Source organism: Nomascus leucogenys, chromosome 3, assembly GCF_006542625.1.
Source record: "Nomascus leucogenys isolate Asia chromosome 3, Asia_NLE_v1, whole genome shotgun sequence".
Taxonomy (NCBI): domain Eukaryota; kingdom Metazoa; phylum Chordata; class Mammalia; order Primates; family Hylobatidae; genus Nomascus; species Nomascus leucogenys.
This window is the reverse complement of record NC_044383.1, coordinates 154,529,317-154,601,405: the sequence shown is the minus strand read 5'-3', so window position 1 is coordinate 154,601,405 and position 72,089 is coordinate 154,529,317. Positions and strand designations below refer to the sequence as shown.

Genomic DNA, 72,089 nt, shown 5'->3' with positions numbered 1-72,089 from the left:
TGGTTGACCACATGGACACCCAAGTGTAAAAGGTTTCTCATTCCCCACCCTTGTATCTTTTCTCATTATCTACGTAGTTTTATCTATATAACATTTCCTTTACTTTAAACTGACCCTTAAATAGCCTCTAAACTGGAAAAATTACATTTTCTGTAGCAAAACCACAACTTTATGTTTTTATAAACCTCATCAACAACGCACCTTACTGTCCTACTATTCTAACTCTTAGTAACCCAAACTCCCAGTGAAAAACCTGGGATTATTTAATTTAACATAACATGACTTCAAGATGTTAAATTACTGGAGAGAATTGTGAGATTAAATTTACCAAATTAATCTTACCAAAGATTACTAAAGTCATGTGAATTAAAACGCACCTGAAGTAGCCGCTATTCATCTAAGTGGTAACTTTTCTTTAAGCCATTTGATTAGAGCTCTTTCATATAGTTTGGCAATGAAATGCCACTTGCACATGACACATATAAACATACAGAAGTAACAGACAAACAGAGGCAGATCTTGTAAGATTTTTCATTTTCCTGTTTTCAAAAATTATCTCCCTTACTTTAGACTATTAATAAACAATGTCACAGGAGCCAACAAATGTTGAAAGAGAGAGTTGCCATCCCAGGCCTTCTCAAAAGACAGAGCTGAAGCAGCAGGGCATGGCAGAAGTTGAACTTGAAGAATTTCAAAAAAAATTACAGAATTTAAAAATTAAAAGCTTGCAATTTCATTACATCAATCAATATTTAAAGAAATTCTTGTTCTAACTAATTAATTAGTTTTGTATTCACATGATTTTTTTTGTTGTTGTTTGTTTTTGAGGCAGTCTCAACCTGTTGCCCAGGCTGGAGTGCAATGGCGCAATCTCGGCACACTGCAACTTCTGCCTCCCAGAGGATTAACCTGTCTTAGCTTCCCGAGTAGCTGGGTTTACAGACATGCACCACCACGCCTGACTAATTTTTCTATTTTTAGTAGAGACGGGGTTTCACCATGTTGGCCAAGCTGATCTTGAACTCCTGATCTCAGGTGATCCACTCACCTCGGCCTCCCAAAGTGCTGGGATTACAGGTGTTAGCCAGTGCTCCTGGCCTGTATTTATGTATTTTTAATATCAAAGTTCATTTCTAGAAAGAGTATTGTAATTTCCTTTTTATAGCCAACTTAATCACATATTATTTTTTATAATTTTTTCTATATGAACCTTAGTAAGACTTACACAGATCATTCCTGAAAGGCTTGGATTTTCTGGTTTGTTCTAAACATCCCTCTTTCTTAAACAAGTCATTTTATTTTAGGGCAAAAATTTATGATACAAAATTCTTTCTCATACAAAATTATTTTTATTTTAATTTTTCTAACCAAAAATACCTCTTTATTTCTATAACTTTCTTTACAGCTCTTATTCCTGATTCCTTTTACCTTGATTCATAAATAATCTTTAAATAACTTTTGAATCAGACAAAACTTCATTTTTTAGAAAATATTTTTCTATAATTTTAAAATTTGAAATTATCCAGACATTTAATGAATATCTGAAATTTAATATCTTTAGATTCTAAATTATATTTCCAGCTTATTTATAAGTATTTATTCCTAAGCATTTACCTAATTAATTTATTTTCATTTTTTAAATAGTTTACCTAGATTATTTATAAAAACTGTGATAGTCATCATTTAAAGTAATTTCTCTGCTAATAATTTTTATAGGCTGTGAATTTCAGGTGTTTACCTAAGATTCTTAACGTTAAATATAAGAATATTTTATCAAGCACTCAGGATTTAGCTGTTTTCATTAAGCTAACAATGTTGCATGTCTTATTTATCAAATTTACGCAGAGATCATTCTGGTTTTGGCGAGGTTTATGGTTTTGGAATCCTTCTGCCGAACTTTGGATACCTTATAATATCTGACTGAGATAAATATGAAACTGCTTGATCAATAAAACCAAACAAAAAATTATGCTGACAATTCTTTAAAAAGTTCTAGTATTATTCTACTACAAATTCTAAAGCCAGCTTATTTATTAAAGGTTTTACTTAAGTCATGTGAACTTGAAAAACAACTGGGATTGTTTACTTAATTTGTGGGTACTCCTTCACTTAGGCCAACTTGGTGCCTTGTGTCTGCAACACATCAAACACCCATACAAAGATTCTGTAGCTTTTGCTTCCAAACTTCGGCTGAGAGGTTATCAATACAACCTCACTGGTTCACAAGAAAATTTTTAAAAAGTTGGATCTTAAAGAGTGGTTTTTATCTCAACACCAGTAGAGAAGTAATAGTAGACTTAAAGCACACAGAAATGAAAATAGAGAACTTACGAACTTCATAGTGGAAGGTCAGCCTTTGTGCTCTGAATTTTCCTTTATGTGATTTCCCATCAGTTTTAAATGTGAACAAGAACAGACCTAATGTGTAACCAGCAGAAGTGCTAGAAAACCTGGCATGCCCTTGAACTCTTTCATTGGCAAAAACACTTGCAAATAGAGGCTCCATAGAACAAAACAGGGTGCCTAAAGGGGTCGTTTTTCTTGTCTTTCCTCATTCTTAGATGATTTGTTTCCCACCTTTTCTTTTCTTAAAAGGAGGAACTGTGCTGTGACCCAGGGTTTAGTGTGGTGGATTGATGTGTGCTGCTTGTCAGTGGGAAGCCACAGTGTTTCACCACTGAGTCGTTTCTGCCCTCTTACGTGTCTCAGTTTCTCTTTCTGGAGGGCTATTGCCTCAGAGAGGGCTCAAAACTGAGTGATCAGCTCTTATATGCATTTCCTAGATGAGTCTTTTAAAACTAGTTTTGTTGGGGGATTTCCTGTAGGGTTGCTGCATGTCATCAGGGGGGTCATCCCCCCAGACATTTCCACTCAGCCCCAGTCACCCAGGGGTGCCTTTCAGCTCGAGGAGTAAAATGCCCTTTCTCTTTGAAGCTGAGGAGCTCAGTCTCTTTTATGTATGAAAATGACAGTTCACTTCCTCATGCAAATACACAGACAAGCCAATAGAGATTAATTTGGGAGAAAAGGCAATGGAGAAAACCCTTTAGAATGCACTTGCAAACCAAAATTAGGATCCTAAGCAACTTCCTAGTAGAAAAACAAAGGCTCAGAATAAACCAAGGACCATCAACCAAAACAGGAGGTCTAGGACTCAGGAGGACTTGACAACAGTTCCACCCGAGGAGAAGCTGAAACTGGGGAGGTTGGCAGGAGCTTTTAACATGCACCATAGCTCTGGTTTCAGGCAACTCCTTCAGGGGTCCTGAGTCTTCTCTAAGGCCCCATGTTGGGCACTAATTATTGCCAATGGAAAGAGTCAAACTGTAAAATATGTGAAGAGATTTATTCTGAGCCAAATATGAGTGACCATGGCCCATGACACAGCCCTCAGGAGATCCTGAGAATGTGGTTGGGCTACAGCTTTATTTTATACATTTTAGGGGACAACTAGAACTGGGGCTTCCAGATTCAAAGACTTTCTGATTGGCAATTGGCTAAGAGTCTATCTAAAGCCCTGGAATCAATGGAAGGGAGTGTCTGGTTAAGATAAGGAGTTGTGGAGACCAAGGTTCTTATTATGCAGATGAAGCCTCCAGGTAGTGGGCTTCAGAGAAAGTAGATTGTAAATGTTTCTTAGACTTAAAGAGACAGCTTTTCAGGGCCATTTTAAAATATGTCAAAGCAATATATTTTTGGAAAAAATAATTTTATTTCAGGTCCTGCTATCATGTTGGTATCTTATTGCTACAAAGAATCTGCTTTGTCAGTCTTAAGATCTCTGTTTTAATGTTAATGCTGATCGGCTGTGCCCAAGTTCCAAAGGAAGGAGAGTATAGTGAGACATTTCTGTCCACCCACTGCCATCATGGCCTGAATTGGTGTTTCAGTTTATTTTCAAATGCCCTTGGCCAAGAGAAGAAGTCTATTCAGCTGGTTGGGGGTTCTTAGAATTCTATTTTTGGCTTACACAGATGCCTACTCCTCTTGTTGCTATAAGCCTCCAGGCAATTGTTGACATTTTAGTGATTTTGATGGTTGAGTGATTTTTCTGTGTCACTCTGGCCCAGCTGTTTGGGCAAACACTGGCTAGATATTTCTGTGAAGATGTTTTTTAGGTGAGATTAACAATGAAATCAGTTGACTTTAAGGAAAGCAGATGACTCTCCACAGTATGGGTGGACCTTATACAGCAAGGACCTAGAGAGAAAAGGCCAGGGTCCCCCCCGGGGAAGAAGAGATTCTACCTCCAGACTGTGGCAGAGAAAGGCTGCCTGCTGGCCCAACCTGCAGATGATTTACTCAGGACTGCAACATCAACTCGTACCAGAAGGTCCAGCTTTTTGGCCAACTCTGGATTTCAGACTTGCCAGTTTCCATGACCCAACAATCGCCTGAGCTATTGCAGGTAGTGAGACAGGCATAAGCGGGGCAGGGGAGGGCTCTTCCCCAACCCAATAGGAATGTCAGGTGATGGCTCAACAATTACCACATTGCCTCTCTAAAGTGATAAATTTGCAGTCAGCTGGCAGGGAGAGGCCAGCTCCTGATGGTCCACACCTGTTACACTAACGAGATAATTGAATGCAGATGCCAGGGAGACACATTAAAAGACAAAATGATGGAGTGTGACCTTCCAGGGGCACTGGAGAAGGGAAGAAAGCCTCAGATAGGCACAAGTAAAACTTACTAAACACACTGCATGCACTCACCTCCCAAGAGTAAGGGGAGCAGTGTGCACGTGAGCAGCCCACCCTAAGAGAAGAATCATGGGAAAGGGCCAGCCTAGAAAGTCCCAGGATCAAGGTTAAACATAGCACTTCACCTCAGTGCCCACTGGGGACTCTTCCAACTGTATATTCCTTTCTCTCCTGTTCTAAAGCTGTTTTAAACAAACTTCCACTCCTGCTCTGAAACTTGCCTCAGTCTCTTTGTCTGCCTTATGCCCCTCAGTTGAATTCTTTCTTCTGAGGAGGCAAGAATTGAGGTTGCTGCAAACCTGTATGGATTTACTGCTGGTAACTTGGATACCTTCCACTGACAACAAACCAAATTCCTTAAAATACATGTCTCCATATATACATCCATATATACATATACAATCTCGATCTGCAGTGAAGAGGGCTGATAGACAAATTTGTCCTTAGTTTTCTGATATGGTTATGAAACCATCGGCAGCACAAAGTCAGCCTGGGAGTTTTTGCATCATAGGAATTGGTAAAAAGCTCCACCACCTCTGTGCCATCCTTTCCCAGGAAGATGTTAAACTTTTTACCCACTCACAGCAACAGTAATGCTGTGGTTTTAAGAAGTGGTGACTCTGGACTACAGAGGTCTTGAAAAGCTTCACAAAGGGACCAGGGAGCTCAGCTAGGACTGCACCAGGACTCATGCACTGAGGCGTGGGTGACGGGATCATCGTTGAGAGCATTTTCTGGAGAATGCTGTGCTTGAAACTGCATGGAGGCTGACTCGCTTCTCTCCCATTCCTAGCCCAGGTGAGGTGGGGAGGAAGAAGGAGGAGCACACTCCCTGATGTGGGAGACACCTCCCCTTCCACAAAGGAGATGCTCCATCACAGTGTCCTTCGTATTCCAGAAAGGACCACTCAACTGTGAAAGCAAACAAGGGCTCTCAGGTCTTATTATAAATGATTCACAAAGGTTTGCTTTTCCATCCTTCCTTCCAGCTCCTCTTCCTTTCACATGCCTTACTTGTCTAAACTGAAATACAACTATTGAAGTCTGTAAGTTTCTGAAACTTTATTGCATAGAGAGCAGCCTGTAGACGAGTTCCACAGGCAGAGGGGTTGCTTTGGGGACAGAGAAGATTATGTAAATGACAGGATCACTACACTGTCCTACTTGGGTTGGAAACAGACAGAGATACTGTGTCTTCACCCAGATGATCTGCCAGGGGTCAGGGTCAGATTTAGGTTTGTCAGCAGGCCAGGAAGATTCTTCTGCATCTTTTTTCCCTTTCTCTGCTCTTTCTGTAATTTATTTGCTCCCCACTGACTCTGTAGAACAGTTGACAAAACATAGCATGTTTCAAGGTTGAATTCCCACTTGGCTTTGTATTAACTGAAAAAAGATTCGTCTTTGCTAAGCCTCATATGTCCTCGGGACTAAACCACACACATGCTCTCCATCCTTAGGGCCACATGGAGTCATTGGGGGTTAAACAGGAGTGTGATGTGATTCCACTGGTATTTTAGGAAGATGGATCCGAGAGGACTAGAATGAAGAAAGGAAGACAGAGCAATGATCTAATAAGTAGTGGCAGGGCCTGGCCCTAGAGCTGAGTGGAGCTGAGGGACATGAGGGTCCCAACAAGAAGGTGAGACCTGGGGTGAGATTAGCTGTGGGGATGAGAACAAAGAAGAAAACCAGGATGACTCCTACCTGCCTGGCTGAGCATGGGAGAAGGGTCTCATCCTGAAGTAGGGGAGGCAGGAGACATCTGGTTATGGGCCTCATGCTGAATATAATGTGTGTTTCTCTGATCCCCTCAGAGAGCATGTGAAGAGACAGAAACCAACAAGGACAGCAAGAATGGAGAAGAAACAACAGCAACAATGTTTTATGCAAGCTGAAAAGCAGATTTGTGAATTATAACCAACTCAGTGGGTCTGAGAAGATGCAATCCTGAGCTGGCAGTGGGGGAAGGCATGAAGGGGACTAATTCCATAAAGGAGTCTAGTTCCATAGAGGGGCTTAGTTCCATAGAGGGGCCTAGTTCCATGGAGGGGCCTAATTCCATGGAGGGACCTAATTCCATGGAGGGGCCCAATTCCATAGAGGGGCCTAATTCCATGGGTGGGCCCATTTCCATAGAGGGGCCTAGTTCCATGGAGGGTGGGGGCAAAATGCTGCCAGTCTCTTTGGTAAAACATAACAAGAGTCGCCTTTGCTCCATTTCCTAACAAGTTGCTCATCTCCATCTGAGACCACCTCAGCCTGCATTTCATTGTCCATATCATTATCAGCATTTTGGTCAAAGTCATTCAACAAGTCTCTAGAAAGTTCCAAACTTTCCCACATTTTTTCAATCTTCTTCTGAGCCCTCCAAACTGTTCCAACCTCTGCCTATTACCCAGTTCCACAGTCACTTCCACGTTTTTGGGTATCTTTTCAGCAATGTCCCAGAACACTTGTACCAATTTACTGTATTAGTCCATTTTCACACTGATTATAAAGACACACCAAAGACAGGCCAATTTACAAAAGAAAGAGTTTTAACGGACTTACAGTTCCACATCACTGGGGAGACTCACAGTCATGGTGGAAGTTGAAAGGCATGTCTCACATGGCGGCAGACAAAAGAAGAGAGCTTGTGCAGGGAAACTCCCCCTTATATAATCATCAGATCTCCTGAGACTTATTCACTATCACAAGAACAGCACAGGAAAGACCCACCCCCATGATTCAATTACATCCCAATGTGTCCCTCCCACAACATGTGAGAATTCAAGATGAGATTTGGGTGGGGACACAGCCAAACCATATCAAGGCCTAATCCATAGAGGGGCCTAGTTCCATGGAGGACCTAGTTCTGTGGAGGGGCCTAATTCCATGGAGGAACTTAATTCCATGGAGATCCTAATTCCATGGAGGATCTAGTTTCATGGAAGGGCCTAATGCCATGGACCTAATTCCATGGAGGGGCTTAATTCCATGGAGGGGCCTAGTTCCCTAAAGGAGCCTAGTTCCCTGAAGAAGCCTGATTCCATAGAGGGACCTAGTTCCATGGAGTAGCCTAATTCCCAGGACCCATGGCTCTTTAGGAGGAGACACTGGAGTGTGTGAGAAAAGTGTGCTGTGGGAAATGTGAAAATTCAAAGGCTTGTTGAGAAGATGGGCCCAGGATCGATCATCAGCCTCCTCACCACCAGCACAAAGAAAGGCGATTCTTCTTCGAAAGGCAAAATAGAGCAACTCTGCACTGACATAGCATGTGTTGTTCAGGATGTGGTGCCAAATTGAAAAAAAGAAAGGGATTAAATAAAAGTTTAAACACTTCGTGTTAAAACACCCTTCATCGTTCATTTTGTTGTTGAATCAATAAAAAACAAGTGTCAACACCCAGGCAAAGGGTTGGAAGAGTTTTCTTTGGGCATCTGGTCACCTTTCCCTCAAGCCAAAAGCAAAGGCATGAAGTTACTTAAGTGACAGATAAGACAGCCCAGCAGAGCATCCTCCAGAAGTCAAGTCAACGACTATAACCATGGCCCAGAGCCCCCAGTGGACTTTTGAATCCTTGCCCTCCCTTCCTTTCTTCCTTCCTTCCTTCCTTCCTTCCTTCCTTCCTTCCTCCTTTCCTTCCTCCCTTCCTTCCTTTTTTCTCCCCCTTCTTTCTTCCCTCCTTCCTTCTCTTTTTCTTCCCAATTAAGTGCCTAAACCATCTGGTTCTAGACTTGAGAAATGAATCCATCAAAAACAGATCCTGGGTTCCTAATTTGTTCCAATCCACTCTGAAGGCAGAATGTCAAACCCTGACGATGGGAAGTTCACAGAGCTGAGACCTAGCTAGGCCTGCAGCCCTCTTCCCCTCTTCTGGATCTGCTTTCACACCCGTTTTTGCCCCTGCCTTAGACAGGAGGACCAGAGAGCCTGGTATCTATGAGCAGCAGCTCTTGCTAGGAACACACAGCAAAGTAAACACAAACAGCTTGGAGGAGGCAGAGAGCATCCAGGGAGAAGAAAGCATTTTCATTATAAAATCCTTCTTCAAATAAGTGATAAGGAAAGACCATATATAGATAGATAGATAGATAGATAGGTAGCGCAGGAACCAGTTACTGCGAAAACAAGTATGTGCAGAAAAACAGAATAGCACTTGGAAATTAATGTATAAAGACAGGGACATGAAAAATAGGATGAAACCAAGGGAGTATTCAAGAACCAGGGTGAGGTGTTTTAATATTGGAATACCAGAACTTCCAAAAGGACAGAAGAAAGAAAAGAGAGGAGGGTAGAGGAAATCATGAAATCAATCATTTAAGAAAAATTTCTTCTGCCAGATACCCTAAGAAGAATTTCCAGAATTGAATCATAATTTGCCAGATTGGAAGGGTCCACTAAGTGCTCAGCATAAAGATGAAAGTGTCCTCATGCCAACACCTATCTTTCAATTGTTGGTTTAAGTGTTTGGATTGAAGAGAAGTCAAGCAACTTTCAGGAGAGTTTGGACAGGTGAGAATAAAATGAATCTTAAATATAAAGAATTTGTCAGTAATTTGGCATTCAGACTCAAAAATACAAAGAATCATATTGAACAATCAACTTACCGAGCCCTCCCAGAATCTGAGACTGAGTGCACTTATCTGCATTCCTAAATTAGTCACATCAGAGGCATCAGCAGGGCAGAAGCTTATTTGATCTTAATTCAACTTATGCTAAATAACAAATCACATCTTCAAGCTGGTACTGTGAATTGTGGTGGCTTATTTATTGTCTAAGTAAAAAATACTCTTAATCTATACTAAGAAGTTTCCAGAACTTATCAGGCAAAGGCAGGATCAAAAATTACCTATATATAATTAGTTTTTTCCTAGTCTAGCTTGGTATAGTTTTGTATAATATAGAGATAAGATAGCATGAAACTGGCATTAAGAACAGTTTTTAAACGCCTTCCTGTTAATCAGGTAGTCTTGATTTAAAAACTAAAACAAAGACAATACTTATGTAAAGTGAAAACAAAAGCAAAGCAAAACACAATAAAAACAAACACAGGACACTAATGTTTAAAAGTCTTAGTTAAAGAAAAGTCAGGAAATTTCCCTCTTAATTTCTTTTGAAATGCCAAGGATGGGGCAGAAGTTTATTTATCAGTGGTCTAATACAAAATATGCACCAAATAATCCAGTTGAATTTTGGCTCATGAGTTTTGGGTAACTGAGTCTCACTGATTTCTTATTTTTGTTGTTTTTCATTGGGTAAAACACAGAAAAGTTAGCCCTTTCTGGTGGCAGATGCTGTAACTCAAGAAGCAGTAGAGAAATGCATGAGCTGAAAAGGATGGTTCTAAGAAAAATCTCTTCATCACTCTAAGAATACTCAATAAAATAGATTTGAATGTCTCAGAAATGTCTCAGTAAAGCAGGTAATGAAATTGTAAAACTATTCTGAAACATGTACTGACAGTGATTTATCAGGTACAACTTCATACATTGGTAAATTTGTACTTTATGTCACCTTCTGCTTATGTGAATTATCAATTGTCCACTTACCTAAAATATTCTTCTATGCACTATTTAGTTTTTTGGAATTTATTTTTTTGTATGAGGCAAAATTAAGTTTTTGGCACACAGTTCTGTGCATTTTGACATGCATAAAGTCATATTCCCAACATTTCTCCTGCATATAGCTCCTTGATGTTCTATCACTGATTGTGAGTATGTGTGTATATCAGCTATATTATTATGTAATTGACATGCTTTACAGTTCACTCATTAAAAGTATGCAATGCAATGGTTCTTAGTATATTCACAGAATATTGCCCAGTCAATTGTAGGCCGTTTTCATAACTTCGAAATGAAATTCCATACCCATTAAAATCACTTCTTTCCCCCAAACCCCAAGCCCTAGGCAACCACTAATCTATTTTCTGTATCTATAGATGTGCCTGCGCTGAACATTGTATATAAATGGAATCATACAATCTGTGTCCTTTTGTGACTCATTTATTTCACTTAGTGATACAGTTTAGCTGTGTCCTCACCCAAAATCTCACCTTGAATTGTAATCCCCATAATCCTCATGTGTGAAGGAGAGACCAGGTGGAGGTAATTGGATCATGGGCAATTTTCCCCCATGCCGTTCTCATGATAGTGAATGAGTTCTCACCAGATCTCATGGTTTTATAAGCATTTGGCAAGTTCCTCCTTCAGTCATTCTCCTTCCTACCGCCTGTGAAGAAGGTGCCTTGCTTCCCTTTTCCTTCCACCATGATTATAAGTTTCCTGAGGCCTCCCCAGCCATGCCGAACTTTGAGTCAACTAAACCTCTTTCCTTCATAAATTACCCAGTTTCTGATAGTTCTTTTTAGCATAATGTGTTCATCCATGCTATAGCATTTATCAGTATTTTATTACTTTTATTTGGCAAATAATACTCCAATTTATGGATATAGCTCATTCTGATTTCCCAGTGATGGTCACTTGTGGTTATTTCCACCTCATTTGGCTCTTGTGAATAATAATGCTAAGAACATTTGTATACTTTTTTTGTGTGTATTTTTTAAGGCACAAACTTAGGTGTGAAATGTATGGGTCATAGGCAATTTTATGCTTAATTCTTTTCAAAGTTGATTCACTGTTTTATATTCCTGCCAGCGATGCATGAGATTTCCATTATCTCCAAATTCTCATCAATACCTGTTCTTATTTAATGGGGATAGGGGTGAATTAGTATCTTTTTGTGATTTTTTTGCATTTCCTTGATGGCTAATGACATTGAGCACCTTTTCATATGCTTATTGTTCACATGTATATCTTTCTTGGTCTATTCAGATCACTTGCCTATTTTAATTATTATTTATCCTTTTATTATTAAAGGGTTCTTTATATATTCTATATATACTGCCATTATCAGACAGATTTTCTCCCATTATCTGAGTTAACTGATCTCTTGAATCTTTAAATTTATGTTATTTGTCAAATTTGAAACTTTTCAGCCATCACTTCTTCAAGTTTTTTTCTGGAAAAATTTCTTTTTTTATTTCCTTCTCAGACTTCAATAACATGAACATTAGATATTTGATATTATTTCATGAGTCCGTGAAATGCCATTTATGCACTTGTCTAGTATTTTTTTTTTCTGTTTGCTATTTAAGTTGGATATTTTCTATTGCCTATCTTAACTTTCACAAACTTTTTTCTTTGCTATCTTCATTCTGCAAAAAAGCCCATTTAATAGATTACTGCACCTATTGTATTTTTTATTCTAATTTTTTTGGTTCTTTTTAATAATTTCTACCTCTGGCAAGCACATCTACATTGTATTGATTTCAATAGTGTTCACTCTTAATAAAACATGGTAAAAATAGCTACTTTACAAGTCTTTTTTGGACAATTCCATCAGGGTTATCTCTGAGCTAGTGTCTGCTCATTGTCTTTTCTGTTAAGTTATTGAAATTATCCTGGTCATTTTTATGATAAGAAACTCTGATTATATTTTGGGGATTTAAAATATTTGGTAAGAAATTGCGGGGACTGTTAAAAGTCTCTGGAAAATTTTAAGTGTATTTGTTTTCTAACTTTTGCAGGCAATCTATGAATTAGGTTCAGATTATACACCCAATCCAGCTTCTGTTGCTTGTGTTTCCAAAGCGAGTTACATTTTCATAGCCTTAGCTGTTCTATTCAGGTCCTCCTGAAGTGTGCACCATGCTGGGCCAGCTGGGCCCTGGAGTATTCAATCCTGTCATTTAGTTCTAACAGCCTTTGCTGTGCTGCTTCGGGTCAGACCCAGGCATGCATAGCTTTGCAGTGGGTCCAGAACTAGCACATAGATTAAGGGGAGCCCTCTCCAGATACCTCCTCTCTGAGACTTTCCTCACACACCATGGTGACTAGGGGCACGTTTTTCTTGTCCTCTTGTTGAAAGTCTGGGATCATTGCCTTTATGCACCATCACTGTTCTTATAAGATTTGGACAAATCTCCCTTCATGTTCCAGGGGCTCATTGTCAAATTGTCACAGTTCCCATTTACTCCAGTGAGAGAAACTTCTACCATGATTTTATAAAATAGTCTTTCATAGTCTCCTTAAAATCTTATTATCTTTACCTTATTATGCCAACTCAGATAATAAAAGGGACACAAGAAAGGTGTCTGGTGTTATCCAGTTCAAGATGCTTATCTTATCACAATTGACCAAACTAGACTACACCAAATCCCATGATGTGCCTCCAAAATTCTAAAAAACACATATATATTTGTATTTGTATGTACATATGTATAATGTGAAAAATATTGGCTTTCATCTTTTCTTCTCAGAAGGGAAAGGTGTTTATATATTTTAAGTATTATAAACAAACAAAAAACCCAATATGTAAATACATGTTTATTCACAGCTGGTTTTTGTTTTTTTTTTTTTTGAGATGGAGTCTTGCTCTGTCACTCAGGCTGTAGTGCGGTGGCATGATCTCGGCTCACTGCAACCTCTGCCCTTTGGGCTCAAATGATTCTCCTGCGTCAGCCTCCTAAGTAGCTAGGATTACAAGTGCCCACCACCACACCTGGCTAATTTTTGTATTTTTAGTAGAGACGGCATTTTATCATGTTGGCCAGGCTGGTCTCAAACTCCTGACCTTAAGTGATCTGCCTGCCTCAGCCTCCAGAAAGGTTGGGATTACAGATGTGAGCCACCACACCCAGCCACAGCTGGTATTTCTGAAGTTTGTGTCAGCTAATGGAAGAGGAACAGTCTGGATGTATTTTGCTACCCTTTTTGCACTTAATGCTAATTTTAATTTTACATGACATTTGTATTAGTCATCCTATCCATTTGATTATTAAAATCCTCCTCTGCTGAGGTCACCCATTGATGAGCACTCACATGGGATCCAAATATCTTCCCAGTTTTTGATCACTCAGAGAGATCCATCCAAATACCTTTTCCCTAAATTTCTTTGTCACCAAGTTTTCAATCATGCTTCTTCCAAGTCCCTGACCATCCAGCCAAACCATTGGCTATAGTCCATGGATCAGTATTTAAGTCCAGTGTGTTTGCTACTTCTTGCTCACTGGGTCCAATCAGCATAATGTTATCAATGTAATGGACCAGTGTGATATCCTGTGGAAGGGAAAAGTGATCAAGAGCCCTGCAAACAAGATTATGACACAAAGTTGGAGAGTTGATATACCCATGAGGTATGACAGTGAAGGTATATTGCTGGCCTTATCTGCTGAAGGCAAATGGCTTCTGGTGGGCCTTATGGACAGGAATGGAGAAATAAGCATTTGCCAAATTAATGACTAAATACCAGGTACAGGAGATGTGTTAATTTGTTCAAGCAATGAAACTACATGTGGTACAGCAGGTGCACTTGGAGTCACCACGTGGATAAGCTTATGATCATCCACTATCACTCTCCAAGATCTGTCTTCTGCACAGGCCAAATGGGAGAGTTCAACGGGGACATGGTGGGAATCACCACCTCTGTGTCTTTCAAGTCCTTGATGGTGGCGCTAATTTTTGCAGTCTCTCCAGGGATATGATATTGTTTTTGATTTACTATTTTTCTAGGTAGAGGCAGCTCTAATGGCTCTAATAGCTTCATTTGGCCTTTCTCACCATAATAGCCCTCACTCTACCAGTCAGGGAGCCAATGTGGGGATTCTGTCAGCTGCTAAGTATATCTATGCCAATTCTGCATTCTGGCACTGGGGAAATGACCACAAGGTGAGTCTGGGAACTCACTGGACCCACTGTAAGTCAGAGCTGAGCTAAAACTCCATTAATTACCTGACCTCCACAAGCCCGTACTTTAACTGGAGAACCACAGTGATGTTTTGGATCCCCTGAAATCAACATCAGCTCAGAGCCAAGGTCCAGTATTCCCTGAGAGGTCTGATCATTTCTCTTTCCCCAGTGCACAGTTACCCTGATAAAAGGCCAAGGTAAGATGGGAGAAAAATTAACAGTATAAACTGTAAGTAGTGTAGCAGGGTCCTTCCTGAAGGGGACCTGGCCTCTCCTTCATTCAAGAGGTTCTGGGTCTGAAAACTTGTTCAAGTCTGGAAATTGATTGAGGGGCCATGATTCTCTATTTTTATAATTCAAATTAGTCTTTTGTTTACTCAACCTGGAAGTTTTCTGCTTATACAAATTAAGTAAGAATTAAGGCTTCCTATCAATTTTACTTTTAAGAATACTGTGATTAATTAGTCAATGCCAGAGCTCTACATGAATTAGACTATTCTAATTTCTGCTTTGTCTCTGCTGTCCATTACAGTAGATACACCCACCTTGCCTTTGATGGTTGAGTGCCACCACTTGGCCCCTGCCATCTTGGGATCCAATTATTCACACTGTGTTTAGGTTTTCTAATTGAGTGACTGTGGTTCCCACTGTGAGATCCAGCATAGAGAGAAGAGCAATCACAGATCTTCAAGGATGCAGGTGATCCTCACAAATCTGTTTTGCAACGCATTGGTGAAGGGTATGTCTTCCGGATGCTCCCAGTTGAGATAAGGTAGGTCTAAAGTGACTAATCCACTCCACCATCCCAATCTCGCTAAGCCTTTGCATCTCTTTCTCTACATTAAACCAAAGGAGATCAGGCATTTCCATCTTGCTCACAGTGGGCCATTTTTTGATCCATATTTCAGCTAATCAAGCAAATAAACTATTAGAACCTTTTTTTAATTCCCCGAACTGCAACATTAAATGCAGAATCCCTGCTTAGTGGGCTCATATCAATAAATTCAGTTTGATCCAACTTTATGTTCCTTCCCCCATCATCCCACACCCTTAATATCCATTCCCATGTCTGTTTTCCAGATTCCTGCTTATATAAATTAGAAAACTCAAGCAGTTCTTTCGGAGTGTACTGCACCTCCTTGTGGGTGACACTCTGAATCTCACCTCTAGAGCCTCACAGGACTTCAATTTAGTTATAGGTAGACTTTAGTCTATAGTTATAGAAGCAAACAGGGGTGTTGGGTGTTGGTCCTGAGGAGAATAATCATTGTCTTGCCTGGCAACTGCCTCAAGGGAGGCCCTCACTGTTGCCTCAGGCAACACAGGGTTAATCTCCCCAAACAAAGGTGGAAAGGCTGATGGCAGCATGAGTTGGGGAGGGGATGTTGCCACCACTGGGGGTGGAGAGGCTATTTCCTCTGTCAAAAAAAGGGTCATCAGAATTTAGAAGCTCAGTGTCCCCAGCTTCATCAGGGTCCTCCCACATGTCCCAGTTTCAAGTTGCAGGGTCCCATTCTTTTCCAATCAATGCCCTCACTTTAACAATAGACACCCGGTGAGGCTGAGCATGTACCTTTCATTGCAGGTCAGCCATTGGTATGGTAAGAGCTTGTGTCTGAGTTTCCACAATTTCTGTCCCTTGTCTACTGGAGATAAGACTCTCCACTCAGGGCAATCTTAGAAGATTTGAGGCTCGGTATGTGCTTTTGGAGCCTGGAGTTAGAATCCCTGATATCATCTGTTTTTTTTTTTTTTCATCTCTTTGACCAGTGAACTTAGAAGCAATTAACCAACTTCATTATCTTCCTTGGTTCTCCACATATGTTTGAAGGTATTATGTATAGAGTCACTAAACTCCTTGCCTCTCAAGAGCAGTGAATCAGGAGTATCAGATGCATTTATTTTGCATAACTTTCTAAACAGTTCACGCCAAGGACTATCAGTGTTCTCCATTTTATTAGAAGTAAAGTCCTTAGCATTTTTGGGTCTAATCAGATGAAGCAGCCAACTTCAGAAACCCCCAAACCAACTAAAGAAATTCATTCTTAAAATTCAGTTCCTCTAGAACCACTCCTGGTACCAAAATCTGTATTAGTCAGGGTTCTCTAGAAAGGCAGAACTAATAGGATAGATGTTTACATGAAGGGGGGCTTATGAAGAAGTATTGACTCACACAATCACAAGATGAAGTCCCACAATAGGCCGTCTGCAAGCTGAGGGGTGAGGAAGCCAGTCTGATTCCCAAAACCTCAAAAGTAGGGAAGCCGACAGTGCAGCTTTCAGTCTATGGCCAAAGGCCTGAGAGCCCCTGGCAAACCACTGGTGTAAGTCTGAGTCCAAAACCTGAAGAACCTGTAGTCCAGTGTTGGAGGGCAGGAAGCATCCAGCAAGGGAGAAAGATGAGGGTTGGAACACTCAGCAAGTCTGCTCCTCCACCTTCTTTTGCCTGCATTGTTCAGCAGCACTGGCAGCCGAGGGGATGGTACCCACCCAGACTGAGGGTGGGTCTGCCTCTCCCAGTCCACTGACTCAAATGTTAATGTCCTTTGGCAACACCCTCACAGACAAACCCAGGAACAATACTTTGCGTCCTTCAATTCAATCAAGTTGTCACTTAATATTAACCATCGCAAGGTTTCTCTGTGTGAATTAATATTGCTCTACATGGTGTAAGATCTTGCCAGAGAAAATATAATTAGTATTTAACACCAAGACATTAGAAAATGAATAAAAGACGTTCGAAGTCCATAAAGTCCATAAAGCTTACAACACATGCATGGAAAGCACCTAAAGAATTTGCTGTAGATTTGTAGAGACAGTGTAGGAATCCAGCAGCTTCTTTAAGATTTTTACTGGGCAGCTCTAGCTGCATTTCTGAAATGTCTACTCAGACAGCTCAGCTTAATTCTTAAACATCACAGGTGACCAATGTTCCACTATCTGAGTCCAACTTAGCTTTCCATAAAAACCTTCCAGCTATTTCCCTGTGTGAATTTTTTTGGTCTTCCCTCAACAACACTTTTAGCCAACACCTTTCCATGGGAGCTGGTTATTTTTTTTGGAGAAAATTCATTCCCTTGGAAGAGCATGCAACCTCTGGAAGGCTGGCTACAGCATGGTGCAGGCTGAGGCAGATACCACTTTAGTTGCCAAAACAGGTCCAAAGCCCAGTGATCAGAGGTAAGCACATGTCCAGGGAGGCCACACCCAGCACCCCTCTTGTGCCTGGCTCACACCTGCTTCCCCCTCCTGGAAAGCCTCATGCCTCCACTTCCCTGCTTGGTTCTAGTTCATGCCTGTGAGTCAGCGGGGACTCAGGCCGCTCTGTGTTAGGAGGACAGGGTGTTGATTTTCCCCATCGCTCTGAACATTTTTGGCCGTCCTCACTGAGCCTTCCCTCTTTCCCATGGTGCTTCTGTGTGCTTCCACTCTTGGTGAGTTAGGAAATCTGGGCCACTACTCTCACTTCTGTCCCTGGAGGCCCCTCCCTCAGATCATTTTTTGGAGGTAGGAAGCTTCTAGAAGCTAAATGGTGAGCTGAGAGGGATCACACGGACCCTCCCTCTCTGGACTGTGACTCTTCAGCAGAAATCCCCAAGAGCAATCCAGCACCGTAATCCCTTTATCTCAGTATACAGATTCTTAATATACAGATTCATAAGAAGCCCTGGAATCGAGCTGGTAGTCAGCAGCGTGACCACAGGGGTCAGCTACGGTCAGCTTACATGCTGAGTTGTTGTTATTCGTGCTCTATTAGTTGAGTCAGTACCCTCACATTGTTCAGGATTGTGAATGCTGTAAGAGAGAATAACACAGGGCCCTGGCGGCAGAGAAGACAGATTGAACAAATGTGCACTAATGATAGTGATGCAGACGAGGGGAAGAATGGGTGAAAATAAGAGGCTTCCCCAGGAAGGAAGAATGTCAGGATTGAGTTCTGGGAATGGAAGTGGATTGGGAATGTAAGTGGGAAGAAAGAATGTCAGAATTGATTGGGAATGGAAGCGGATCACCCTACAATTAAAATCCCAGAAACAGAAAGCTTATAAGAGATAGGCTGATTGTGAGCACAGCAGTATTTTATATTTCCATAAAGCTAATTTCAAATCTCAAATTATTTTAATTTTTTATGCTTGTAATTTTTAAAAATAGCAAACATTATAGTTAAAAATGCCTCAAACAATTATTAATTGGGGGAAATATAGTTATTTTGGGTCAGAACAAAATGTTAAAACTACAACAATAAAAATCCTTCAGAAAACATGGGAGAAAAACTTTATTATTTTGGATTAAAATTATTTCAGATGTCACAAAAAGATCAACTTTATCAAAATTAAAACGTCTGTTTTTGAAATAAATTATCAAGAGAATGAATGTTAAGATAAAATATTTAAAAGCCACATACTTGACAAGGTTTTTATCTGGAATATATAGAACACTAAAAACTCACTAATCAGAAAAAAACAATAAAAAAGTGGGCAAAATACTTTAGTAGACACTTCACTAAAGAAGGTATATCAATGTCAAATAAGCACCTGCGTGACATCCAGTATCATTAGTTACCAAGACAATGCAACTGAACACCACTGTGGGGCTCCACCACTCCCCTGTGGAATGGCTAAAACCAACAGCCTGGCCCCTCCACAGCTGGGAAAGGGCGTGGAAGAACTGGATTACATACTCTGCAGTGGAAACGTAAAACAGCTTCACTTTGGAAACAAGTTTGGAAGTTTCTTAAAAACTAAATCATACAACCCGTCCTGAGTCCATCCAGCCCACCCTGGATCCTCACCCAGGAGGAGTGCCAGCAGGCGGCTGTGCAGAGACTTGCACACAACTCTTTGGAGCATCTGCATCTGATTGTCAAAAACCAGAAGCAACCCTCAACTCCATCATCAGATGGATGGACACGTGTTATATGACCCTGTGGCGGAACGCTGATCAGCAGTTAAAAGAAATGGACTCTTGATAAACGGTACAACACAGATGAACCGTAACATAGTTATTCAGAGTAAAGGAAGCCAGACTAAAAAGAATACCTTCTGTGAGATTCCGTTTACACAAAATGTGAACTCGTCCATAGGGACAGAAACAAATTCATGCTCTCCTGGGGGGTGAGGAGGGAGGAGGGATGGTGGAAGGCCAAGGGGCAGAAATGAGTGTTGAGAGGAGGCAGTCTGTTCATTACCTTGATGCCGGCGATTGTTAAAACATCCAATTGTACGCTTAAAATCTATAAAGTTGTACCTCAATGCATTTGTTACAAACATGACAGGGTGAGTGTTATCGGGGTGTTATATAGTTCGGCTCTGTGTCCCCACCCAAATCTCCCGTTGAGCTCTAATCCCCAGTGCCGGAGGTGGGGCCTGCTGGAAGGTGGTTGGATCGTGGGGGTGGTGTCTCATGAATGGTTTTGCGCCGTCCTCTTGGTGCTCTTCCCACAACAGTGAGTGAGTTCTCTTGAGAGCTGGTAGTTAAGAGTGTGCAGTTCCCCCTCTCTCTCTCTCTCTCTCTCGCTCGCTCGCTTGCTTCTGCTCCTGCTCCTGCCAGTCAAGATGCTCACTCTGGCTTCGCCTTCCACCATGACTGGACATTTCCTGAGGCCTCCCCAGAAGCAGAAGTCGCCATGCTTCCTGTACAGCCTGCAGAACCGTGAACCGATTAAACATTTTTCTTTATAAATTACATGTAGTCTCAGGCATGTCTTTACAGCAATGCAAGAATGAACTAATGCAGAGTGGTGACTACGTGTGTGGAAGTGGACACGATGTTAAAGGGGGCCCTGAGGGTCTTCATGCCTGGCAGAGTGAAGGGCCACCCTTGGCAGAACTCCACTCTTGTCCACGTGAAGATGCCGTCAGTGACCGCACGGCCTGTGCCTTTCTCTCCTTGGTCTTTGATTTCTCCTGGCTTCCTTGCTGAGCTCTCTGCCTGGCTCGGCACTGCATCTGTATCTGGCTACCTCCCAGGCCTGCAGAGGCTACGCTCTGTCCTCGACCATGCCGCTTCTCAGAAGGAGGCTGTTTTGTCTTCAGCTGACTCAACTTGACCAGGAGCAACTTCTGGTGGATGGGAGCTGGGAAAGCTGCATCCAGACAACCACCGAGTCTTCTGAATGATGGTTTTCTTCTTCCTGTCCAGCACCTTGATGGTCGTTCACAACCCAAATCTTGGCTGCTGTTTGTGAAGCGTGTTGTCTCAGGATGACAGCTCTGCTGATGGTTAAGAAAGATTACAGGAAAAAGCATTTTTTTTCCAAACAAAATTTTAAAAATGTGTTGAGCAGAGGTTTTAGTTTTATGTTTCCACTGTACATATTCCAAGGCCAAAAAGCTATCATTTGCACCATTTTACAGCACATATTTGGCCACCAAACATGGTTTGCTTTAACTCTCCCTGTGAGCGGCAATCATCAGGCATACGCAGGTGATCATGGCTGACAGCCCCAGCAGACTGCAGAGCTGTGAGAAGAAGCCCACCGCACAGCCAATTTCCATGGCTATCCAGGTGGCTCTGGAGGATGCAAAACCCTTCTCTTGGGAGGAAAATTTCCATTCGTTCCCAAGTCTCTTCAGGTGCAGATTCTCTACCAAGTCTCAAGAGCCGGAGTGGGTAGGGATCCAGGGCTGAGCAAGACAGACATGTGCTGTGTTCTCTGGGAATTATTGTGAATAATCTCAAATGGTGAAAAGTCCCATGAAGAAAGTAAAAAACAGTACTGGAATAGGCCCAGAAAAGGTCACCAGCAACTCTAGTGGAGTGGCTGCTACTGCCAGGTAGAGCCCATAAGTGCTTCCAAGGCAGACCCAGAGGGATGGAGGTGTGGGAAAGGTGAGGAGCCTGGGCATTCCAGGGCAGGCAGGGACTGGAGGAGCCAGCATAGCCCAGATGGAGGCCGGGAAGAGGCCTGCAGGGGCACGCACCCTCACGCCTGCAGAGCAGAACGGACAGCCTGCTGACCGGGAAGAGGGGAGACAGGCCTTGGGCAGTGTGGGGAATTAAGAACTGTGAAACGTGTACTTTATAGTTTTTTAGGGGGGTAAACTCATTATGCTGCTCATAAGAGGGCAAGATTTTATCATTCACTTTACGCACATAGATAACTTTTATAGATCATTCTTAGAACCACTCATGTTTTATCTGTATGATCTTAGGAACTACCTAGAGACCTCAATGAAATATACACTGGTTTACACTGTGTGTCCTTCCAACAAGAATCCTCTTCCACCTCCAGACCTGAATAAACGCTGCCTCTTTGGCCCTTCCCGGTACCTTACCCTGCGGGACTGGAGCCAGCAGCCCCTCCCTGGGGAGCACTTCCCACCCCCTCAACTGGGCGGGTGCTTAGGGGTGTGTTCTGTGCTTCTCCACAACACACTTTTGTGTTTCTTGCATGGTCTCCTCTGTTAGAAAGCAATGACTTCATCGACTTGTCCATGTTATACACAAAATTCCTGCAGCACAATAGGCATGTAACAACACAGACTTCATGCGTGAACACAAATTATGATGTCCAGGGTATCTTCAACAGCAAAGGGTATTCACTTGGGGAGAAATATGGAGTCTATGTTTTTTTGTGAAGAGCAGATGGAGAGCGAGTGCATAAACAGCACAGTAAAACCCAGGCCTATTAGAACATGGAACCACAGTCATCACCGGAATCTGCAGTCACAGCGGAAGCCCCATCACGGGGGCTCAGAGGTGAAGCGGGAAGAGGCTCGGTTGAAAGGAAAGCTCAGTGGAGGTGTGCCATTGACGTTTCACACTGAGAAATACGGCAGGTGGGCAGTGCCATTGACATTTTACACTGAGAAATATGGCAGGTGGGCAGTGCCATTGATGTTCCCTGCAGAGAAATATGGCAGGCGGGCAGTTCTGAGGCGAGTGCAAGCTTCCCCATCCACACTGAAGCTCAGGTCTTCCACAGCAACTCCTGGTTGCCTTCCCGGCCTTCTGGACTCTGAGCACTCCACGACCTCACTTGTCAGCTTGTAAACTGTTGCAGGAATCTTGTGCTTCACAATCTGGAAGGGCATGGTAATAGTTATCATATGTGACTTCAAATTATTTTTATCTTGGGAAAGGAAAACTTTGACCAAGAAATCATTACATATTTATTTTAACATTTCTTGAATAGAAACACATTTTCTTTGTTTGATTTTGCCCTTCAGCTAGTATTTTGGAAGAGTTGAAAGAAAAAGGCTTTGGAAAATATAAAAGGGAGCAGGATTTTTTTTAATATGTTGGAAATATTTAAACTTTCAACTCTCTTGGAATTTTATCAGAAATATCCTGAGGCTTCAAATCTATTGTTAATTTGATGACTCCAAGCTTTTTCTATGATGAATTATGCTTATATTCTCTAGGAATTCCTGCGTGTGCTTCCGTAAATTGTAGAAGCAAATTTTACCCTGAGTTCTTTCAGAAAAATAGCAGTAGAGGAGACAGGCCCCAAGGCAGAGTGTGTGTCCTTATTTAAGGCAAGTTTTCTAGTCTGTTGTTTTATTTATTTACCATCACGTCTCATGTAGGCATCATTAGGATCTCTGTTTTATGAAGGTGAAACTGAAGCTTAGAAATATCAATTAATAACTGAGACTGGGAGCCTCAGGCCTTGCGAGCTGTGTGAAAAGGGAAGTGGATACTGGGAGTGAAATCAATCTGCGCCAATCCAGCCTGAGATCAGCTGAGTACCCTGAGCCGAGTGTGGGAGGAGTCCCATCTCTAAAACTAGTGAACTGTGGTGTGTGGAACCGGGATGAAGATGAAATCATATGCGACACACAGTTGGAAGACTTCCAAATTCTACACACAAACAAGTCAATATTTGCATTGATAGCATAGCCACAAGTGCCTGCTAAAACAAAGTCCAGTTCCTACCAGAGTGAACCAGAAGATCCAACCTCCCCTCCCTACCAAGGATGTCTGTCAGCAGCTCACATCTGATCTTGACCCCACAGCTTGAAAACTTCCAGTGCTCCCTGTTTCTCTTAACATAAAGCATGGAATGCTCAGGGTAGCACACGAAGGCCTTTCCCTCTGACTGCTCATCTTTCCAGCTCCTCCTCCTCTGCTAATCTTTCCCCTCTCACCCTCAGTGCATCCTCACCGAGTTCCTGAGTTTATTTTAAAACCTGTGTCAGTCTTATGACTTGTAAATATCTCTCCTATATACCATGATTATAACCTGATTGATTTGTTTATTTCCATTTATTTCTCTAAACCAAAACCTTCTTCAATTTTGAATTCATGCCACCAGGATGTCCTGTTTCGAGCTCTGGGAGGTATAGGGCGGCATGGAGTTGTGGGTGATGTGGGAGGAGAGTGAACAGAGAAGACAAATTTATGCTACATCTCTTGTATTAATGAATTAGTCCATTTTCATGCTGCTATGAAGAAATAACTGAGACTGGGTAATTTATGAAGAAAAGAGGTTTAATTGACTCAAAGGTTCTGCGTGGCTGGAGAGGTCTCAAGAAACTTACAGTCATGGCAGAAGGCACCTTTTCACAGGGCTGTAGGAGAGAGAATGAGTGCAGGCAGGGGAAATGCCAGATGCTTATAAAACCATCACATCTGGTGAGACTCACTCATTACCAAGAGATCAGCATGGGGGAAACTGCCCCTATGATTCAATTACCTCCATCTGGTCCCACCCTTGACAAGTGAGTTATTATTGACAAGTATATTATTGACAATATTATTGACAAGTATTATAATTTGAGGTGAGTTTTGGGTGGGGACACAGCCAAACCATATTACTGCACCCATGGCTCCTCCCAAATCACATGTCTTTTCACATTTCAAAACCAGTCATACCTTCCCAACAGTCCCGCAAAGTCTTAACTCATTTCAACATTAACTCAAAAGTCCACAGTCCAAAGTCTCATCTGAGACAAGCCAAGTTCCTTCCACTTATGAGCCAGCAAAATCAAAAGCAAGTTAGTTACTTTCTAGATAGAACGGGGGTACAGGCATTGGGTAAATACACTCATTCCAAATGGAAGAAATTGGCCCAAACCAAGGGGTTACAGGCCCCATGCAAGTCTGAAATCCAGTGGGGGAGTCATTAAATCTTAAAGCTACAAAATGATCTCCTTTGACTCCATGTCTTAAATCTGGGGCATGCTGATGCAAGAGGTGGGCTCCCATGGCCTTGGGAAACTCCTTAATGGGTTGGCATTGAGTGCCTGTGGTTTTCCAGGCACATGGTACAAGCTGTTTGTGGATCTACCATTCGTGGGTCTGGAGGATGGTGGCCCTCTTCTCACAGCTCTACTAAGCAGTGCCCCAGTGGGGACTCTGTGTGGGGTCTCCAACCCCACACTTCCTTTCCACTTTGCCCTAGTAGAGGTTTTTCATTAGGGCCCCAACCCTGCACCAAACTTATGCCTGGACATTCAGGCATTTCCATACTTCCTCTGAAATCTAGGTAGAGGTCCCCAAACCTTAATTCTTGACTTTTGTGTACCCACAGACTCAACACCATGTGGAGGCTGCCAAGGCTTGGAGATTGTACCCTCTGAAGCAATGGCTTGAGCTGTATCTCAGCCCCTTTGAGCCATGGCTGGAATGCAGTGCACCAAGTCCTGAGACTGCACAAAGCAGCAAGGCCCTGGGCCTGGCTTATGACACCATTTTTTCCTCCTAGGCCTCTGGGCCTGTGATGGGTAGCGCTGCCGTGAAAGTCTCTGACATGCCCTGGAGACATTTTCCCCATGTCTTGGTGATCAACATTTGGCTCCTCGTTACTTATGTAAATTTCTGCAGCTGGCTTGGATTTCTTCTCAGAAAATGTTTTTTTTTTCTATAACATTGTTGGGCTACAAATTTTCTGAACTTTTATGCTCTGCTTCCCTTTTAAACATAAGTCCCAATCCAAACCATATCTTTGTGAATGCATAAAACTGAATGCTTTTAAGAGCACCCAAATGACCTCTTGAACACTTTGCTGCTTAGAAACTTCTCCCACCAGATACCCTAAATTATCTCTCTCAAGTTCAAAGTTCCACAGATCTCTAGGGCAAGGGCAAAATGCCACCAATCTCTTTGCTAAAGCATAGTAGCAGTCACCTTTATTCCAGTTCCCAACAAGTTCCTCTCTCCATCTGAGACCACCTCAGCCTGCATTTCATTGTCCATATCACTATCAGCATTTTAGTCAAAGCCATTCAACAAGTCTATACGATATTTCAAATTTCCCCACATCTTTCTGTCTTCTTCTGAGCCCTCCACACTGTTCCAACCTCTGCCTGTTACCCAGTTCCAAAGTTGCTTCCACACTTTTGGGTATCTTTATACAGCACCCCACTATCCACACTATCAATTTACTGAATTAGTCCATTCTCACCCTGCTATGAAGAAATACCCTATACTGGGTAATTTATGAAGAAAAGAGGTTTAATTGACTCATAGTTCTACATGGCTGGGGAGGCCTCAGGAAACTTACAATCATGGCAGAAGTCACCTCTCTATAGGGCAGCAGGAGAGAGAATGAGCGTAAGCAGGAGAAATGCCAGATGCTTATAAAACCATCAGATCTCATGAAACTCACTCATTATCAAGAGACCAGCATGGGGGAAACTGCCCCTATGCTTCAGTTATCTCCACCTGGTCCTGCCCTTGACACGTTAGGATTATTACAATTCAAGCTGGGAGTTGGGTAGGGACACAGAACCAAGCCATATCAATTAATGATAATCAAAATATAGTGTTTAATATTTCATTATACATATCTTAAATGCTTCTTGTTGAAAATGAAAAATGTGGAAATATATTGAAAATAAACTACAAATAACTGCACTTCTACCCTGTAAAAGCAAACATACACATGGGGTCAAGGGGAGCTTTCCCATATAATAGGCAAAATGGGAAAAGAATAAGGCCTTGAGTTGTTTGCAAGCTCAGTATAATCCAAAGGAGTTCTGAGGCCACCGCTAAACTAAATGCTACTCTGAGGAGACAAACTGACTTCATTTCTGTGCCTTATCTGACCACATTCTGTGAGCTGAGCACTGAGTTAGACACTAGAGACCTAAAGGTGAGTAAGTTGCTGTGCTCCACTATTTTTCATGTCTTCATTATTGAATTAAGTAATCGATGACTTATAAAATGTATTGACAAACTGAAGCATGTTTTAAGAAAGCTCATCAATATATGGTGAAGACTCTTGAATTAGTCCTTTAAGCAGATTTGGTGGAATTAGGGATGTGAAGCTTCCAAGAGGAAGGATTGAAGGGGTCAGTGTGATGGACACCCAGATATGAAAAGCCTGGAACATGGGAGAGAGGGTGTTTCATTCTGGGGTGTTTCATTCTGGGTTGTTTCAGAGGGGCTGGCCTGTCCTGGCATTTGGAAGCTTAAGAGAAGCAACATTCAGCTCAGTGAGGTTGACTGCTGGCCTATCACCCTCACAGGTCACAGGTCATAGGGGAGGAGGCCAGGAGCTCCTACCCCACCATGGATACCACAAAGTCTCAACAGCAACTGACCAAAAGGATGAAGTGTGTGCTTGGTCAACTGGACAAGATTATTTTTTAAGAATTATTCAGGGACCTGATTCTTGCTTATCTTAAATATCTTTGCAATTGATAGTGGAAAATATTTGGAAAAAAGTGTAGTGGTGTAAACATTGTTAAAACTGTTATAAATTATTATTGTGTATGTATCTTTGCCTGATACTCTGCCAAATTATCATAGTTTGCTCCTTATCTGACATAACCTAATTCTAAGGGTTATCCTATTCTAGACCCCTTTTGCATGTTTGTGTCTTGACACTGCATGGCCTACGTCTCATCACTTGGATTCAGGGCAAAAGAGATTGGTTTTACCTTGGTCAAGACTAAATCTGAGGACAGACCGGGTCTCCTGCCATTGACTAATCTTCAAATTTATTGTTTTATTTAAATGATAGTTTTATGATAGGCAGATTAGATTTTTGTGTAGTGTTATAACTCCTAACAGTTCCACTCCTTAAATGAGCAATGTCAAGAATTTATTTTTGTTGCAAGACTTAAAATTACTCTAGGAAATAATTTTAATGCTGAGGGTATGCACATTTCTTATCTTATTTGGTATACAAAATTTTCAGAAGGCTGCAATGCTGAGAAAATTAAATGTCAAAGAACAGCTATTCTTGAAAAAAAAAAGAAACTCATTTCTTTCTGTTGATTCATTAAAGACAAAATATAAAAATTTCCCATAACACTTTCAGGGGCAAAATTACTATTTATCTTTTTAAATGGATTTTTAACAAATTATCTGAGGGCCTGGAATTTACAGTAGATTTAAATAAATGTCCTCTCTGTTGTCACTCTTTTATATAGAAATGAGCCCCTGACTTGTGGAATCAGAGAAGGAGAGTTAAATGTTTATGTCTGAACAGCAATTCCACCAAAAATGCTGGGTTGGAAAAATGTGGAATGCCAACATTCCAGTGGGAATTCCTGCTCCACATTCACTGGGAAAGATGTGGAGGCTCATTTACATTCTTTATGTTTTCCCAACTCCCATAAGGTTTCTTTCATTTGTTTGTTTTTGTACTTAAGGAAATGTTACTTTTTCCGAGGTATTGTGGGGGGTGGGAGAGGGTAGAGGAGTGAAAGAGGGGAGTTTGGGAGTGATTTGAAAACCTACCAACAAACATTGGTTTTGCAGTTGTTCCCTGTCTTTTCTTTCCCGTCAGCAATCAGAGACAGCTGGTATTTTTCCTTTCCATCTCTCCTTGCCCAGTGTGCATTCCTCCATCCCAGCTTCTTTAACTCCTGCTGCTCACAGGCCAACGTGTAAAGCCTCTTACAAATCATGCAAGGCACTGAATGGAAACTGTTTTCCCTCTTTGTAGTTTCTTGGAGCTACACACTTTGTTTCAGTGTGTTTAAAAGTAACTTACAGGCCAGGTGTGGTGGCTCACGCCTGTAATCTCAGCACTTTGGGAGGCCGAGGCAGATGGATCACTTGAGGTCACGAGTTCGAGACCAGCCTGGCCGACACAGTGCAACCCCACCTCTACTAAAATTACAAAAAGGTGGCCGGGCATGGTGGCAGGCACCTATAATTCCAGCTACTTGGGAGGTTGGGGCGAGAGCATTGCTTGAACCTGGGAGGCGGAGGTTGCAGTGAGCCGAGACCGTGCCACTGCAGTAAAGCCTGAGTGACAGAGCAAGACTCTGTCTCAAAAAAAAAAAAAAAAAAAGTAATTTACATATTGTTGACACATAAGCAGACTTTAGTGACTCATTTAAAAATGGGTTCTCTGTTTCTAGTTCTTTAGGTTTTAAGATATGCAGCCGGGCACAGTGGCTCACACCTATAATCCTAGCACTTTGGGAGGCTGAGGCAGGAGGATTGCCTGAGTTCAGGAGTTTGAGACCAGCCTGGGAAAACAGTGAAACCCCGTCTCTACTAAAATACAAAAAAAAAAAAAAAAAAAAAAAAAATTAGCCAGGCATGGCAGCATGCACCTGTAGTCCCAGCTACTTAGAGGCTGAAGCAGGAGAATTGCTTGAACCCAGGAGGCGGAGGTTGCAGTGAGCTGAGATCGCACCACTGCACTCCAGCCCAGGCGACAGAGTAAGACTTTGTCTCAAAAAAAAAAAAAAAATGCATTTCCCATCTTAACTGGTAGTGTTTCATTATGATAAGCAGTTACTAGTGTTACTGGAAAGGGGTCCCGATCCATACTCCAAGAGAGGGTTCTTGGATCTCGTGCAAGAAAGAATTTGAGGCGAGTCCATAGAACAAAGTGAAAGCAAGTTTATGAAGAAAGGAAAGGAATAAAAGAGTGGCTACTCCATAGACAGGGCAGCCCTGAGGGCAGCTGGTTACCCATTTTTATGGTTATTTCTTGATTATATGCTAAACAAGGGGTGAATTATTCAAGCCTCCTCTTTTCAGACGCATAGGGTAACTTCCCGGTGTTGCCATGACACTTGTAAACTGTCATGGCGCGGGTGGGAGTGTAGCTGTGAGGACGACCAGAGTCACTCTCGTCACCATCTTGGTTTTGGTGGGTTTTAGCCAGCTTCTTTACTGCAACCTGTTTTACCAGCAAGGTCTTTATCACCTGTGTCTTGTACCAACCTCGTATCTTATCCTGTGACTTAGAACGCCTTAACCATCTGGGAATGCAGCCCAGCAGGTCTCAGCCTTATTTCACTCAGGCCTATTCAAGATGGAGTTCCTCTGGTTCAAACAGCTCTGCCACTAGTGTACCCTGAGCTATCTGGAAAACTCTGAGATTATGTTGATAGTACCTTCTAATAAAGCAGCCGTTTTCATAAATACCATGATTTCAGTAGGATGTGTGTATTTGAACACATTTGTAAATTGTCTGATGTAGTTATCGTTATAGAACTCACAATTTTCAGCCTTTCTTATAGAACTGACAAATACTAAAACATAGTCATTCCATAGCTATAGCTGTAGATTTGCAAATGTTAACAATGTTTAAAAATGATGAGGGACATCATTCAAATTGAAACATTCAGAGGTATCTTTGAAAATGGTCGAAAACCGGCTGATGAGCAAATGTTGTGTGGCTCCCACTGTGGTCCCTGGCTCCCAGTGCAGCTTTGAGGAGAAGCAGTCTCACAAGAGAAGGTGCTTAGGAGAGGCATATTTAGAAAAAGAAATTAAGTAGACTTCGTGGACTTGAGAACTTGGGGAAATACATAATTGGCAAGATGGAGTCCAGGACTCAGGAGCTAAAGTATTTGTGTTCATTTCTTGTTTGTAGAGTAATGTCTTCATGTGCATATGAAATGGTGCTGGATCACAATATCGATTGTTAGCTGAAAAACATTTCCTGAAGCATGTGCCCTGTGCTGTCCTAAGTCAAGCACAGACAGGGAGATTAATTAGTATATTGCTGAGTGTAAAATACATTTGCACATTTTGTTTGCTGGGAGCTTAAGTGAATTTTTTATTTAACTATTTCTACTGGTTATAAAAGTCATCATTTGTGAAACCCAGTTCAGGGTGTGAATTCCGTGAAAAAGCTAACACTGCTGTCATTTTGAGGTCGGGGCATTGGTGTTTGGGAAGGAGAGTATATATCAAGGCTCTTCTCTAAATATCTTTACATGTCTGTCTCCCAGGAACATTGCATCAGCTGACCACCTGTGGTTGGGTGGAGCCATGTGCCTAGGTCTGGCCAGCGATGTGTATCATTTCTAGTCGGAGCATTTAATCGCAGGAGTGAAATTGTCAAGAACTGTCTTTCTGCCAACATAGTGGGTAGCAAAATTCAAAATGATGGCTTCTTTGTTGACCAGGTATTTTTGCATCCCTGATGAGCTCAGCCCCCTGCTTACCTGAAATACACTGTGTGTACTGAGTGAAAAATAACCTTTCATAGTTTGAACGTACTATGTTTTGTGGGAATTGTTACTTACCACAGAATGACCTTAGTCCATGCTGCCAATACAAAAATCGGTTGCTAGTTGTGGGCTGCTGCCTGAAAGTATCAGGCACTAGATTAGGGTACAGGCAGTGAGCAGTAAGAAAGCTGTTGGGGAAACCAGCCCCACACCACCCGGCAGGTACCCCGAGTCCAGCGGAGACAAAGGAGTTAGAAAGAGACAGAATAAGAGTTTAAAAGGCGGATCCAGGGGACCGGAGCATCGGAGGCTTGCTGATGGCCCCGAGCTCTCGGCCTCTACCCAATTTATTGGTTTACAAGCTCTCTGTTCTTAGAGCAAACGGGAGGGGTAGGAAGGGATGAGGAAAAGGATTAATCAGTGAAGAAGAACTCATGAGTCATTCAATAAGATGTGCAGCAGTGGCGGTTTCTGTGAATTTCCTCGAGCAAAGGCGTGTGTCTAAACTACTTAAGATCTTTAACCTATCAGGACTGAAACTGGGGGGAGCGGGTTTCAGGAGAAGCCAAGATGTTTGATTATTCTCCACTGCTTCAAGGGAGGGTTATGTCCCCGAGCAACCTGTGGAATACCGCTGAGCTGTTACGCTCTCGGGCATAAAGACATGAAGGCAACAAGACTTTTCCCCTCAGAGGCCACCCATGGCTCCCCATGGGTGTCTCACACAGGGGAGACCAGCTCATCTGGCACCCCAGAAACTCTTTCCCACAAAGGCTGGTATTGGAAATGTGGAGGTAGCAGCCCCGTTACATGGTGCTGAGGAATTTGGCAACACCAGCACCAGTGACCAAATGAAAGGAGGATGATGTGCCTTGTAAGTAGTCACTCTAGGAGAAGCTGCAGGAGACAGGCTGTCTGTAGCATGCTTTGGTTACCTATTAGCTGTATTTGACACAGTCCAACAAAACAAACAAAAAGGTAAAATGAGACAAGTGATCAGTTTGCATGGGGAAATCCAAAGATCTCAGGACTGTGCAGACCCTGGGACTTGCAGGGTTGGAAGAGTCAACTTCTTCTCATGCTCAAATTATAACAGTTAAATAAAGAAAAAAAAACAGGAGAAAGACAACAAACAAGAGGGCCTTGGAGAGAGAAAGCCTAATTAAAACCAACCCTGATGCAAAGAACAAATCCAGACCCAGTCACCACTCCTGCTGTGAAAATTTCTGAATGAATTATGAAGCTTCGGAGCTAAGGCATAGCCCAGGTTTCAGTTCCAGCAAGGCCTGTATGTTGCACAAAAACCGTCTTTGAAAAGGGAGACTGGGGTGTGGCTCTCCCACCGAAGCCTGAGGCCTGACACAGAGAAAGAGGTGCTGGAGAAGAACACACAGAAATATACCAAATCTAAGAGGTGTGTCTGCAAAAGGAGCGTGGATGTGGCAGTTGGCACATGGATCTGTCTAGAGTCAAATAAATGATCTATGAAGCTTTTAAAAGAAATATACACCCCAAAACAACACAGCAAGATAAAAACATGTGCCTGGATTTGAATCTCTGTGACTTCTTGATATCTGAACGTGTCCGTGCACTGCCAGACTTTTCTAGGGAAGGAGCTTGCCACGGGCTGTGAGGACCCAGGGGAGGCTCATCCCAGCTCACACTTCGGAGGTGACCATGGAGAATGGAGAAGAAGGCATTGCCAGGCAGCCCAGGGTCAGCAAGAGCCCACCCCGGGCAGGAAAGGGCTTCCTAGGGAGGAGGGCCACGGCCTTATCAAGAATCCTGTGCCTCAGGATATGAGGGTTTCCACAGACCACTGCCTGCTGTTCTTCTTGGGTCATCCTGTCTTTCTGTCTGTTCCACCACTGTGTGGGGCTGCAGAGAGGCTCTGGACCCTGTGTCTGGCTCACAGACTCTGTTGGCATCAGATTAAGGGACTGGCACATATTGTCCTTAGCTCCTGCCTCCCTCAGAGATGCTGGGCCATGGTCATGGCTGATGTTTCTCCGAGTGTTCCTGGGTCTTGGCCTTCCAGGCACAGGTAGGATAGGAGTTACCAGCTTCCTTCAGCTTGGGTGGACACCAGGACTGCATCAGGCAGCTGGGTGGTGATGAGCAGCATTGACCTGGGGTGCAATGTGGGCTCCAGCACAGAACAGCCAAGGTCTGTGCCCTGTGTCCTCAGAGGTGCTGAGCAGAGGCCCCCAGAAACTGAGCGTGAGGGAGACAGGAGCAGAGGCTGTGAAGGCAGAGGCAGGGGCACCTGCTGTCACCAGGCACAGCCTCCCCTCTCTTGAAATGTAGGTGTGGAGTGGGGGGCAGGGTTACAGATTTTGTTTTGCTCTTGCATTGATAAAGTTAGCAGCTAATTGTTGGTTCTGTGGTTCCAGGCTTTCACAAATGTGAGGGCTGTGTTCTCCCGATGTTACACAAGCTTCCGGATTCCACGAGATGATAATTGCACTTTTATGTATTCACTGCACAGATTTGCTTCGTGTTCACACAGATTAAAGAATCTTCACAAACACTCAGGGGCAGGATTGGACCCACTGGTCAGGAGGAAGAAACTCAAGTACCTTCCACTGCCAGGTTTGCAGTAAGAGCTGCAGCTGCCCAGCAAGGCTGTTGGGATCTTGATGACAGAGCGGTCAGTGCCCTGTGGGGAGCCCGTCTCAGGGCTGCTGCTTCTTGTTGTTTTCCAAGAGAGACTCAAAATTCAGATTATTTCATGAGAAATACTTTGATTTTTTAAATAAATGAATGAGTGACTAAATGAATGGATGAGTGGGGTGTCAGGTTGTGCTCTGTCTCTGGGCTCCCAGAAGGGATGAGATGGAGAAACCTTTAAACTGAGTGAAGAAAATAAAATCTGGCTTCAGGGATTTTGTGTCTTATTTTTGGTTGGTTGGTTTGGTTGGTGGATCTTGGCTAGGTGGGAATTTTTAATATATGTAAGGATTATGAAAAATGACACTCAAATTATACCAATTTCCCAATATAATTTAAGGTATTTTTTTCCTTAAGTATATAAAGAGTTTGTTGACCTGCATTACCCACATTTTCCAGATACATGACTTAGTTTTTAAATTAACTTTAAAAGGCATTAATGCCGCTACAAAAACATGAATGTTTGATCAACTTCCTCCTGATTTTGCTCATTACTACAAGGTGAGAATTTTATGATGGCATTAAATATTTTTCAAATTTGTGATTAACTGTAGCAAGATGTTAGTGCACGTGTGTGTCAGTTTCTGTGTGTGTTGGAATGTGTCATTCTTTTGATAATTATATTGTTTTATTGCACGTGTGTGTCAGTTTCTGTGTGTGTTGGAATGTGTCAGTCATTCTTTTGATGATTATGTTTTTTTCTTGCATGTGTGTGTGAGTTTCTGTCTGGGTTGGAATGTGTCAATCATTCCTTTGATAATTATGTTGTTATATTGCATGTGTGTTAGTGTCTGTGTGTCTTAGAATGTGTCAATCATTCTTTTTTGATGATTATGTTGTTATATTGCATGTGTGTGTGTCTGTGTGTGTTAGAATATGTCAATCATTCTTTTTTTGATGATTATGTTGTTTTAGTTTGCTAAGGCTACCAAAACAAAGTAGCACAAACTTTGTGGCTTAAAATTAAAATGTATTGTCTCACAGCTCTAGAGCTTGCAGTTCAAGATCCAGGTATCAGCAGGGCTCTTTCCCTCTGAGGACCAGCAGGGGATCTGCCCCAGGCCCCTGCTTGAGCCTCAGGGTTTGCCGATAATCTTTGGCATCTGTGGCTGGTAGAAACATCACCCCCATCTCTCCTTCAATTGCATGTGGCATTCTCCCCAACCATCTCTGTGTCCAAATTTCCCTTTTTCATAAGGACATCAGTCATGCTGGATTAGAGCCCCTCTAATGACTTTGTGTTGATTTGATTACCTCTATAAAGACCCTAACTCTAATATATGTCCTAAGGCAGTGGGGAATAGGACTTTAACATATGAATTTCTGGGGAACACAATTCAACAGTTGACATAGGGCAATTAAAATATCTTTAGTGTTAACACGTAGCATTGTAATAAACACCATTTACATAAATTTCTGGCTAATTTTTAAATTATTTCCTTATTATAGATTTTTAAAAGTAGGAATATTAGGCCAAATTACATAACTACATAAAAGTTCATGGTATGTAAATAGCCTTTCAAGAAGGATCTGTTAATGTTCACTTCCAGCCCCATTTAGTGTTGGATTTGAGTGATTTGATGTGTATCATCCAATGGTCATCTATGGAGTCTTATTATTATTTTATTGTGTGTTTATTTGACTTCTAGAGAGGTTGAAATATATCACATGATTCTATGGCTTCAGGGAAGGAATTTATATTCATTCTGATGTTCTATAAGGTGGGAATGCCTTAATTTGGCTTTGTTCTTATTAATAGAGCTAGTAACGAGGCTCTGTTGAGTCTCTATCTTCTGATAACTAAAATAAGAACATTTTAGTCACCAGTCAGTAACTGGGAAATACTTTTGAAAAACAGTCATATCCCAGTTATTCAGTCCATTTTAAAACATTGTAGTACATTACTACCTTTTACATTTCACAAATATATTCATACGTATGTATGTGTATATGTACACATTTATATGATTGCATACATATATGAGTATATGCATATACATTGTCTTTATCTAGAGACTTCTTATTCTGAAGTCAGTTTAGACTTATAGAAGTGTTAGAAGTGTTGTGAAGGTAGCCCAGAGAGTTCCTGTGTACCATTCATCCTGCTTCCCCTAATGCTAAAATCACAAATAATCATGGTACAAACATCAAACTAAAAAATTAACATTGGTACCATACTATTAACTAAAGCACAAGCTCAACTCTTAATTTCTCAGTTTTCCACAACTGCCCCTTTTCTGCCCCAGGATCCAATACAGAATCTCATATTGAGGGAAGCTATGCATCGTCAGTCTCCAGCTGTGACGATGCCTCAGCCTTCTTTGTCTCCCACGAACTTGACATTTTGAAGCAGTTCTGGTCAGTCTTTTCTAAAATGTCCTATGAATGTCAGTTGGTCAGACTGTATAATAGGGTCATTTATATCATCTCTATCCATGCTGATGTTTTGTCTTTCTGTTCCACCAGTAACTTAGAGACAAGTACTGGCTTGTGTAACTGCAATTGCAAGAGCAACCTGCAAAGTTCTATTAGTTTTTAAGTCTCACATATTTTAAAGGGGTATTGCTAGGTGCCTGCATATTTAGGATGGTTTTATCTTCTTGAAAAATTGATTGCTTCATTATTATGCAATATCCCTCTTTGTCCCAGGTAGGTTCCTTTTTCTGAAGTCTACCTTGATATTAATATAGCTGCTCCAACTCTCTTTTAGTTAGTGTTTGTGTGGTGTATCTTTCTGCAACTTTTCACTTTAACTTATTTATGCCTTTATACTTAAAGTGAATTTCTTACAGAGAGACTGCAGTTGAGTCTTTTGCTGTTTGATCCAATCTGGAAGTCTTTGTCTTTTAACAGACATGTTTACAATATTCACCTTCGAGGTTATAATTGATGAGATTGAATGAAAATCCAACATTTTGTTTACTGTTTTCTATTTGTTCTATTTACCCTTATTTGATTTTCTTTTGTTTTCCGCCTTTCTTTGGGTAAAGCGAGATTTTTAAAAAATGGTTCTATTTAGTCTCCTTCATTAGCATATTATTTATAAACATATAAAATTATTCATTTTCCAAGGGTTTGTGATACATGTACTCAATGAATCTTCGTTGATACTGCCTCGCGTTGTAGTTGTCCATTCCCCATTCTAGTGATTCACAACAGCATTGCAATCACAGCCTCACCTACTGCTCCCAACTCCCATGCTGATGCCAGTGGCGTGTGTGGAATTCGCCTTGTACACCTGCCCAGAACCAGACTTGAGTGACAGGTCCATCTTCCTCTCTGCCTGGCAATGCCACAGCAGGGCTCTTTCTCTGCTGGAATGGTCCACTCAGCAGAATGCTGATGATGTTGGCACCCAACCAGAGATTGAGACCTAAATCTTCACCATGCTTCACTAGACATCCTGGGGCACCCACAAAGCTCACTTTGTGTCAGGCACACACAAAGCCCATTCCTCCAGCTTCTAGGTTAGGGGAGAATGCAGTGTCCCCTCCCCCCTCATAGGTGAAGTAAGTGTGTATGTGTGGTGTGGCAGAAGGGATGTAGTAGAACTCACCAGAAAGCCAACCTGTATCTCCCTCCTAGTTTTGTTGTCCCATGGTTGGACAATGAATTTACTTTGTAATTTCCCACAGCCAGTGTTAGGTCATGATGGGATGGTCCTCCTGGTCCTCCTGGAGAAACTCAGGACATGCCCACAAGACTGGACACTTGAAGGATTTTGGCAACTCTTGATTTAATTAGATGCTGCTGAGGCTCAACTCCATGACTCCACAATTAACTGATTAGAGAATGAAGAGCCTTCAGTGCTTATATTTTCATAAATGTTAATTCAACGTAATTTTGCTGGTCTTTTTTTTATGAAAAATAGACATGACTAGACATTCATTTTCTGTTTCTGAGGCAGTTACCTACGAAAAGCCTCAGCACTGGAGATGCCGAGGCAACCGTGAGCCATTCTGGGTGAGAAACACCTTCCAGCAGGGCCCTGGGGCCACAGCGTGGTAGGTGTCCCCTGGCTTAGACATCTGCTTCTGCTTCTCTTTGCTTCTATGTTCAAAATCTTCTTGCTTTGGTTGTGTGAATCACTTTTCTATTTGCCTTTAGAAACCATTAAAAGTGATGTGCTTTCCCTCATATTGTGTGGCTTCCAAATACACTAAATGACTTAGTGGGTTTTTATCTGTTAAATGGAATAAATGGAATTGTACATACTCTTAATTTTAAACAAGGTGAAAATATTTTTGCTGTATCCCACGTTTAGTTACACACAGAAAAAGAGCACAAGAGTATAAGGGATACGTAGTTTCCCGAGGCTTTTTGTTATGTTTAGTTGGATATATTTCTAATGAAGCACAAAGACCTTTACATATGAATACTTATGTTAACTATTGTCTAAACTCAAATAACGCAAAAAAATCAATATCCTAAAATATTCTCCCAAAATCCAGACAATGTATAATTTTGTATGTATCAAGATGTTCAAATTTACTCATAGATTTTTGGGGGGTGGAAGGAAGGTGAAGAGGTTCCTCAAGAGAACATTTTTAAAATCGGAATTAGCTGTTAATTTGAATATGGGTGTAGTTGTAAATGAAAGGATGATTTCTAAAATGACATGAATGTAACATGTGTATCCTTTTAAGTTAGCAAAAAACACAGTTGAAGGTCATACATCCAGGTCAGCTTTAAAATTAATAAGTATAAAAACCATCTTCTTCCTTGCCAGCATTTGTGAGCCAGATGCAGTGTAGAACATAATCTGCCCATCCAGGGAATGACAGTGTGAATGTGAGTATTATCGAGGTGAAGTCAGTCCCGTCAGCAATGACGGGCCCAACTGTCCCTGCCCGTCTTTGCTCCAACGTCCTAAAATACAACTCAAATCTGGCACTGTTTTTAAACTCCTTCCATGATGGGCCTTCATGTCCAGCAACAAGCTAGAGCGGCCTGGTGTGGTATGTGGGTCACGATTCAATCGCTTCAATCCCTTTCTTCCCTCAGCTCTCCCCGCTTTCCCAGGTGCAACTGGTCAGTTCAATGAACCTGACCTTCATCGTATTCTAAGCACATTCAGACACACTGAAATCTTCTCCTCATCCTCTCTTGGGAAATTTCTACTCAACGTTTAATAAAGAATCCAAGTGCTGCCCCCTCAATGGGGCTCCCAGAGCCCCGTGCTGTCCTTGCATTCCTGCTGCAGCTCATGCATCCTTTCCTGTCACCTGTGTTTCGTTCTCCAAATGCTACTACTCCTGCGTGGGACATATTGATGCTGTCCTGCAGGGAGGGGCTGAGGCACTGTAAATAGGGAATCCATTTCTAGCTCTACTCCACGTAGGACACAGTCCTTCTCAGACAAGCATACTACAACTCACTGTTCCTCACCAGCTCCTTGGAGTGCCAAGGCTCAGGCTTCCCCAGAAAGCATGCAGACCAAGTATACACGGACCACAGACTCAGAGCTGCAACAGTCCTGAGCCCCGGCTGGGAATCCTCAGAGCCTGCTGGAAAGGGAAGTTCTTCATAGACATCAGTGGACTGAAGGCTTCCTGTGGAGCTCGTGGATGATGAAAGGGCACTGGTCCTGATGGGCAGGGACGCTCGTTGTGTAATTCTGTAAAGACGCTGGGACTCACGGGACTCCACCCATTCAAGTGGGTCCAGCTGGGCCTCCCCTGAGACTTGGGCCTTGGTAGGTGCCTATCATTTCTTCTGGTGCAGATTCAGGCCTGTGAGTGAATATGACCACATAACCTGTGCTGCCCGGGAGGTTCTGGACACATTTCAGTTGTTGCTCTGTCTCCTCCCTTTTCACAGCCAGACTTCTCAGAAGTATTGACTGTGTCCATTGTGTTAATAATGATGACTTCAGCAGCATCTAACCAAACCAAATTACAGCAGCCTCACCAACAAATATGTGTTTTCAGGGAATAGAAAGTTCAGAAGTAAGCAGTCCAGGGTGACTACAGCTGTTCAGGGAATTCACCCAAGGCCCTGGCTCCCTCCCACTTTCTGTTCCATTGAAGGGTAAAGGTCTCTTGCAGGTGGACCCACTTTGCCCTGAGCTGACCTTGGGCTTATTACCTGTGTTCTCGTTTTTACCAGGCTAGTTGCTGTAATGTTGCTTAAAAACTAATGCTAGGGGCTATAAACTTGCAAATGTAATTTTGTGCCAGACATAAATTTCTAACCATATGCTAGAATTGCTCAAATTGTGTCTATTTTTTCTCAAAAACACTTGGCTGCCTATCCATTGCTTATAGAATAAAATAGAATCTCCTTAATTTGTTATTTAAAGACTTTTGGAGCAAACTTCTCCCCCTTGCAAGGTTTACCTCAAGTAAACGCTGTCACGTCCTCCACACCCCAGAGGAACTGAGCTCCACGCTCCTCAGTCGCTCCCCTGCGTTCGTGTCCTGTGGGGTTCAGACCTCAGGAGGAGACACAGCTAAACTGCTTCACCAGAAAATGTAATGTGTTGTAATATCCTTTCTGATTTATTTTCTTTCCGATCTTTGTATTAAGAACTAAAGATTGTGTGCAGCTTGGTCGTGTCATCCCGTTGTTGTGAAATGTTTTCCGAATGAGCTTTGTTGAATTTCTCTGCATCTGTGCAGTTTTTCAGTGGAAGAGAAGCAGGCCACGTGTCCACGACCCAGTGCAACTCCTCCCGCGTTAGCTGCCACAGCCAAGAAGGGAGCCTGCAATTCTTCTCTTTTCCTTGCCTGAGCTGTTGGCCACATGCTGAAAACGAAAACTAAGCAGTGTGTCCATAGCTCCTCCAAAACAATGCTCATTCCCGCTGTGCAAGAATGCCTCAGCCCTCACTGAGTTTCCATTTTTTTTTCTGGCTGTCGAAGTAGACAAAGTTTATGTCATACATCTTAGCAGCCAAATGTATGTTCTCAGATTGTTTCTTTGTGCACAAATATTGTCTTATCAAACTGTATAGTCCTTACACACAAGTAAACACATGGGAAGCACATAAGAAGCTTTAGTGACTGTTCATTAACACTTCTGAATAGCATTAGCTGGAAACAGTAAATCCAGTGCCTCCCTCACATCCTCACACGTCTTTGGATAGCCTCTGACCTTCGGAAGTGACCTTAGGTGTGATTTTCCTTTCTTCATTTCCAAGTCTTTAATCCAAGCGGGGTTGAAGTATCATCCTGACTCATTTCTGAAGACTCGTAGCATAGGGCAGCCCCTGGCTTATTCTCAAGCTGCCCAATATCTTTAGCTTATTTTTTCCAAATATGCCAAGACAAACTTTCCTTCAAGAAGAAATGATAAATCCACATGGCTTATTTACAGCAGTTCCAGGGGACTAGAGGGATATGATAAAAAGAAGCCAGTGGGTCCCTGTGAGGCTAGCATTTTGTAGAATACTCCAGTTAGGGCCATTCATTTCTAATCACAGTTAGTCTTCAAAGTGGGAATCATGATGTCCATTTTAGGAAAGGAATTCAATTGTATGTATTAAGAATTTGGGGCAAAAGCTCAGTAGGAAAGCAATAAACTATTTGATGAAGATGTGTATGCCCACGAGTGACAGACAGGAACTGCAACTAACATGTATCAGATTCCAAAGCATTTTTTTTTTTTCAGCAAACTATACTTAAAGGTATGTTATGTGATCTGCCAATATCATCACATAGACTTTTAAAAAACTTGGCCGGGCACAGTGGCTCACGCCTATAATCCCAGCATTTTGGGAGGCAGAGGCAAGGGGATCACCTAAGATCAGGAGTTTGAGACCAACCTGACCAATAAGGTGAAACCTTGTCTCTACTGAAAATATGAAAATTAGCTGGGCGTGGTGGTGTGCGCCTGTAGTCCCAGCTACTCGAGAGGCTGAGACAGGAGAATTGCTTGAACCTGGGAGGTGGAGGTTGCAGTGAGCCAAGATTGTGCCACTGCACTCCATCCAGCCTGCGTGACAGAGTGAGACTCCGTCTCAAAGAAACGAAACAAAATAAAACAAACTCTTTATTTTGGCCTTTAAAAATATGCTTTATTTTTCTCTCTTATCAAAATGCTTACTTTCAAGAAATAGATCCCAGTTACACTAATAATTGTCCATGTCTTTGCCTGTGCTCCTAGGAGGTTGAGCTATTTCCCCATTTTACACATATGAGAACTGAGGCTTCAAGGAGTGAAATAATTTTGTTAAGATGGAACTGTAATGAAAGCACTGAGGTTTGTAGCCGTAGTGGTCTCATTACACAGAGAAGGCCGTTCTCCTGCAACGCGCTGTGTGTCATGACTGAGCTCTTTCACAGCCCCGAGTGGCTCTCTGGTGTGAAGCTGGTCACATAGTTTTCTGAATTTGCAACGCAGTAATTATCTAGGGTCAAGATGAAGAATTCTGGAGGAGAGGCAGCTGGGATATCTTGGTGAATTCCCAAATACTTCTATAGCCACAGGGTATTTATGAAGACCCACGGTGATGATCAGCATTCCTAGCAGGGGTTGGGAGCATTCCACTTGACCCCAGCCCCTGCTGCTCCATCCGTTCAACCGGACTGCTCTGGGGCTGGTGCAGCCTCTCAGGATGTGGAGTCAGGAAACCCAGGAATCCCATTCCTTGCTCCAGGCCACCCAGAACATCAGGGTGGGGCTGATGTAGGAGCTGCAGCCTCCTGTTGTGGTCTTATCCAGACTCCAGGCTTCTCTAGCAGACATTCTAATGTAAAGTCATATTTTGGAAAGTGATTTCATCATCTGATTCCCAAGTTTTTCTCCAGAAAATTCTGCTTTTTCATCACTTCTCAAAGGCACACTTTTAAATAAAAACCACCAAGTATTGGTTCATTTTGTTTATTCTTGTGTACAAATCTGCTGTGTCAATAAGAATAAGGTACTTTTGAAACCTAGACACACTGTGGTCCCGATGCGTCTGGTTCAATTCGGGCGAGTGCGGCTCTCGGGACGCCCCCAGTTACGGCGCCAAGGGGGTCCTTAGCTCCGGCCCCTCCCCAGCTGTGATTCCCTGGTCAAAATTTGCTCCCTAATTCTCAGGAACAACTTCAAACTCCTGCCATTCTCTTCAAACCTTGGATTTCAGGTGAAGTCCCAGCCTCTGCCAGATCCGTCAAAGAGCGCAGAAGTAGAAACTGCGTCTCAGGATGTGTCCTGCCTTGAGGCGAGTGCAAGGGGCTTTTGCCCTGGTCACTCCCAAGCCACAGATTTGTCTGGGGCTTTGGATTCCTAAGCACTCCTACCTCCCGATGGGACACCCTGTTCCACAGCCTCTGGATACTCTCATGAGGTCTGTGGTGTGGACCCCGAGCAGCAAACCCACAGATGCACTGCTGTGCATGGAATCTAAGAGGATCTGGGCAGGACCCTGGGTGGTCTGGGGCTCCGGGGAGCAGAGGCCACGCTGACATTAACCGGGTGAGGATTTTACCAGGAGGAATGCGTGTGCAAGGGAAACAAGGTGGGAGAGTGGGCAGGCTGGGACTCGAGTCCTACCCCAGAGGAGGACAGACAGAAAGGAGGTTGGGAGGATGCATCTTGGACCTCTGTGTAGACTGAGAGACTTTGCCACTGCTGCTGCAGAGCCCCAAGGCCAAGGCAGCGGTCAGAGAAGCCCAGTGCCTCCCCAAGGACTGCTTCCGCTAAGCCTTCCTGTCCACTCGAATGTTGCTGAGAAACAGCTCCCAGGCAGTGCAGCCTTCACACTAAGGCAGCAGTGGATTTCAGATGGCTGCAGCTGGCGTCCTGTGAAGACATATTCATTGCCACGACATCAGACATCATAAACACGCATATGAGCACCAAGGAAGCACACGGTGTGGTATTCATCCATTTTCACACTGCTGTAAGGAACTGCCTGAAACCGGGTCATTTATAGAGGAAAAAGGTTTAATTGACTCACAGTTCAGCATGGCTGGGGAGGCCTCGGGAAACTTACAATCATGGAGGAAGGTGAAGGAGAAGCAAATACCTTCGTCACAAGGCAGCAGGAGAGAGAGACAGAACCAAGAACCAAGTGAGGAGCGCCACCTTTAGACATCAGCTCTCATGAGACTCCCTCACTGTCACAACAGCCTGGGGAAACCGCACCCACCACCCAATCACCTCCTACCAGGTCCCGCCCTCAACACATGGGGATCACAATTTGAGATGAGATTTGGGTGGGGACAGAGAGCCAAGCCATATCAAGTATGTTCATAGAAGTCTTATTCATTATGACCTCAAACTGAGAACAGATCAAATGTCTATCAGCAGTAGCATGTATCAATAAGGAACGGTGTCTCTTTTTACAATGAGTTACTTTGCAGGAATGGCATCTTCTCTACTGCATAGGACATGGATGAATGCCACAAACATCACGCAGACTAGAAGGGGTCAGACGCAAAAGACCATGTGTCACGTGACACCACGTGTGCTCAGCTTCGAAACAGACAGAGCCACTTCGCAGCGTTGGCCCTCAGATTAGGGGTCACCTTCTGGGAGGAAGGGAGGGAGGGTGAGGAGGGCAGCAGAAGTGCTTCTGAGGTGTAAGTAGTACTCTATTTGCAATTATTGTTGACACAGTTTTAATCTGTAAGCAACTTGCTTAAATGTTGACAGTTATTTTGTATGTTAACTATAAACCCAGCTCCCTGGTTTGCAACATTTGATATTAATGGTTCCTTAATGCAGAATCAAAAACACAGTCCCTGTGCATGAAAGTAATCGCTATAACAATGTATTAATACGTGCGGCACAAAAAATCATGGAACCTATCTTTTTTTTTTGGTTAATAGTATGAAGAAAGTTATCACTCGCAGAAGTGTTATTGACTCAGTCCATGCACTGAACTGGACACCAGGCGCTCTGAGAACAAATTGCTTGGATATTCCTGGGCTTGTTTATTTTGACATCAGTTAAAAGTAATATTGTGAAGAAGGATGGAAATAGATGTTGAAATGCTGTCTGGCAGGGCAATGATTCCAATGCTTAGCACGAGGTCTGTGGTCGGTCCAGCTTGAATTCCTTTCCTCAAGATAGGTTCCCTCAGATTCTCTAAGAAATGTGCACAATGCTTAAATAAAATACCATTTTTGTCAAACTGTGTAGACACACAAAACTCAAACAGAAAATCAGCACCACAGTCCCACTTTCTGTCGTAAAACCATCTTCTCCCTCGGGCTGATTCATTCGGTCATAACCCAGCAGCCCATGAGTCTCTAAGCACCTACTGTTGGTGGAGCCTGAAGCTGTATCATGCGCCTCGAGGGGCTGACTCACAGCCCAGGGCTCGGCCGTCCACAGCGACCTCAGCGTGACTCACGCTCAGGACCCAAGTCCTGTCCAAAGTTATTAAAGCTGCACTCAGGCCCTCTGTGCCTCTGACTATCGCGTTCCTGTTCCTTCACAATTATTAGCAGAGAACCCCTCCTGGTGAGAGCAGGCTGAAATATCTGAAATTCATTTTCTTTTAAGGGACTCCAGTTTGGCACATAAATTTCTACACTTTGCTCTCCCCAGAAAACACACTGTGAATCTGGCATTTGTTTTTCATCATGCTAAGAACATATAGGAACCTCATAGTTTTAATTTACTGTATTGTATGTATTTAAGGTGTGCGACACGCTGTTTGGATCCAGTGATCTGGACGTGCACTCATAGGGAAGCGAGGAGTACACTCAAGCCAATTAATATGGGCATCATTTCACACAGTTGCTGTGTGTGCACGGGCATGGTAAGTGTGTTAGTCAGAGTTCTCTAGAGGTACAGAGCTAATGCGATAGATGTACATGTAAAGGGGAGTTTCTTAGTATTAACTCACCCAGTCACAAGGTACCAGAATAGGCTGTCTGCAGGCTGAGGAGCAAGGAGAGCCAGTCCGAGTTCCAAAACTGAAGAATTTGGAGTCCAATGTTCAAGGGCAAGAAGCGTCCAGCACGGGAGAAAGATGTAGGCTGGGAGGCAAGGCCAGCCTCTCATTTCAAGTTTTTCTGCCTGCTTTATATTCACCGGCAGCTGATTGTGCCCACCCAGATTAAGGGTGGGTCTGCCTTTCCCAGACAACTGACTCGAATGTGAATCTCCTTTGGCAACACCCTCACAGACACACCCAGGATCAATACTTTGTATCCTTCAATCCAATCAAGTTGACACTCAGTATTAACCATCACAGTAAGGTAACCTAAAATTTACTCTCTTGGCAAATTACCAGTGTAAGGAGCAGGAATGAACGCCTGGGAAATGGGAGGTTGTAGGTCAAACAGTACAGTTTCAGCTTTATAGGATAAGTCTAGAGATCTAATGTACAGCAGAGAAAACACATATTTGTTAAGAGTTTCAAGGAGAACACTAGGAGCTCCCAGAAAGCCAGAGGCTGGTCTCCTTGGCCACCCACTCATGCAAGACGCATCCCCTGCTCTTGTTGTCAAGGTGACGCTGAGGCAGATGGACATCGGAGTAAGGAGGGCAGAAGCACAGCCTCAAACTAAAGAATGCAATCAACCAGCCAAAAGGTAAGAATTACCTTAAAATAACATAACAATCACAATAAGAAGCACAGCCTTTCTAAGGATATTCCTCGGAGCAAGCATGTTTAACGGAGCTTCATTCTAAACATTGCCCGAAATGAGAACACAAGTTCTCATCAATAGTGAAGAGTAAGTCATGTGTGTGTAGTTCTTGCCTATAATGCCAGCAGTCAAATCCGAAGCTTCCTGAATACTTTGTTTGGTTTCCTTGCTCCAGGTTCCTCCGGGTTAGTGGAAAACAAAATGGGTGGCCTCATCCTGGAGATGTATTCACCTACACAAGTGAACACAAATGGTATTTCACTTCCTATCAGTTTCTGCGCAGTTCTCTGAGAACTACCAGGCAATGGACAGTACCTCAGTGGACTACATAATCCACTTAGGACTCCAGATCACTTCCAGACTGCAGCCAGGAAGTCTGCATTAGCCCTATTTCCTGGTGTTAACACACCACCCTCACGCAAATGCTAGGTGCACATCAAAAAGATACCCTTGATTTTTAAAAATGACTTATCCGTGTAAGCGGTAAAAATGAGAAGTCGATGGACTATGGTGTAACTATTTTTAAACCCTTTGCCTGTCTCATGTGCAAAAGCCGATTCAGATAAAAAAGTATTGAATTTAGTCAAAAATAATGGATGGCAGAAGCCCTTTTAGAGGCTGGGACCCTGGACGCCTGAACGTTGAGCCTTTGACGTCTCCCCGTCCCACCAGCCTCTGCCAAGAGTTGTCTTTGGAGGACAACCTCACTCAAGGTAATCTTTCCTTTCCCTTCTGAATCTGGTTTTGTACTTTTTTGGTTTTCCCTCTCAGCTTCTCTGAAAGAACATGGTGGTTTTTCTAGATGTATCTAGGGAAGAAAAACAGCAGATTGAAACATCCATTGTAGCAGCAATGCCATTTGGGCTGTGTTTATGACAAGCAAGTGATCCGTGGTGCTGTTTACTTGGTCTGACATTTTGGTTCTTTGGTGAAAGTGTCTTATAAAACGGGGGTGGGACCTGCCTACGTCAGTGGACAAAGTAAATTCAGATTTATAGGGAGGTGAATACGAGCCTTCTGAAGTTAGCCTCGTGAGTAGGTTTTGCGTAGATACCTACAGATTATGCTGAAACAATACAAACTTTGTTTTTTTACTTACCAAGGTAGAAGAAAGGTCTTAAGTATTTTGCAAAATCCATTCAGAATATCATCGTAGGATAAAAAATATAAGTGATTATGTTAATTTTGTGTAGGAAATGAGCTTTTAATGAAAGAATAGAAATCTCATATGTGAACCAAATTGAGCAATGCAATCTGTTTCTATATTTCTATATTCTAATGTATGTTTTTATATTTCTATATTCTAATGTATGTTTTAACACAATCCATTGAAAGATTTAAGAGCAATAGCAACTCAGTACCAATGAAGACCTCTAGCAGTCATAAAAAAAAAGAAAGAGAGAATATCACTTACTCTCTAGTGCTTTAAAATTTACAGGGCACTTTTTTACAACCACATATATTTTATACTTTGATTCTTTTAGAAACTCTGTAAGGAGGTGGAAGTTAGTGTAACTTTATAAATTAACAACAAACTGTGGTTAAAAAAATAGTCACATTATGATGCTAGGCCACTGAGAGCAACGTTTAAGCCAAATTTGCATGGCTCCATACCTGCTTCTCTTTATCCCTCCCATTGTGATTGGCTGCTCTTTATCCTTCCCATTGTGATTGGCTCCTCTTTATCCCTCCCATTGTGATTGGCTCCTCTTTATCCCTCCCATTGTGATTGGCTCCTCTTTATCCCTCCCATTGTGATTGGCTCCTCTTTATCCCTCCCATTGTGATTGGCTCCTCTTTATCCCTCCCATTGTGATTGGCTCCTCTTTATCCCTCCCATTGTGATTGAATAGATTTATCATATGCAAAATATTTTTTGGCAACAGATGCCACATTAACATCACTTGGAAAAATACTTTAGCTAACATGCTCATGGATTCCTTTATTCATTCATTTATGAAGCAGATGGCAATTAAGTGCACAAGCTTCACGCTGTGTCCCACTTTGTCCTGACACCGGAACACTGCAGAGATTCGATCCCTAACCACTCCTGTGTGTGTGGGGGGGTGCATATATTTGATGGCATTCGATGGTTAAATTTTATACTGGAATTTCATTCTACATTTTAAAATGAAATGTTACTGCATTAAACTCCATGTTAGGAGCCATGCACACAGCACATACCTAAAGAAAAGTTATTCAATAAATACCAACCAGCTTCTCTGTCTTAGACTGGCCATGTCCTAATAACATTGCACTTGCTGATAATCAGCACTGACCAGGCCCCACGTCTGCTCTCTTCCTGTGCCAGTTATGCCTTTACGCCATGTGATCAGGGAAGATACAAAAATGTGAAAGGTCATCTTAAGGTGTTTTCTAGGTGCCTAGTATTAAGCCAAAACTTTGAGATGATGGAAATACTGATAAAATAAGCACTGCTTTAAATACCAAATTTTTTTCTTCCATTACACATCTTAGATATAGATAATGCAAACATAACATTTTCTTACTACATCAGCATCAGAAGATGTGAATATCTAGGAGACTTCCTGACTAATAAATGCTCATTTTATTGAAAATACCAGAATGGAGAGCTACTTCAACTGTTATTTCAGCATTTGAGAAACTATACCACTAACCAAAACAAGTCAAAAGGAAATTTGCTTTTGCAATTCACCCTGCATTGTGTTGGGTTGTATATGAGAGAATTATGAATTTCACATGAAGTTTTGAAAACAGAAATTGACATGGAATCACTGTGAGTAAAAGTTTAATGAAAAATATCTGGAAGAGATTATGGAGTAAAATATATTAGTTGTAAAATTGATAGACCCTAAAAAAATTATAGACATCCTGGAAAAAGTGTGAGTTGAAGCCTTTTTGCTTTCTTAAGAACTTATTTTTGGTAAATGTATTTTGCACAAATGAGTCTTTAGCTAAGAAAACATTACCCAGTTTAAATAATGGAACCACAATTTAGAAAGGTGTGAGCGGGGAAAGTGGCCACATTGGAAAGGATGACTTGGAAAAGTCAAGTGGAAACAAATTTTGGAGGAGGGTAAGGAGTGGGCTAAAGTTGATTTATATTTTAAAAATACTGCATAAAGGGTAACCACAGGCATATAAGTATTATTTTTAAGGTTGTGAGTTCAGCCAAGAATAAAGATGCATAAAAAAGAAATAAAAATTCTGTCCCAAAATATCTTGAGTTCTCTTTTCCAAAAACATGATCAAATATTCTTTGAAGTCAACATGCGGAATCAATAATATTATTAAATAGGTGAGTCATTTCATATTCTTCATCTTAAACAATAAGGCAATTTTAGAGTTTAAATTTTAGGGTGGGTAATCAAGACGTTGCCATAGAAATTATATTTGTCAAAACGAGTTGCACCCATTTTTAAACAGTAAAAGAATACATGTTTCGAACATTTTTCTACCAGACGTTGAACAATGAAACCCACGTTAAGTTCACGCTAAACCTTGGGCTCTTTTTCTTTCTTTCTTTCTTTTTTCACTAACTGTCTTCACTCCACTTCAAGTCTTTGGGGAATACCCCGAGGTTCTGTGCATGTTGGCCCCACATCGACCTTTCTATGGTTACTCAACAGCTCTTCAAATTGGTAAATACATGATTCCAGGCTACTGAATATTTATTCAAGAATTAAGGTAAGCAAAGATTTTATAGTAATATCATATATGAGCCTGAAATGGAAAAATTGCTAAACCTTAATGACATACAATGTATCTAATCACAATGCCTGGAAAGTAAACAGTATTTTACTGTTTATCACCTTATATAAAATTCAGGGGAATAATCATCAAAACAGAGAATTTAGCTTAGAAAAATGGACATTATTGAATTCATATCCTGTGTGTCAGCATCCTCTGGGAAACAGATGGCAAGCTGGAGTTAGAAACCACAGAGGCGGATTTGAACCTAATACCTGAAAAATGAAGGGAAGAAAGGGTGGGAGCAGGCGGGGGAGGAACAGAACGGGAGCAGGTCTGATGCTCGTGAGAAGGCCTGGAGTAGAGGGAACTGAGTGGAAACGGCCACGGGCGGCTGCTCTGAGGACGAGTTCTAGGGAGCACCAGGCTGGAGGCCTGTGGGTCTACAGGCGACACCCGCAATGCAGAGGCACAGCCCAGCTGGGAAACGCGGAATGCGCTGCCTTCTTCATATTCTACCAAAATGTTCCCGTCATCAAGGCATGTATCGCCAGTTCCCCAAATCAAATTCAGAGACGTTACTCACTCTGTGTCTGTGAGCTTTCCATTTCTGTTGTCAATTATGGCCCTAACTTCAAAGAGGAGCTAGCAAAAATGATAGATAAAATGTGTGAACCGCTATAATGCAGATGAACAGGGGCTCTGGGGCTCACAACTGAAGGTCTGAGGCTCAGACCAGCTGTGTTATCGGGAAGCTTTTTCTAACCGTTTTGTATAAATTAACAAACCCCAAGATTACCACATTTTGTCCATTGACTGCTCCAGAACTTGAATTCCACTGAAGGTGGAATTATTTTACAGTTGGTTCTTCAATAAATTTAACAAAACATAAACTATAAGAAAAATGAGTCTTTTTTTCCCTTTTGAACATCTGCAGTTTAAAACAGGATCCAGCCTATGAAGCACAAATCAAACCCGTTTGGATTACTTTAATCCTGATAAACGCCCTTGAGTTCCAAGACATTCTTACCCCCGACTTAAATCCGTCCACCTTTCCAGACACTAAAAACTCTAAAACTCACATCTCCGTGCAATACAGTAGCTTGTGTTTCAACTTCCAGGAAGCAAAACAATACAATCTGGCGAGGATATTCTTTAGCCAAGTTGCTCTACTTTAGGGAAATCCTATGGGCTGGGAGACTGACTTCATTCACTTTCTTTCAAATGAGTCTTTCAGAACACCGCTATCAATCTTTGGTGTCCAGCTGTGGTGATTATTTTTAAAAGTACACATGTGTTTCAACAGGAAATAGTTTCAAAATTTGGTTGTATTTTAGAGGAAAATAAAACATTTTAAACTTTATCCCCAACTTTATACCTTGAATATAGAATCAACAGGCAAATCATTTATTTAAAGAAAATTAAATTAGATTTTTTCCATCATTTATCATTTTCTTTTCTTCTTGAAGTGGAAACTTGCCCAGCAAGCAAAGCCTTGAGTTGTTAAAAGGCAAAATGGAGACTCACGTAAAGTATCCCAGGTCCCAAGGTACAGGCTTCATGAATATACTCCCTTTTGTATATCAATTTTTAAAAAGCAATACTTTTTTTCCAGGGTTGAAATAGTAGATTCAAAGAACTGCAGAAGAATAAACTTGAAATGAGATTTGGAGGTGCTGTAGTTTAGTCCTTTTATTACAGAAATACACAAACTGAAGCCTAGAGTGCTCAATTAATTTGACCAAAAATTAATAGACAGGTGGTAGCTATGGAAAACAACAATGTCAAAAAATTACAATAAAGTTTTGGTTTATCTGTTTTTGATATTATAATATGTTTTAAAAAGAATAATTTTACAGGTATGGTGTTCATTCCAGAAATGAACACGACTATTTACTAGAAACTGATTTTATTAAGGTTACCAATAAAAAGAGGAGAGGTTGACATCAGAAAGATGGCAGAGTAGAAGACCCTATCATTTGCATCTCCAAACAGAAAACGACAATTAGCTATTCATAAGCTAACATAACCCTGGGAACGTTCAGAAGTCAAGAAGTTGCAGCACCACAGTGGAACGAGAGAGAGAGAGAAAGAGAGAGAGAGGAGAGAGAGAGAGAGAATAACTTCACAGAAAGGGTAGGGAGATCAGTGTAATTTTGCCTGCATCACCCCATCCCCAGGCTGGCACAGCTCAGTACCGGGAGGAAGCTCCTTGGCCTGTGAGTTTCCTCATGAGGCAAAAAGACAGCAGGGTGAGTGACTAGCTTCCTGAGGCACTGCCTGAAGCAGCTGCTTCTGTTTCAACCCACCTAGATAACTGGGGAAATCCACATCACTGACACATCTGAATACAGCTAGGAACAAAGAAGAAAAGTGCCTGTTAGTTTCAGCAATGCAGTGGGTACCAGGGCAGTGCCTCATGGCCCGCTCTGCAGGGGACCCCAGGCAGTGCCTCATGACCCACTCTGCAGGGGACCCCAGGCAGTGCCTCATGACCCACTCTGCAGGGGACCCCAGGCAGTGCCTCATGGCCCACTCTGCAGGGGACCCCAGGCAGTGCCTCATGGCCCACTCTGCAGCGGACCCCAGGCAGTGCCTCATGGCCCACTCTGCAGGGGACCCCAGGCAGCGCCTCATGGCCCACTCTGCAGGGGACCCCAGGCAGTGCCTCATGGCCCACTCTGCAGGGGACCCCAGGAAGTGCCTCATGGCCCGCTCTGCAGGGAACCCCAGTAGCCTTTGCCATTAGGATTGCAACAGCCCCCAGAAGCACCATGGACCTCCCATCATGTTCACTGCCGAAGACCCCATAGTGTTCACCACTGTGGACCCCAGTGGACTGCTCCAGTGGGCTCCAGTGGAACCCCAGAAAATTTCTCCCCTGAGAAAGCCAACAGCCATTGCAGCTGACAAAGACTCCCCACAGACTTCACCACCAAGGGCCCTCACAGTTTTGCCTTTACAGACCCCAGATGCCTAAGCCACCACTCCCCTGCCCCCACTGCTGGAGCTGCCCTAGCCAGTGTGATGGTTGGTGCTGTGACTCCAAACCCAGGACAGCCACTGTCCATGCCCACAAGTGTCCCTCCCACCACCAGCCCCAGCACCGCTGTCACATGCATGCTCAGGCTCATACAGCTCCCACCGCCAGCCCTCGGCCTTGCTTTCCTGGAGGCAATCACAACTAGACAACTAGACCTAGATGTGATGCTGAAGCCCCCACAGCCCTCATAGCCACCGTGGATTTCCCCAACAGCTTTTGGCACTGAGGGCCATGCAATGGCCAGTGTCATAGATCCCAGCTGCCTGAGTCGCTGAGCTGCCACCGGATCCTCTGGAGCTAGAGCCACTGCATGACGCAGAGCCACCCGGTGCCCTGGACACCACCAGACCCAGTGCCATAACGTGCTTCTGCACGCCCTTCTCAGTAGACATGCCCACGCCTCTCCCCTCAGGTGAAAGCCTTTCCTTACTGAAGTAGCCCGTAAGGTCTAGAAGAGGTGACTGCTTATTCACATGTGCAGACACCAGTGCAAGAATATAAACAACACAAAAAATACAGATGTATAACACTAGCAATGGGATGCAATAAACCTCCAGAATTATTTTAAAAAATGGAGATCTACAATCTGTAAAAAATTAAAGTAATTGTTACAAAGAAGCTTAGAAAATGCAAGAGAACACAGATAAATGATTTAACAAAAATTAGAAAAACAATACAAGAACAAAGTCAGAAGTTAACAAATAGAAAACATAAAAAAGAACCAAACACAAAAAATGGCACCGAAGAATAAAATGACTGAACAAAATATTCAATAGGATCTTCAACAGCAGATATTAATTAAATCAAGCAGAATAAAAGAACAGATAACTCAAAGACAGGCTATTTGAAATCACTCAGATGGGAAAGGAAGTAAAAACTGTTTAAAAAACTCAGAAAGCCTAAGGACTTATAGGACACCATCAGGTGTACTAATGCACACATTTTGAGAGTCTCAGGAGGAGAAGAGAAAGAGAAAGGAGCATAAAACTTATTTTAAAAAGAATAATATTACATACGCAAATCCAGTAAGGAAATAAACATCCAGGATGAAGAAGCCCACAGGACCCTAGAGGGTAGAATATAAAGTGAACTACAGTAAAACACACTGCAGTTAAACTGCCAGAGGTCAAAGTCAGAAAGAATTTTAAAGCAGAAAAAAAAAGTGACCTGCTTGTCACACACAAGGGAACCTCAGTAAGTTTATTAATGGGTTCCTCCACAGAAGCTTTACAGGCCAGGAGAGAGTGAGGTGATGTATTCCAAGTACTGAAAGAAAAAAAAAAGGACAACTAAGAATACATAAGCTGCAAAGATATTCTTTAAAATGAAGGAGATATAAAATCTTTCCCAGACAAACAAAGAATGAAAAAGAGGTTTTTTTGTTTGTTTTTATTTGTTTCCCATTAGACTTGCCTTACAGGAAATGCTTAAGGGAGTCCTTAAATGGAACTGAAAATGCGCTATCCTGCGACATGAGAGCATATGAAACTATAAAGCTCACTATAGAGGTAAATACATAATAATGTAACACTGTAGTGGTGTGTGTGACATGCACATAATCCTAAGGTAAAAATTAAAATACAAAATTATTGAGAATAATAACCACCAAAATTTGATAATAAATTTGCAATGTAGAAATAAGTAAACTCTGACATCAAGAAAACAAATTGGGGGAGTGGGTATAAAAGTATAAAGTTTATGTGTATAATTGAACTTAAGTTGTTACCAAATTAAATTAGAGGATACAAGATTTAAACAGGCCTCATGATTACCAAAAAGAAAATATATAGTAGAGGCTGGGCACAGTGGCTCATGCCTGTAATCCCAGCATATTGGGAGGCTGAGTTGGGTGGATCACTTGAGGTCAGGAGTTCAAGACCAGCCTGGCCAACATAGTGAAACTTCGTCTCTACAAAAATACAAAAATTAGCCAGGCATGATGTCAAGTGCCTGTAATCCCAGCTACTCAGGAGACTGAGGCAGGAGAATTGCTTGAACCCGGGTGGCAGAGGTTGCAGTGAGACGAGATTGTGCCACTGCACTCCAGCCTGGGCAACAGAGCAAGACTCCATCTCAAACAAACAAAAAAAAAGAAAGATAAAATATATAGTGGATACACAAAAAATAGAGAGAAAAAGTCAAATCCAACTACTACAAGAATAATAAAATAACAAAATAAAACAGCAAGAGAGAAAGAGATCAAAACAATTTTAAAACACACACACACACAAACCAAATGGCACTAGTAAGTCCTTACCTATTAATGTTCACTTTAAATGTAAGTGGATTAGAGCCCCAATCAAAAGACAGAGAGTGACTAAATAGACTGTTTACTAAATCAAGAGATATGAGCTCTATAAGAGATTCACTTTAAAGTGAACTCCCCTTTCATAGACTAAAATAATTTTTTAAAAAAATTTCCATTTACATTAGCAATAAAAATAATAAAATACTTAAAAATGAATTTAATTGAAGAGGTAAAACACTTCTACACTAAAAATTATAAAACTTTGATGAAAAAAATTTTTAAATATACCAATAAATGTGAATAAATTCTATGTTTATGAATTGGGATGATTGATTTTGTTAAAATATCAACATAATAAGCAGATTCAATGCAATCTGTATTAAAATTCCATTGTCTTTTCTTTAAAGAAATAGCAAAACAATTCTAAAATTTGTATAGAAACACTAAGTAACTCAAATAATGAAAACAATCTTGATTAAGAAGCATAAAGCTGAACTCATGGCATTTCCTGACTTCGAATTACAGTAAAAAGCAGTGGTAGAGAAGAAATCATGACAATATTTCAGAAAAATTATGAGAGCTGGACCAAGATGGTAGAAATTGAGAGTGGAGCAAAATCCCACTTCCTTTCTTTGAACAATCACAACCTACTTAACCACAGTAATTTATTGTATGTTTTCTCTTCCATTTAACAGAAATGCATGTGGATCTAGGTAGGAAGTCTGATTAAGAGAGTATGGGATGTCACCAGGAAGAGGAGACACCAACCTTCATCCCTCCACAAAAAACAAATATAAACACCTATTCACAAACCAGAATAGTCCTCGGAAAGCTCAAGGGCCCATTAAACAATCTGTAGCAACAACACAGTGGAATAAAATAGCAGAGAATATCCACACAGAAAGGATTGCTGGTGAGACTGGCAAACCTGGAATGTCAGGAGACAGCATAGAACAAAGAAGAAAGGTGGAGGATTAGACACGTGGCAGGACCCATCATGGTCCCCAGTGATGCTCCACGGAGAACACCAGCATCTTTTGCTACTGAGGTAACCAACAGCCACTTCTACTGGGGAACTGCAGAGAGGGGGATGTGGCTGCATAGCTCTCATTAAGCAGCAGCCTCTGTTATGCTACTTCAGGACCATGGCTGCCGCCTCTCCCAGTCCTGCATTCGCCCGGATGCTTGAGCTACGGCCACCCTGCAAGGGTTCACCTTCCAGACCCTGATGAGACTGCATGGTGCGTACCCACATGTCAAACATCGTGCCACCACGACGATGAGCGAATTTGCATACTCGGAGGCAGAGCCAAGGTCTCTCAGCATGTTCCCATGTTCTGGGCAACGGGCTAGACTCCATAAAAAGCCTGGCCCTGTCCAAACACAGAATCATTGTTGCTCTGTGCATGCCTGTGCTCCTGTTCTCATCAAGTAGGCTGTTTCACAAGCATCTACACCTCATATACTGTCACCAACAAGGCAGCAAGCGTGCCTATGCTCTAGGCACAAGTTATGTTACCATCCAGGACCACAGAGCCATAGTTCCTCCATCTGTGTCTCTGATTTAGGCCTCTGCTTTGTTGCTGCTCCATGGGTGCCACTTGTCAGACATTTGTCTGACTTGTCACGCTTGTCAGACTGGTGCCATTGCCAACACAAGTAGGCCTATAAGCCAGACCCAGTGCCAAGAGGGACCCTCTCAGGCGCAACTTCCCCGGAGGGAGAAGAAAGATCAGAAGAACCACAGCAGCCATCACCATCAAAATCCCAACAACCCTTGTTGCCATAGAAGACATCCACAGTGTTGGCCACTGAGTGTCCCTGCAATCTTTGACAACACCAACCTAAACAGAGAAAGCCGAATAAAGAACACACGGTTGCATTGAGCTGGCACCATAACTGCTTGCTCCACCCAACCAGCGCTCTCACACCCACTCCCCAAGTAGGAGAAGGTTCTTCACACCAAATGTAGCCTGTGAAGTCTGCAGTGGGGGATTGCTCTACCAAATGTGCACACATCAACAGAAGGTGAGAAGAAACAAGAAAAACAGGAGGCATATCAGCATTGAGATAATAACCACAGTAACTTTCCCGTAATGCATCCTTAAAAAATTGAGCTATACAAAGTGCCTGACCAAAAAAAGAAAAAACTAAAAAACTAAAAATAATTGTTTTAAGGAAGCTCAGCAAACTTCAAGAAAATACAAAGTAATTCAACAAAATCATAAAAACAGTATATTAACAAAACAAGAATTTTTTCAACTTTTATTTTAGATACAGGGGGTGCATGTGCAGGTTTGTTACATGGCTGTATTACACCTAGGTAGCGAGCACGGTACCTAACAGGTAGTTTTTTAACCTCTTCTGCCTCCCTCTCTCCCCATCTAGTAGTTTGCAGTGTCCGTTTTTGCCATGTTCATATCCATGGGTGCTCATTGTTTAACTCCCTCTTCTGAGAGAATGCAGTTTTGGGATTTTTGTTCCTGTGTTGATTTGTTTAGGATTATGGCCTCCAGCTCCACCCATGTTGCTGCAAAGAACATGATTTCATTCTTTGTATGGCTGCATAGTATCCTATGGTGTATATGTACCACATTTTCTTTATCCAGTCCATCTTTGATAGGCACCTGGGTTGATTCCATGTCTCTGCTACTGAGAATAGTGTGGTGATAAACATTTAAGTGCATATGTCTTTTTGTTATAATCATCTAGTTTCCTTTGGGTGTATGCCCATTATGGAATTGCTGGGTCTAATGGTGGTTGCTTTCAGTTCCTTGAGAAATCTCCAAACTGCTTTCCACAGTGGCTGAGCTAATTTACATTCCCAACAATAGTGTATAACTGTTACCTGTTCTCCACAGCCTTTCCAGCATCTGTTTTTTTGATTTTTTAATAATAACAATTCTGACTGGTGTGAGATGGTATCTCATTGTGGTTTTTATTTGCATTTCTCTGATCATTAGTAATAATGATAATTTTTTTCATATGTTTGTTGGCTACTGGTATGTCTTCATCTGAGAAGTGTCTGTTCATGTCCTTTGTGAATTTTTAAATGGAGTTACTTGTTTTATGCTTTTTGATCTGTGTAAGTTTCTTATAGATTCTGGATATTAGACCTTTGTTGAATTCATAGTTTGCAAATATTTCCTCCCATTCTATGGGTTAGCCATTATTTACTCTGTTGATAGTTTCCTAGGCTGAACAGATGCTCTTAAGCTTAATTAGGTCCCACTTTTTAATTTTTACAAAACTAGAAATTTAACAGAGATATTTAAATCAAAAAAATATAAAAATTTTGGAGCTGAATAATACAATGAATGCAATGAAAAAATGCAATGAACATCAACAGCAGAAATGATCAAGAAGAAGAAAAATTTTGTGAACTTGAAGCAAGTTATTTGAAAATATGCAGTCAGAGGGAAAAAAGAATGAACAGGAATTAAGAAAGATTACAGAAATTATAGAATAGAATCAAGACAGAAAATATTTGAATTATATGAATTAAAAAAGAAAAGAGGCAAAGGGACAGAAACTTTAGTTAAAGAAAGAATAGCTTAAAACTTCCCATATCTGGGAAACATAAATATTCAGGTATAGGAAGGTCAAAGGTCTTCAGATACAATCCAAGCAAGAGTAGACTAGGACATAAAATCAAACTGTCAAAAATAAATGACAAAAAAAAAATGCTGCTAAAAGCAGCAAGAGAAAAGAAATATATTGCATATAAGGAAGTTTCAATAAGGTTTGCTGTGACTTTCTCAACAGAAACTTTAGACGCCAGGAGAGACTGAGATAATATATTCAATGTGCTCAAGGAAAAAAAAATCTGCCAACCAAGAATACTTTGGCTAGCAAAGCTACACTGCAGAAATCAAGGAGAAAGACTTTCCCAGAAAAACAGCAAAAAGGAGTTGAGAAATCTTAATATCAATAGATCTGCTTACTAAGAAATGCTAAAGGAAGTTCTTCAAGCTGAAAGAAAAAGATACTAATTGGTAAAATGGAAACATATGAGAAATCACTTCTCGGCCTTTTGGCTAAGATCAAGTGAAGACATATGAGAGACAAACACTCACTGATAAAAGTAAGTGCACTGTCAAATTCAGAATATTCTAATAATGTAATGGTGGTGTGTAAACCATTTCAATTTTTAGTATAAAGATTAAAAGACAATTAAAATAATCACAGCTATAATTATTTCTTAAGATATACACAATATAAAAAGATAGAAATGGTGACATCAAAGACATACAATGTGGAAGGGAATGGATAGAAGTTAAATTTTAAAAATGTGATCAAAGTTAAGTTATGGCTTATAATAGTCTGTTATAACTACCAGATGTTTTACATAAGCCTCTTGGTAAACGCAAAGCAAAAATCCATATACATACAGAGAAGCTAAAAAGCAAGCAAGTAACGCATACCACCCAAAAAATAATCTAATCAGAAAATAACACAGCAAGAGAGGAAGGAACAAAGAATCTACAGAAAAAACAACCAGAAAACAAATTACAAATGGCATTAGCAAGTCTTCACCTATCAATAATTACTTTGAATATAAATATATTAAATTCTCCAATGAAAATATGTGGGATAGACGAATGGAATTTTTTTTAAGACCCAACTAAAGGCTTCCTACAAGAGACTCACTTCCCTAGTAATAACACAAATAGAAAGTGAAGAAATGGAAAAAGACATTTCATACAATTGGAAACTGAAGGAGAATAGGGGTAGCAATACTTACATCAGATAAAATGGACATTAAGTACAAAATTGTAAAAAAAAAAAAAGAGGCAAAGAAAGGAGTTAAACTGGCATAATTCATTTTCTTGCACTTCACTTTCCTGCACTCCACAGATATCGCATTGTTTTACAAATTGAAAGTTTGTGGTAACCCTGCATTAAGCAAGTCTATCAGTGCTATTTTTCCAGAAAGCACATGCTTAATTCATGTCTGTGTGTCACATTTTGTTATTTCTAGAAATATTTTAAATTTTCTCATTATTATTGTGTCCGTTATTATGATCTATAATCGGTTATTTTCAGTGTTAATATTGTAATTGCTTGGGGCATTACCAATCATGCCCATATGACAACAAGCTTAATAAATGTTCTATGTGTTTTGATCAAATGGACACTCCTGTATCTCTTTCCATCTCCTCAGGTCTCTATTCTCTAAGAAACAATAATATTGACATTAGGCCAGCTAATAACCCTATAATGGCCTCCAAGTTTTCAGGTAAAAGAGTCATATATTTGCCAGTTTAAATCAAAAGCTAGAAATTACTCAGCTTAGTGAGGAATGTATGTCAAAAACTGAGCTAGGCAGAAAGCTAGGCCTCTCCTACCAAACAGCAAAGTTGTGAATTCAAAGAATATTAAAAAGTGCTACTTCCGTGAATACATGAATGCTAAGAAAGTGAGGCAGCCTTGCTGCTGATATGGAGAAAGTTTCAGTGATCTGGCTAGAAGAACAAAACAGCTACAACATTCCCTTGAGCCAAAGCCACATACAAATCTAGGCCCTCAATTCTCCAAATCAGTGAAGGCGGAGAGAGGTGAAGAAAATTAGAAGCTAGCAGAGACTGGTTCATGGGATTTAAGAAAAGGTGTCATCTTCATAACATAAAAGTGCAAGGTGAAGCACAAAGTGCTTATGTCCAAGCTGCAGTAAGCTATCCGGAAGATCTAGCTAAGATAATTGGTAAAAGTGGCTACACCAAACAACAGGTGTTCAATGTTGACAAAACAGCCTTATACTGCAAGAGGATGCCATCTAGGACTTTCATAGCTAAAGAAAAGAAGTCAACACCAGGCTTCAAATCACCAAAGCACAGTCCAATTCTCTTGTTAGGGGTTAATGCAGCAGGTGAGTTTAACTTTAAGCCAATGCTCATTTTTCATTCTGAAAATCATAGGACCCTTAATTATGCCAAATGGACTCTGCCTGTCTCTTATAAATGAAACAACAAAGCCTTAATGACAGCACATCTGTTTACAGCATGGTTTACTGAATGTTTTAAGCCCACTATTCAGACCTACTGCTCAGAAAAAAAAATCCCTTTCAAAATATTACTGCTCTTTGTCAGTGCACCTGGTCACCCAAGAGCTCTGATGGAGACATATGAGGAGATGAATGTTATTTTCATGCTTACTAACACAACATCCATTGTGCAGCCCAAAGGTCAAGAAATAGATTTGACTTTCAAGCCTTATTATTTAAAAAAATATATTTAATAAGCTTATAGCTGCCATAGAGAGTGATTTCTCTGGGGGCCCGTGGCAAAGTAAATTGAAAAACCTTCTGGAAATAATTTAACACTCTTGATGCCATTAAGAATATTCATGCTTAAGGACAGGAGATCAAAATATCAACATGATCAGGAGTTTGGAAGAAGTGGATTCCAATCCTCCCGGATGACCTCGAGGGATTCAAATTTCAGTGGAGGGACTGGCTGCAGATGTAGTGGAAATAGCAAGAGAGCTAGAATGAGACACAGAGCCTGAAAATGTGACTAACTAAATTGCTATAATCTCATGATAAAATTTTAACAGAAAAGGAGCTGTTTCTTATGAATGAGCAAAAAAATATGCTTTATTGAGATGGAATCTAGAAGATGCTGTCAACATTGCTGAAATAATAGCGAAAATGTGGAATATTACACAAACTTAGTTGATAAAGCAGTAAAAAGGTTAGAGAGGACTGACTCCAATTTGGAAGAAGTTGTACTATGGATAAAGTGCTATTAAACAGAGTCACACATTACAGATAAATCTTTTGTGAAGAGAAGTCATTCCGTGTGAAGAACTTTATTGTCATCTTATTTTATGAAATGGCCACAGCCTCCTCAGCCTTCAGGAACTGCCACCCTAATCAGTCAGCATTGGGGCGAGAGCCTCTACCAGCAAAAACATTCTGACTCACCGAAGGCTCAGGTGACTGTTAGTATTTATGACCAATAAAGTATTTTTAATTAAGATATTTATATATTTTTGGACATAATGTTATTTTAAACCTAATATACTACAGTATAATGTAAAATAAGTTTTACATGTACTGAGAAGTAAAAAAAAAATTGTGCAACTCACTTTATTGTAATATTTGCTTCATTGTGGTGGTCTGAAATCAAACCCACGATATCTTTAAGGTATGTCTGTATAGTAAGGAAGTATAACAATTATAAATATATATGTACCCAATATCAGAGCACCCAAATATAGAAAGCAAATATTAATGTATCAGAAAAGAGAGAGACTAAAACAAAATTATAGGAGGGAACTTCAATAACACTTTTTCAACAAAGGTTAGATTATAGAGACAGAAAATCAATAAGAAAACATTGGACTTAAACTACACTTTAGACCAAATGAGCCAGACAGACATATACAAAAACTTCTACCCAGCAGCAGCAGAATATACTTTCTTCTCAAGCACACATAAAACATTCTCCAGGATATATTATTTGACAAACAAGTCTTAACATATTTTAAAAGACTGAGATAATATTAAGTATCTTTTCTCACCACAATGGCACAGAACTAGCAATCAGTAATAGAATTTTTTAAAATTTACAAGTGTGAATATTAAACAACATGTTGGTAAACAACCAACTGGTTAAAAAAATAAAACGGAAAATTTAAAAATACGTTTAGACAAATGAAAATAGAAGCACAATATACCAAAACTTACTAGATGCAGCAAAGCAGTTCTAAGAGGCAAGTTCATAGTCATAAGCACCTACATCTAAACAGAGGAACTATCTTCAATAAACAACATTCTGTTCCACGTCACGAAACAAGAAAATCAAGATCTTTATTTTATGCCGTAGTCAAAATTAACTCCAAACAAAATAAAGACTTAAGTGTAAGACCTGAACCTGTAAAATGACTAGAAGAAACAAAGGGGAAAATCTCCATGACATTGGTCTAGACACTGATTTTTTTGATGTGATCCCAAAGGCACAGGTAACACAAGTAAAAATAGACAAATGGACTTGCATCAAAATGAAAAGCTTCTGTACAGCAAAGTAAACAATCAACAAAGGAAGAGGCAACCTACAAACTGGGAGGAAGTATTTGTAAACCATGTATCTGATAAGCGGTTGATACCCTAAGGAACTCAAACAACTCAACAGCAAGAAAGCAAATAACTAAATTACAAGGTGAGCCAAAGACTTCAATAGGCATTTGTCAAAAGAAGACATGCAAATAGCTGGCAAGAATATGAGAAATGATCAAAATTACTAATCATCAGGGAAATGCAAATGAAAACCACAATGAGGTGTCAATGAACACCTGCTAGAATGGCTATTATCCAAAAGATAAGTGTTGGAAAGGATGTGGAGAAGAGGAAACCCTTGCACACTATTGGTGGGAATGCAAATTAGAATGGCCATTGTGATGGATAAAGGCAATGATGGGGCTGGAGGACATTGTGCTAAGCAAAATAAACAAGACACAGTAAGAGAAATACTGCATAATCCTACTGATATGTGGAATCTATAGTAGTCAAACTCAAGGAAGCAGAGAGTAGGATGGTAGTTGCCAGGGGCCGGGGTAGGAGGAAACGGGGAGATTATGGCCAAATTTTTCAAAGTTTCAGTTAGACAGGAGGAATAAATCCTGGAGATCTAATGTACAACATGGTGATAATATTCAACAATACTTGGTTGTATACTCAAAATTTGCTAAGGGGACAGCTCTGAAAGAAAATCTCGCCACACACGAACACACACACACAGACATAATAACTACATAGAGGTAATAGTTATGCCAATTTGTTTAATCTTGCTGATAATTTCACAATGTATATGCATATCAATACATCAAGATGTACACCTCAAATACATGCACAGTTTTACATGTCAGTGATAACTCACTAAAGATATTTAACAAAAAAGATAAAAAGTTAAAAAAGGATGGAGAAAGACTAAATTATTCTTGAAAAACAACCAAATTTTGGGAAAAATTTAAAGTGACACTAAACATGACTGTATTTCAACTTATCTAAGAGCCTACTATAAAAATTAAATCATATAAAGCTACGAGAAGAAAAGATAAGTTGATATTTATATTATCATTTATTAAGGCAAGACACGGCATAAAAGTGGTTATGGTGAAATAGGTTTACTTGAATAAATATCCAAACCTTCTGAAAATAAAAAAATTAAAAAGTTGAATGTTAAATAAATTTGAGAACATTTCATCAAATATAAAATATAATTGTCCAAAAATTAATATAAATTTAAAATAAAAACACTCATTAAAACAGTGACCTACTATTACTCACAAATCAATACATCAACATAAAAGCTAGAAACAATATTATTATATATTTAGAGATAATGGAAAATTGATTCTTGGATACACAACTGCTGGAAGTATAACTTTTGAGATTGATACATAACAAAAGCTAATAACACAACAATTATAATTCAATGAAATTATCCTATGAAATTGCATAATTATTAGAAAGAAACTAGCATTTCTCCAGTAGGTTGTTGGTTACATAAATTATGTTTGAATTATGAAGTCTTAGAATAATATTTTGTGACATAGAAAGTATTTCTAATATATTGATACCTAACAAGTATATATTAAAAAGAAGAAAAGTAATCTTGCTGACTATGAAGACAATTTATAAAATTTATGCACTTTTTTTGCAAGCTCTAAGAAGATAAAATTAATTAATTTGTTCTACTGGTAACATTAAAGATATTTAAAAGCAGAAAATGTGTAAATTTTGACATATGTTAAAACTTTATTTGTGTAGACTGCAAAAACAAAGCAAGACAAAAACTGAATCAGTGGTAAAAGACTCATATCCTTGGGGTAAAATTGCACAGAAAGGCGAGAAACTTATTAGCATTAAAATAAGGATAGAAGTAACCTGATGTGGGTAAGGGACCACAAGAGGCTTCACGTGGGGTTTTGTTACACATAAAAATTGTAAGTTCTGCGATTATGTTTTAAGTTTTAGTAAGTATCTGTATTTTCAAAACGAATATGTTAAAAATCTACCACCTGATTCATTTAGACAATATTTGCAGGAATTGAGAAATTCATATACAAGTGCGTGTATTAACATGCTAACACTGGTTATCACTGTGTATTCTGATTATGGGGCATTGCAAAATGTGTAAGTTATCAAATTTTTAAATAAATATATTTGTTGTATAATTAGAAGAAAAAAATTTAAAGTTCTAGGTGTGTAAGCTTTATATAAAAAATGAAAATTGGGAGTAGAGTGCCAAATAAATACAATTATCCTGTATATTCAAAGAGTGCACATGTGTTTCCCAAAGAATGGGGAAAAAAAGCCCAAAATGACTTAAATAAAAGCTCGTGGAATACTTTAAACAGACTTTATAATTACTGAGATCCCATACTGAATATTTTGTTATGCCATCATTTATTTCTCTAATGGATTAAAATTGCCATGTATACGAAACCTCCTGAAGAAAGTTTCAGAGAAATTAATGTGTCCAAAACTTTAGCTAATAATTCCTTGGAAAACTGCGATTATCGGCATTTGAGACTCTGAGTGATGGAAGACGCTGGTTCACAACGGGAGGTGTGGCTGCTGCTGTGTTGGGGCTGCGCCAGGCAGGAGCTGTCCTGGGGTCGGGGGGCCACTGCCACACCGTGATCCCAGGAACTCTAGGGCTGGGCGGGGATTAAGAGAGGAAGCAAGTTTTAAAACTGTGAATGGAAACCTTAGGACATCTGTGTAAAATCACAAAATCATATGTAATTATAAGTAGCTTTCTTCTTAAAATACTGAGTTTGAATACAAAATTATGTGAATTTAGTTAAAAACGTGAAGGCAGCCTTGGTCTCTGCTCAGCAGAATGAGGGAGGAACTTCGCTTCGGCTCCCGGGTTCTTGCCTTTCCAGTTAGACTCAGCCCACTGTACGATAAAGTCATGCAGAGAGATGGGAAGGCTTTGACTGTTCTTGTTGTTGCTGTTTTTAATATTTAAATTTCACAGCTTGGATTGGACAGGAAGACTGACCAGAATACACACCTAAAAAAACAGAATTCATGTTGTTCTGTTTAATCAAGAGAAGTAAAACACTTTTTTGCCCTCCAGCCACACCTGAGGAATAATTGTCCTGAGGCTCCTCCCTTGGAAGCGAGGCCTCTACGCTCACAGAAGAAAAGAGCGCACCCGTCCAGGCGCACAGGCGACTTGAGGTGAGGTGGCTCCCAACGCCTGCTGCCTGCTGGGCCCTACAGCCCTCGCAGTTTATCCGGGTGGCTCCACGCAGGTAGGGGAATCACCTCTCAGTGACCTCTGCCTCTGGGGGCTGCTGTGTCTTTGCTCTGTGTCCTTTGTTCTGCGTTTTCAGGCTTTTGTCTTTTCAAGTCAATCCAATTATGAACCAATAAAACTGCTTCCTCCATCCTTTCTGCCTACTTTACAGATTACATTTAAAAAATTCTCTCATATAAGATATATATATATAATATATATATATATATATATATAATTATACTTCATGGGAAAGCAAGGGGCAGAAGAAGAGGCTGACCATCACACTGCGACAAAACACACATTCACTCATCAACATTTCTCTTCTCTCTGTGTGTGTGTGTGTGTGTGTGTGAGACGGATTCTTGTTCTGTCACTAGGATGGAGTGCAATGGCATGATCTCAGCTCACTGCAACCTCTACCTCCCGGGTTCAAGCAATTCTCTTGCCTCAGCCTCCCGAGTAGCTGGGATCACAGGCACCCGCCACCATGCCCGGCTAATTTTTTGTATTTTTAGTAGAGGCGAGGTGTCACCATGTTGGCCATGCTGGTCTTGAACTCCTGACCTCAACTGATCCTCCCCCCATCAGCCTCCCAGAGTGCTGAGATTACAGACGTGAGCCACTGCACCCAGCAACACTTCTCTTCTTTAAATAACAACCTTTTTTCTGATCGGACACCTTGGAAACGACACATTTCTCCTCTACAACTCCTTTAGTGCTATTTATCTTCTCCCCCGCAACTGCTGCCTCCAAACTGCCTTGCCTTGGGGTCTGCAGGGCAGGGAGATAAGAACCCTCCTTTCCCCGTGGGATCTGCCCCTCTGCAATGGCAAACAGCCCTGCCCAGGCCCAGGGCGCAGACGCGTGGGACCTAACAGGAGGCACATCCCATGGTTGCCCAAATCAGTGCCCATCACACCCTGGGCCCCCAGAGATCACTGTCCTTGTCATCCCTCCTCCTATTTCACTTCCAACATTATCGAGTAATTGGTTGTTATTTTCTCATTTTGAAATTTTATTTTTATTCTGTTTAATTGCGGTACACAACATGACACTTTGAGATACATGTTCACAGCCCAGCGATCACTACAGCCAGTCAGGTAATGCAGCCATCCCCTCCCATGGCTAGTTTTTTGTGTGATAAGAGCACCTAAAATCTACTCTCTCAGCAAATATCCCATCTATGAGGCGGTATTATGAGCTACAGTTCCCACGCTGCACACTGGTCCTCTAGACTAATTGATCCCACATAACTGCGATCCACGCCCTTCAACCTCAGCCCCTCATTCCACCACTCCCCTGCCCTGGCGCTCGCCGTTTCACTCTTGTCTCCATGGCTCTAGCCTTTTCTTAGCTGCTGCATACACTAAAGTTCTCAGTCAGTGGCAGGAATGCCGTTCCTCCCCTGCTTGCAACCCTGCCTTGCTTCAGTTCTGTGGGACGAGCACCCCATGTTCTTCGGCCCTTGTCCTCAGCAGGCCCTTGTGGCCCTCCCACAAAAATCAGTGCCCCTATACCCGTGAGTTGCTTCAGATGCTGCTCTCAGCACACTGTGCAGCCTCATGTCTCACTTTGTCTCTCCTGCTGGTCCCTGAGCATTGAGGGCAAAGACCATGACTCACTCGGCTCTGCAGCCTCAATCTCTGGCACACGGTCAATGCTTCATGCATCTTTGCGGAACTGGATCAAAATGAATGGCATCTTGGTCACACTTCAGCCACAGAGGTACAGGCCAAGATTTATTACAAGAAATTGACTCACACAGTGCTGGGGCTGGTGAAGCAAGCTGGAATCATGTAGAACAAGATGGCAGGAGGGAAGAACCTGATCCACTGGGAATTCCATGGGCATTAGCCAAAGGGTCGTCCTCCAGCAGAATTTCTTCTCCTCCTCTGGGAAGTCCCAGTCTGCTCCAAGACCTTCAAACTAATGAAGTCAGACCCACCAGGGTGATCCCCTGTACTTAAAGTCAACTGATTAGGAACTGTAATCACATCTGGAATAACAGTCTCAGGCTTGGTTATAAGAAAAGGTATCCAGGTCTATGTTTTGGTTGCTAGATGTATTTCTGTGGATATTTCAAAAATATGTAGTTATAAAAATCAGCTGGGTAAACATATCCTAGTATTTAATATAAACCACAGACAGCAGATGAGTTACAATGGATAATTCACTTACTTCAACGCAGGAAATAGTCACTTGGCATTCAACTTATATATTCCAAATATTCATTTCTTCACATGCAAAGAAATGCCAAGCCTAATACAATACAGATTACAAAAATAAAGTTGTTTCTTCTGGTTTCATTATGAAATATTATTTCTAAGCATTTCTGTGTCCTAGAAATAATACTTTTTCAATAAAAGGCAGTGTAAGATATTATAATCTTGAAGAAAGTTGTATTTAAGAAAATCAATTGACTCATAACTAACATAGAAATCTAATGTATGTTTGTATTTCTGAACTGGTGTTCTCACTTTGGACATGGTCTTGTAACAATTTTAGAAGGTGATTGTTTGAACCCAAATTGTCTGCAAAGCAGAGCCTGTGGTGGAAGTTAAACTACTGAGCTTTATTTGGCAGGTGCATGCCCAGGGCCGCACGGTGAGACCGGAAAGGCAAGAGAAACTCAACAACCTGAGCCAATGCTGTGCACACCATGCTGTGAGCCTGTGCTGGCAACAAGACACCAAAAAGAGCAAGAGGCCGGGTGAGGTGGCTAACGTCTGTAATCCCAGCACTTTGGGAGGCTGAGGTGGGTGTATCGCCTGAGGTCAAGAGTTCAAGACCAGCCTGGCCAACATAGCGAAACCCCATCTCTACTAAAAACACAAAAATTAGCCAGGGGTGGTGGCACATGCCTATAATCCCAGCTACTCAGGAGGCTGAGGCAGGAGAATTGCTTGAACCTGGGAGGCTGAGGTTGCAGCAGTGAGCTGAGATCACGTCACTGTACTCCAGCCTGGGCAACAGAGCCAGACTCCATCTCAAAAACAACAACAAAAAGAGCAAGGAAAGAAGAGTGCAGGCATGCAACTTGTGGCTGCCATTCCAAAAGGACACAAAAACCATGCCTTTGGACACTTTCTAGGAGAAGCTTCACCCTCTCTGTGGTGCAGCAGGTGCTGGAGGTTTATTTAACAGACCTTTGGCTGCAAACGTGTTTGACGCAGGAGAAACGTAAAACCGCCGTTGAGAGTTAGGTCTTGTGCTTGACCAAAGTCGACAAAGATCCTTTTAAGTTTAATTCAAACAGTTTCATAGGGAGCTCTCACAAGCAGTGTGGCTTTTTTCTACAGCCTAAATAGGAGGCTGACGTTATGAGGACAAGAACGTCAACAGCTGTGCCCAGGTGCCGCACAGATGTGCTGACCACCTTTGCCAGCGGGGCTGGGATCCTGGCCACGTGAAGCCCCATCAGACTTAGCTGGATGTGGGCAGAGGCAGCGCAGCCTGTCTCCTACATGTCCCTCTCTCTTCTGCAGCTTCTGGGCTGTTTTTATTTTGTAGTCTTTTATTTTTCTCTTTGTGGAAAATTCCCTGAACCAGCGCTTCTGAAAAGAGCTCCAGAAATCTCGCTAGCATTCTTGAGTCAGAAAACCTTGGCGTTTTCTATCTCACTCTGAAAAAAGTGTTTGCAGGCAGCTCTGGGACTCCACTTTGCTGACTGAGCAAGCCTCATTTTTCAGGCCCTTAGGAGACCACACCACTGCTCAGTGAGGAAACTCAGGCTGGAAGGTTGGTGGACAGGCAGACGGATATGGAGGTTTGCAGTAGCTCAGCCTTGGAGGCCTGAAGATTTCAGAAACCTTTTTTTCTTCTAATACAGCATTTCTGTAACATAGTTTCCTCATTTTTATTGTTCTTATGGACTTAACAATGGATCTTGCTCGCTATCAGAAACACGATGGGCGTCCTCCCCATCATACGGCACAAGCCCATGGCCAGTGAGACTCAGAATGAGGCTCAGAACCAGCCTGTAAGCTTTTGTGTCTACCTCTCTTGACTGGCACGAACATCCTTTGCTTATGCTCCTCAATAATCTGATTCCTCCAGAATATACCTTTTCATTGCTTTGGGAAGAAGGCTACGCATATGAAATACAATTCGGAAGCACATCTTCAGACAGCAGAGGTGCCCCCCCGTGATATGGGCAATGGCGTGAATGACGCTGTGAAATGTGAATACTTCTCGAGAGGCTACTCCATTCCATTCCACACACTGTTTCAAACACTTTGCTGCATTAGCTGATTTATCCCTCACAGGAATGCTCTGAGGAATTATTTAGATTAGACCCATTTTACAGATCAAAAACGAGAAGCACAGTTTGAATGATGAATGCTGCAGCCTTTGATCACCGAAACGTGTTCTTTTGTTTCGTCCTGTGGGAACAAAAGCCCCGCGACAAGGGAAAGGTTAGCGCTCCTGGTGTTGGGGTTCTGGAGGGCGCCTCAAGGAAACCCCTCCAAAGCCGAGACAGCTGCACAGTCACTGAAACCAAATTTCACTTGGCTGTTTATCATCAGTATCACGACAGACATCCCATATCCATGGCCTTCAAGGTATCACTCCAAATCTATGGCTTCCTTATAAAGTATGCACCAAGTGAAACTTACACGGGGGAAGAAGTGCTGTTTTGAGAATAATCCACTAGAAAGAGGAGCCTCTGGAGAGGGTTGTGTTTGGGGAGCTTCCCCGGGGCCTCCACGTGCAGCAGGTCCAGGTTCTGTTCAGGGCTTGGTCTTTCCAAGATGAACCCTGCTCTCCTCATCAACTGGCCCTGGCGGGGGCTGAGTCACAACGCGGACATGGACGGGCACCCAGAGCCCAGCACTAAGCCTGGAGCAGAGGCGCTGGGGAAGAGGCAGCACTGAGGGCTTCCTCTATTTCAGAGCTCGGAGTAACCAGGGATGTGGCAGTAAAAACACCTCAACGTATGCATGGGAAAGATGGTGCTGCACGCGGGGCAGTGAGCCTACCACGGCCCGCTTTCCTGCCCCTTCTTCACCTCCTCCACATTCTCTCCACATTTTCCTCAGCATCTTTGCTCTCTGTTCCATTTGCTGGTTGATCTGGGGGCTCGTTTCTTCGTTAATCCCTTATAATCTCATGGAATGATGTTTGGGAGCCTCCCAGATAACTCCGGAGAACAGAGGCTGGGCCAGGTCTTTCCACTGGGATTTTTCGCACAGGTCCCTTCTGCCTAGGCCCCTGAAATCAGAGGCAATGCCTACCAACAACTACCAGGGGTGTGGCTGAAGTTAAAGTTAAAGGAATTGGCCAACAGTTCCCTCGCCCATCACTCATCTAACTCAGAAAACACACCCTGTCTCCATCGCAGGGTGGGCAGGGTGCATCCGTCTAAGTTGGCTGTAATCCTCTTTCTTTCCAATCATTATTAACATAGGGTGTGACAACAGAGTCCAAGACCACAGGTGGGTCTCCAACGCCATGCATCTGCGGATTGTTACTAAGAGTTTTAATTTTTACCTTTTTCCCTTTGCTTCAGCTCATTTACCATCTTTGGTCCTCATGAGCACCCCAGGAGCTTGAAAATCCAGATTAGGGTTGAAAGAGGGTCTTTACTGGCATCCACTTTTCCCTGTCTCTTCTTCCCTCTCTGTCTCTTCCACTTTCTCTCCCTCTCTGTCATAACTTGTAGTTTCTTCTAAAAGTTGAGAAATATATGAGAAGAACATAAATAAATGAGAAACGTAGAAAACAGACGGTTTCTCAGAATGGTTCTCTCTGACTCTATGAACGTTTTCCAACAATCCCCAGGATTTAAATTATCCGCAGTGGCATTAAAATGTTACTCTGGGCATAGAAAGAGCACAGTCAGCAGAGAGAGAAACAAAGTCTGCTGTGTGTGTCTGGGGCGACTCAGGCCTGGGCCTCGCAGGGCACCCATCCCTTCC

The 72,089-nt window shown here is 41.6% G+C and overlaps 1 long non-coding RNA gene across 1 annotated transcript; it reads right to left on the bottom strand.

Annotated features, from left to right (window-relative positions):
* Positions 1–45,954: 45,954 nt before the first annotated feature.
* Positions 45,955–47,559, bottom strand: LOC115832521. Its single transcript, XR_004028039.1, has 2 exons — positions 47,365–47,559; positions 45,955–46,182 (listed from the first exon to the last, which is right to left on the bottom strand). It is a non-coding gene; the product is annotated as an uncharacterized LOC115832521 (long non-coding RNA).
* Between the last annotated feature and the right edge of the window lie 24,530 nt (positions 47,560–72,089).